This window comes from Tamandua tetradactyla, chromosome 3 (genome assembly GCF_023851605.1).
Source record: "Tamandua tetradactyla isolate mTamTet1 chromosome 3, mTamTet1.pri, whole genome shotgun sequence".
Taxonomy (NCBI): domain Eukaryota; kingdom Metazoa; phylum Chordata; class Mammalia; order Pilosa; family Myrmecophagidae; genus Tamandua; species Tamandua tetradactyla.
In genome coordinates this window covers 25,743,811-25,815,899 of record NC_135329.1, presented here as the reverse complement: position 1 = coordinate 25,815,899, position 72,089 = coordinate 25,743,811, and the positions used below count along the sequence as shown (strand labels likewise).

The following is a 72,089-nucleotide window of genomic DNA, read 5'->3' as shown; positions in this document are numbered from 1 at the left end:
GGCTGATTTCAGTTCTGACACACCTGAGTCAATTTTCCTGGAGGGCACACAGTCCTTAAACAAATGGCCCCTCCTTAGCAGAGCAATCAACCTGCCATATTATTTAGTCACCATATCTTCCACCTGTCACCTAATCCGAGCAGGGAGTCCGGCAGCAGCACAGGCAACCCTGCTGTCCAAGGGAACAAAACAGCTCAGGATCCTTTGCCTTTCTGCAGCCCTCTCCACGGAACTGGTGAAACACCATTTTGCTCAAGCTCAGGAATAATTTAAACAAAACAAATAGAAAAAGACTTCCTTTCACCCGCTGGAATTGGCAGCTTATTTCCTGAGGGGAATCAAGACGAATGTGTGGATTAAGGACTCTCTCATCTTCCCAGAACCCCTGATAGCAGGATGCCCTTCTCAGCTTACTTGTCTTTAAGCAGCAGGGGTGTGTCTTATGACCAAGCATTTTTGAAGGTGTTTTAGGACTATACTGACAATATACATCATTCTAATTTATTTATTTTTGCATGGACAGGCACCGGAAATCGAACCCGGGTCTCCAGCATGGCAGGCGAGAGCTCTGCCACTGAGCCACCATGGCCCTTCCTTTAATATATTCTTATAATTAAAACAACAAAACCCATCAGCCTGTGAAAATCTAAAGAAACAGCCGAGTGAAAGGCTTTGCAAAATGAAAATGCCCTAAAAAGATTAGATGTCACTCTTCCCGCGGGGGTGGGGGGGGAGTGGGGTCCAATGCAGCCCACACAGTCAGTCTCGCCTCGGCTCCAGCCACGGTATCCGTCACCGCAGGCCACAGTTTCTCTGCTTCCATCAAACCAGAGAGACAGAAAGAGTACGTGGGGGGCGAGGGGACAGCGCGGCCTGCTGATAAATGTTAGGCCTGGAGAACAGGACCCCTTTCCCCCGTGATGTTACCTACCTCTCGAAATATTTCAAACAGCTCTCCCACTCTAGCCTGCACTTTTTCACGCTGCAGCTACTCCTGTCTTATAATAATAACCCCCTTACTCAAACTCCACCCTCTGGCAGAGACAATTACAACCCTGCATGCTTCAAGCAACGCTTAAATTTTAACTTTTACTGATGAAGCATTGCCAATTCCTAACTTAACCCCCAAATTCTGAAAACTAGACAATAGAACCTTACCTAACTCTTGCCCAACTCCCAACCTTAAAGCCATAAAAATCCTATCCCTTGGCACTTTAGTACAGCCGTTTCTCTTTTGAAATGATGCCCGTGAGGCTCTGTTTCTCCTTGAAATAAAGCCTGTGCCCGAACTCCTCATCCTGTCTCATTCCTGCAGAGTATGCCTTTCAGTGAGGGCGGTGGTAAATGGCTTGAGATTCGGATTGAAAGAGCTGCTTCTTTCGCTGAGGTAAATGAGCAGAGTCCAAGATAACTTTCGGGGAGAAATCGCGCCCTGCGCGCCCGCCCCCGCCCCCACCCCGAGGAGAATGCACCCCACCTTCCTGCAAAGAGTCACCACCCCATCCCCTATACATGGCAAATAACGTCCCAAGACTTAAAATACTCCAGCGCGAGGTGAGCGACACACGTTTCACCAGAAAGCCCAGTCATTTGGGGATGGAGCGGAGAAGGGAAGTGGGGAGCGGCGCAGATTTCTTCTTTTGCTGGAGTTTTCTCCGGCTTGCCGAGCTGGAGGGGGTGGCAGAAAATTCCACGGTGGCTGCTGTCCCCGGGGCCGCGACTGGACGCCTTGCGGGGAAACTCAACTCGCGGCTCTTGGCGTCTACCACCGCCGAGAAAACGCGGGGCGAGGGCGGTGGGGGGCAGAGGGGCACGGTGGTGAGGATTCTCTCTCGGGAAATTCCTCTCACGGGTCCTGATCGCGAAGCACAGAGGGGTCTCACAGCTCTGCGACCTGAGCTCGAGCAGCCCCAGGGGGAGCGGGGAGGTGGGGGCGGGGCGGGGCGGGGCGGGGGGTGAGGACCGAGGGGAGGCAGCGCCGGGGTCCTCCCCGAAGCCTGGCCTGGAGGGTAGCCTCTCTGCAATGAGGTTTTAAGGCGATGGAGGCCGGTCGACTCCAAGACGGTGGCGGTGCTGGTGGTGGAGGTTACAGTTTATCAGGGAGAGAGAAAGTAGCCCAGTACCAGGAGGGGCTGGACGGGGCATAGTTCTGATTCCCACCCACAGCCTTTGTATCATCTGGCAGCTTGTTAGACATGCAGTCTTGGCCCCACCCCTTCAGAATCAGCATTTTAACAGCTTACCCAGGTGATTTCTATACTCAGTAAAGCGTGAGAAGGCTTGGTAAAGAGAGAGCCTCTTCAGGTCTGCAGCTCACACCCGCACTTGGGTAGGGAAAGAGGAAGCATAGAAGGTAGGAGGCGACTCTTCATAAGATAAAAAGGCAAGAAGAGGCTCACAGATTTCTTTCCTTAATAGCTAAGGACCGGCCCAGGGCAAGCACTGATATTGTGCCATAATCTCCTCAACAGCCACTCATGATCCTAAGCAGAGTTTGGGGAAGGTTCCTGTTTAGAGTCCCCAAGGCCTGAGATTATCTGGCAGTTCCCTTTGTGCTGTTCTGAAGGCTTCATCTCCCTGACCTGCTGAGGCTGCCTTTGGGGTGAGGTGTAAACTCAAATTGGGTGCTGGACCACCAGTTAGGAACTAACGTGAGGGAGGTCCCCTTCTTCGTGGTCACTCTGAGCATGCGCCCTGGCCTGGACTCAGACCGCAGCTTTCACCGCCGCGCCGTCGCCTCCCGCGGCCTCTGAACCATAGATCTCCGCAAAGCGAGCGAGTTTCCGGCTTTAGTGAGGACGTGTAAGCAGGCTCCCAGCGCCCTGCGCACAGAGGAAATGCGCTTCCTGAGGGAATGGGTAGGGAGCATGGGTGGTAAAATACCCCCTGCTACTCATAACGCTAAAGCAGAAGAAAATACCAAGGAAGAAAAAACAGTAAGACGATGGAGAGGAGAACATCAAGACAGAAGAACCATCAAGTGAGGAAAGTGATCTAGAAATTGGCAGTGAAGGTGTGATTGAACCAGACGCGGTTGCACCTCAAGAAATGGGAGATGAACCTGTAGAGATAACTGAGATGATGGATCAAACAAATGATAAAAAAGTGGCTGCCATTGATGCCCTGAATGATGGTGAACTACAGAAAACTATCACCTTGTTCACAGATGCCATTAAGCTGTATCCTTGCTTGGCCATTCTGCCTGCCAATAGGGCCAGTGTCTTCATCAAATTACAAAAGCCAAATGCTGCTATCTGAGACTGTGCCAGAGCCAGTGAAATAAATCCTGATTCAGCTCAGCCTTACAAGTGGTGAGGGAAAGCACACAGAGTTCTGGGTCACTGGGAGCAGGCAGCCCATGATTCTGCCCTTGCCAGATAGGATTATGGTGAAAGTGCTAGTGCCATGTTGAAAGAAGTTCAACCGAGATCCCAGAAAAGTTGCAGGACAGTGGAGAAAGTGTGAGTGAAAACTTGAGGAGCCAGAGATCAAAGAAAGAACAGAAAGATTTAAGAAGGCTTGGGAAGAACATGACCGGAGCCCAGAGGGAGGAGGAAGACAGATGACAATTAGCAGCTCAGTGTGTCTCTCTTCCAGGGAGGCTGGGTGGAAACGGGAGGAGCATGCCTGGAATGGCAGGAATGCCTGGGCTCAATGAAATTCTTGGTGATCCAGAGGTTCTTGCAGCCATTCAGGACCCAGAAGTTATGGGGGCTTTTCAGGATGTAGCCCAGAATCCAGCAAATATTCCAAAAGATCAGAGCAACCCAAAGGTTATGAATCTCATCAGTAAATTGTCAGCCAAACTTGGAGTTCAAGCATAATGCCCTTTTGAGAAATAAAGCCTTTGCTGAAGGAAAAGCAAACTAGATCATTTAGTGGATGCAGCAATAATAAACGATCGAAAGCTGGGGTGTTTTGGAGATCATCCCTACCCCTTTGCCCAAATGTAGTCGACATGTTTTACAGTGGTTTGCAATTAAGGTTTTCATTCAGGTTATAATTTCCTATTAGGCATTACAAACTTAAGCACTTTTTAAACCTTAAAAATACTTTTAAACAATTAAAGGTTGTATTAATTCCTGCATTTTTCTTTATTAATCATTTTGATTTTCCTTTGAGTTGGTTGGGCAAGGAAGATACTTACATATGGAAGATTTACTGCTCTAGTTTGCATGGGAGGCAATATAACTCATTTAAACAGATAAAGTTGGAATTGGATATATGGATATATGACATTTTGACTTGTGCTTTCAAGTGCCTTGTTTTTTAAATGACTTATTTAGAGAAAACTATTGGGACCATTGGTATTGCAACAGGACATGGGTAGGAACTGGAAGTACACAGCAGCAATCATATTACATTTTATGTAACATGAGGCTTTGTGCAGATTGCATCTAAATCTTATACTGTGATAAAGGGGTGAATTTTGTAATGCTGCAGGAGAGCTGGATTACTTGGCTCTGTTCTTGTCCAATATATAAATAAATGTTTCATATTATTTCCACATAGGGGAAAAGAAAAAAAATAATGTGAGGAGAAAGGGTGGTGTTTTTTTCCTGAGTAACAGTGGTGGAGGTGTTGGGTCAGGGTAGAATTTTGCATGTCTTTTGAAGGTAGGACCAATGGAATTTGCTGGAAGATTGGATGTGGGAGAATGAGTAGAGTTAAGGATGGCTCCAAAACTTTTGATTTGAGAAACTGGATGAAGTTTCCTTTTAATGAAGCGGGGAAGACTGAAGATGCAACAGGTTTGGAGGCAGAGACAGAGGTTTGAAGTTAGGTCTCATATTATGTTTGAGGTGCCAGTCAGATCTTTGTGTCTTGAGTTCAAAAGCTTGCTAGTATTTTGTTCTTCCTTTTAATAAGCTCCTTCTAAAAAAAGAACTCTATGAGTTCAGAGTATTATAGAATTACAAAGCTAGAAGCTATCTAATAAATCATTTTTTATTTTACAGGCAAGAAACTGAGATTCAGAAGGCATAAGTGATATAGTAAATAAAACTTAATTAAATGTAGCTGAACTGGAACTAGACTCCAAAATTCCAGTAGATTTTCCGTGCACTATACAGTTCTGACTCCTCATGAGTTATCTTATTATTCCTGCTCCTTTTTGTTGGCCCAGATTATAGAAGACTGTGGAGATTAGTGAAAATCAGTCATGCTTGATAACAAATAAAAGGACAGATCTGTAGGTTTAGTATTTAATTTAATTTTGTAGCCCTTTATCCTTTGGGATTTGGGCTCTTTTACTGATCATTTTGTATACATGAAATAGTTCCCCATATTAACTTGTAAATAAGTGTACACATCAGAGAAACTCTGAGTATTGTGAACTCATTTGCCTTGCTTTGCTCTGAAGATTGATAATGAATTGTTAACTGTAAAAGAAATACACAGTTCAAGAAACCATTTGAAATTTTTTCTTCCTTCCAATAAATGCTTGCCTTTGAAATAAGCTGATTTAAGTGACTAGTTTTCAATTCAATTAGTTAGTTGAGTAAATCAGATTTCACACACTGAAAATTCAATTTGTTCTATTTCACCTACAAGAGAAGCCTGACAGTTCAGCCGTGGAGGATGCATTGATATTCCAGCACTGCTGTCATCTTGGAAGGTTGGGCTGTCCTGGCAGCAACGTGGAGCTCTAACCATTTTGAGTGCCTTTTCCCCAAGCCTGTTTGTGAAGGATATGTAGTTCAAACACGGGGCATAAAGACCATGAAAGAAAGCCAGTCATTTCTTCCCACAACAATTGAATTACAGATGGTAATTCCTGAAGAATAAAAATGCCTTTCTGGCCATAAATAACCTGATTGTGAAGCATCAAAATAAGAAAATTGCTTTGAAAAATTTAATCACATGGAGGTTGCAAGCCGCACAAGCTCATTATCATCTCCAGTGCCCTGCATTACATTGTTAAAGCCAACAAATTCATTTTCATGTCTGTGTTATTGGACTTGTTTTCTCTTCTGTCCTCATCCTACTATCCATATGGGGACAAATTCCCCATCTGCCCATTGCTTTCATTCTTTGCAGTTGCGATATCATTTTCAATGATAAAAATGATACCATCATCAAGTTTTTGTTTGATAGTATGTTTTGCGTTGGAAAGAATGTTCACCTTTTCTCATAACCCTGAGAGCTAAGAGTATGTGTGTTTCACACATTTTACAGGTAAAATATGAAGCACAGTCTTTATGGTAATTAATGGTTTCTCTTGAGATGTCTACTTAACATCTCCACTTCAGTGTCTCATTAGCAATTAACTTATTTACCATGGCAAAACCAATCTTCTGTTTCCTTTCCTCTTCCCTAAATCTGCCTTCTTCTTATATCAGTAAATGAAAGCTCCAGCCTTCCAGATGCCCTGACCCAAACCCTAGAGTCATCTGTGATTCCTCTTTTCTCTTACTCTCTGCAATCCTGCATCAGCAAATCTCATGAACTTCACCTTCAAAATACTCTCAGGGGCCTCCTCCTTTTCACCATCATCAATACTACCACATTAGCCCTAAGCACAAAAATATCTTCCCTCTTATTGGAATAGCTTCCTAACAGGCCCTTATGTCTTCTCTTCCCCCAATCTCTATATATTCAACACAGTAGCCAGAGTGATTCCTTCAAATATGTCACCTCATGTCACTCCTGTGCTCAAACCCTCCAAAGCCTGGCACTTACAGTCCCCTCCTTGATCCAGTCCCCACTTCTCTCTGACTCCCTATCGCCTCTTGCCTATTCTGCTCCTGCCACCCTGGCCTCCTTGTTATTTACTGACATACCAAACATGTTTTTGCCTTAGTGCCTTTGCATTTGCTGTTCTTTCCCTGTAATGAATGCTTTCATATCTATCTGCATTGATATCTCAAATATCTCTTAGAGAGGGCTTCTTAACCACCTTATTTGAAATAACAATCTTGTCCCCCACTCCTGGCACTTCCTAACCTCCTTGTCCTACTTAACTTTTCTCCTAAGCAATTATTACCCTCTGAATATTATATATTTTCTTTCCATTCTCCACGCCCCCTTTTCCTCCAACAGAAATATAAACTCTAGGAAGGCAGGGGCTTAGTCAGTTCATTGCTGTAATCCCAGAGCCTGTCATTAAAATACTTTTTTATAAAAATATTTGTGGAATGAATGAATGAATTGATTAATTCAGAGCCATTCAAAGATGGAATGGTCCACCATGGTAGATGATAGGTTTCATCACTGAAGGTTTTCTGAAACTGAATGTTATAAAATGGACTTAAAGAACACAGGAGCTGGACTAAACTAGACACCCTTTAAGGAGAGCAGTACAGGACAGGTGCTCAAAATTTGCATTTTACAGTGAGATAGACGTGGCTTGAGATTTTTCTCTGATCTTTATTCTTTCTATGATAGAAAATTTACTTAATTCCCCTAATCTCAGTTTCTGAATATATTACAAGAGGTATTGTACTTTCCGTTTCATATTACAGTTATAAAGACAAAATTAAACAAGATAATTCATGTAAAGCATTTAGCCTGGCTCCTGACACTTAGCAAATGTGTAGCAAACATTGGCTATCATGATAATAATGCCCCTTCTGGTCTTGGGGTTCTGAGGATATATGAAAGAAATACGCAAGGCTACTCAAGACATGAATGCACCTTTTGACTAGTAGGCTATACTTTTACCACCAAACTACATTGCAGTTCTCCTTTCCCTTTGGGTTTCCTTCTTTCATTCTGGTAAAATTTCTGCCTGTTCTGACACTCCCTTGGTCTCTTGGATTGCTTTCTGTTTTGAGCTTTTTCTCAAACCTGACTCTCCTACATCTTGACCTTTGCCTCTGATATTTATTTTGCTTACTTCCAATTTTTGAACCAAAAAACAATCCCACCACAGATTGCTTATGCTGACTCAGATTTAAGTAGGATGAATCAAATATCAACTCGTTCATTCCTGTAACTGATATGTCTCTTACATAAACTGAATGCTTAATAAACATTTGTTGATTATGTGTTGGTGTTTGGTCTTCAATGGGAGGCCAAGTGTAAAAATAACCATCATCTTAAAGGTCATTATTGTGAATAAAAGCTGCTTGTTTTCATAATCTACATAGTTTGGGGCTGTAGTGTTATAGTTTTGAAACTCTTGGATTAACTGGAATAAAAGGGTCATAGCTACCATATCGACAGGGAGCTGTTTGCAAGATGGTGGGATAGGATAAATGCTAAGTGTCTATGTAATATCTAGTCATAACATTGAATTTGTGAGAAAATGTAAAAACATGTATAATATACTGTATTGAAAGAGCCAGGTTGTTAAATTCTATTTTAGAATGATTATAACCATATAAGTTTGTGCATAGAAGGAAGTTAGAAGGAAATATGCTGAAGCATAACAGTTGCCTAATGAATATTTGTTACATTTATAGTTTAAAAAAATAAACCTTTTTTTTTTTCTTTTTAAAAATTATACTCGTAAGTGATAAGGCCTACTGGTGACTTTTCTCTCACGGAGATAACTTACTTCTCTGGGCTTCTTTTTCCTCAGATTGGAAACAGAGATCACACTATCAGTCTTAAATATAGTGAGGCTCAAACAGAACGCTGTATATGAAGCTACTTTATAGAAAGATGCACACATTTTAAGTGCTTTAGTTATCAGCATTGCTGTAGATATCCATGCTGTTGTCGTGGAGATTCACACGGCCAGCTATTTTTGGACTGCTTCTTCCCCACCATATCTTCTGACCCTCTGTTTTTGTATGGGCACAAACGCTCAGCCTTCACTCACTTCGTGGGTGACCCCGCTTGACAGGTTCACACCTACTTCTGAAGGAGGGAGGCCTAAAGTAAGTACAATTGATTCCAACGAGATTCTAGTTTTCCCGACATATTGATCCTGAAAGAATTCCTCTGGAGTTTAACCTTCAAATTGGTAAAAACTGGATTTTGACTCTTTTAATTTTGGACCTTTTGGTCCTGACCACCCGCTGTGCCCTGATTATTACTGCATTAGCCTCTCATATCATTGCATTTACACACAAGCTGCTCATGTAGCCTCATCTTTTTTTTTTTTTTAATATTTTTATTGATAAATCTTAACAAACAAACATTCCATACATGGTGTACCAGCACTGGCTCACAATATCATCACATAGTTGTACATTCATCACCATGATCATTTTTCAGAACATTTGCATCACACCAGAAAAAAAAAATAAAAAGAAAAGAAAAAACTCATACATAACATGCCTCTTACCCCTCCCTCTTACTGACCACTATATTCCCATCTACTCAATTTATTTTAACCCTTGTCTCCCCTATGATTTGTTCACTCTCCATCCATATTTTTACTCATCTGTTCATACCTTAGATAAAAGAAACATCAGACACAAGGTTTTCACAATCACACGTCACATTGTGAAAGCTATATAGTTATAAAGTCATCTTAAGAATCAAGGCTACTGGAACAAAGCTCAACAGTTTCAGGTTGATTTGCCTTAGTCCTACCCAGATCAGCTTCATTTATATCTCTATTTGAAGTCTAATCACTTTTTCAAGTTTTAAAACAAGTCCTGTATGGGGTAATGCTGACTTTCATAGCTTCAGAACTCTGACTCTGGGTCTTAGGTGTCACACAAATACCTGAAATTCTAGGGAACAATCTGATTATACACAAACATCTCAGAATCTTAGAATTTTTAGCTAGCAAAACAAAACAAAACAGTTAACAAACCCAGAATAGCTGTGACTGTTGTAAGAGTTTGCAATCTAGGAACGTTTACAATAGGCCCTAACCTTATAACCCAAGTTCTCAACCTCAATTCTCTGAGTTTGTATATTATAGTTAGTTCATTATCAGTGAGGCATGATGATATTTGCCTTCTTGTTTCTGACATTTCTTTCTACATACTGTCCTGAAGGTTCATTCACCTAGTTGCTTGCCTCACAACTTCACTGCTTGCAGCTGCCAAGTAGTCTTTTGCAAGTCTATACCACAGTTCCCCCTTCCATTCCTCAGTTGATGTACCCTTAGGCCACCTCCATCTGTTGCAAATCAGTGAACATTGCCGCCATTAACACCTGTGTGCAAATGTCCATTTGTGTCCTCATCCTCAGTTCTTCCAGGTATTTACCTAGCAACAAAGTTGCAGTATCATTTGGCAACCCCACCCCTAGCCTCCTGTGGAACCAATACACTGGTCTGCAGAGGGACTGCACCACTCTGCTTCCAAACAGTGAATAGATACCTCTCTTGCTTCATATTTTCTCCAGCCCTTGTAACTCTCTGTTCATTTTTTTTTTTTTTACATGGACAGGCACCAGGAATCGAACCCAGAGCTCCAGCTTGGCAGGCAGGAATTCTACCACTGAGCTACCATCACACCACCCTCTCTGTTTATTTTTAAACAGTTTTATTTGCACATCATACAATCCAACCTAAGTAAAAAAATCAGTGGTTCCCAGTATAATCACATAGCCATGCCTTCGCCACCACAGTCTATATAAGGACATTTCTTTTTCTTCCACAAAGAATCTCATACTCCCCAATATACCCTACTTATTGACATTTAGTTTTGGGATGCCCTCGTCTTGAGTCACATGGGGAATAACCCCAGCCTATGCATTGAGAGTCTCTGCTTTGCTGCTGACATTCTGCCTTGGATCTTATTAGGTCTGTGATGTGCTATTTTTCTAGAGAATGAGATGCAGAGGTAATTGAGATCCATTCCATTTGCCATCTTTGCTGCATTGTTTCCTCTTGTAGCAAGGCTGCGTCCTTGGTAGAATAAAATAACCTTCTCCTTGGCAGTGCAGTTCATGCAGAAAGAACTTATGCTAAGAGGCTTCTATTGTCCACTATTTGTCTTTTGTCACAAAGGACATCTGGTAAAGTCCTCATTCTGAGCAGGATGAACCAGTCCATAAAGAACATTATCGATGTACAGAGCCTAAGCAGTCCCTTCATCTAAGGCTGGAGATAGAAAATAAATCTGAATGGATTAAAATCAACCTGGAATATCACATACAAGCATACATGTACATGATCTTGGAACTTTTGAATGAGAGGTGAAGAGGCGGAGAGAAAACTCAAATGGAAGTAGGTGAAGAAGATAAGAAGTAGAGAGCAGAAAGGAAGCTGGGATGGACACTCTGCAGTTGTTTTAATCTTCCTAGAAGTTTCACTTTAGAGACAGCTTGGTTCAAACCTCCATTTGGATTTTCCTGGCTTATTGCTCTTGAAAATGATTTTCCTGACCACAGCTTCCTGATTGGTCAGAATCACTGTTAAGACGAGAGCTAAAATAAAGTTCTCCTGACTAATAATAAGCAGCATTTAATGAGCTCTTTTCGTGTGCTAGAGAATTTACACTGTTCAAAGAACCTCACAAGAATTCTATTACTTAATCCTCAAAAACAATTCTTTTATTGTCCCAACTTGTAGATAAGAAAAGTAGGGTGAGTTGCCCAAGGTTACACAGGTGGTGTGCAGTCAATTGCCAATTTGTTCTCAGATGCATCTCCTACTTGATATTTGCGCTATTCTGTATCATAGGGAACTACATATCCAGGACTTCCTTGGTAACTACCTTCCTTCTAGTAGTGTTGGCTAATGGGACATACTAATGAAAGAGTGGAGGATGGGAGTGGGCAATCAGAGAATTTCTCCCTCCCTACCCTGTGGTGTTCAGGTAGCATCCCTAGCTACATCCCCTTCTTGAGTCTGGCTTCCACTGGACAGCTCCTCCTTTTAGAATCTCAGTTCTCCTCAGACTGTCTTGCTGCCATGGTGGTAGCTGCCTCTGAATGGCCCTGGCTTCTGGCTTCTGGTAAAAACATTTACTTCTTGTGTCCCTGCAACCCTAGGGGTGAAATGGCTTCTTTCTATTGCTAGTTTCTAAGTCTTGCCCCATTGTTCCCTTTTGGCTTCTCAGCTTTACCCTTTACTTATGTTACTATTTGTCTGTATTAAATTTCCTCTGTTTGAAACTCCTACAATGGTTTTTCTATTCTCCTGACTGGCCTCTGACTTGCTAATTCAGCTAGGAAATTTAGAACTGGGTTTCTGGTCTGATGCTAAAAATATGTGTTCTTATGTGCTATCATTGTACCTACTAGATTGTTTTGGCTGTCTACAGAGATTTGGGGGAGAGAGCCAAAATGAAGGCTCTGCCTAACCAATGCCACTGAAAGAGATGGGAATGGAAAAAAGATTCAAGTTGTCTGAAGTTCTCACTGTGACATTTCAGGCATAGACTTTGTAATCACAAACTGGAGATGGGAGGGTACGTGGAGAAAGAGCGCACTTCCTTTAGAGGTCCTGCTGTACTGGGAACAGCAGGAGGGAGAGGGATAATGCACAGATGGAATAAGGATATTGATATTCCTTACAACATCATGATGAATGCATCATGAAAGTATATGCCAAGCTGTGAACTGAATGAAGTATTAGTGCAGCAGTGAGTTATATATTTCTTTCTTTTCTGATAACACATGATATAATGTTGTTCTCAGAATAGAATGATAATGTTGGCAAGTGTTTTAGTTAGCTTAAGCTGTCAAAATGCAACATACCAGAAATGGGCTGGTTTTTAACAAAGGAGATTTATTATTTTACAAGCTTACAGTTCTGAGGCTGTGAAAATGTCCAAAGGCATCAACAGGCGATCCAGCATTCCTGGACTCCTCTGTCGCATGGCAGCATGCACTAGTCCTTTTCTTCCAGGTTTCACTGCTTTCAGCTTCTGGCTACTCTGTCTATGGTTTTCTTTCTGAGCTTCTGTGTATTTTCTCTGTATTCTGTGTGTGCCCTTCTCCTGCTGCTTCTGGCTGTTGGTCTCTGTACTTTATCTTCTTATAAGGGACTCCAGTAAGAGGATTAAAAATGCCTCAACTGAAATAAACTAATCAAAAGGTCCCACCCACAATAGGTCTATACCCACAGGAATGGATTAGTTTTAAGAACATGCTCTTCTGGGGTCGATAAAGTTTCAAACCATTGCAGCAGGTACATGTCCTTTCGCGTTATTAACTATTTAATTCTTTGACAAGTCTTTCTCCTTTCTTCAGTAAGAATTCACTTCTTTCCAGCCAATTCCAGGAAGAGGAGGATAATTTGTATGACCTCATTCATTTTTCCTTCCTTACTCTTGTTTTTTTTTTAAATCTCTTCACAGAGATATTAAAATCCATGTGAATTCCTGAGAACTATCAGCAAGTTCCTGACAAAGAATTTGAAGCGAAGCATTTGCTCCTTGTCAATAAAAAAGTGATAACCGTAGAAATATTGGTGGCATATATCATGGGTGACTGGCAAAGGTTGGAGATGGGCACCACTCCCCAATGTCATAGTCACATAGTTTGCTTCTAAATATAATGCTCCTAATATGCCAAAGGAAAGAACTTGGTGGGTGAACAAGATTAGCAGCTATTTTGCTTTGCTAAAACTGCTGGAATGCAATATACCAAAAATGGATTGGTTTTTACAAAGGGGATTTATTAATTTACAAGTTACAATTCTAAGGCCTTGAAAATATCCATATTAAAGTACCAACAAGAAGACACCTTCTCAGAGAAAAGGCTGCTGGCATCTGGGGTTCCTCTGTCACATGGGAAGCCACATCATGACATCTGCTAGTCATTTGATCTAGCAAGTCTCTGTGGGCATTTTCTTTCTGAGCTCTCTCTCTTTCCCTGAAATCTCTTAAAACACTCCAGTAAAGGATTAAGACCCACCTTGAATGGCTACGGTCACACCTCCATGGAAACAACCTAATCAAAAGTTCCCACCCAACAATAGATCTATCCCTCCCTATAAGATTAGAGTAAAAGAATATAGTCTTTTCCGGGGTATCTAACAGATTCAAACCAGCACAACGGCTTTCACTGGGACATGATGATTATTAAGATTTGTAATAATCTTACATGATGCCCAACAAAGAAAATTGAATTTCAAACGATGATAGCAACCGACGACAGTGGGTGGGAGGTGGAAGTGGCATATTCCAATTTGTCTAAATTTCCAGGGTTTGAAAACGAACAAATTACATCCAAGAAATACTTTATTGAAATTGTCCAAACCTGTCTAATTGCTCCTGCATAGATATAATTTCACTTGATACTTAATCACTTTAATCCAATGTAAATACTTTCTTGTCACTATTGCTGAGCAACAAAGTATTGATCAAAGATGATAGGCAGAAACATGTTACTTCACCCTATGGAAACAGTAATGTATTCAAGGTATTGGCAAGTGACTAATTAACAGAAGAAACAATGATTTGTCCCCTCATTTCCCTCTTCAGATTCTGAGAAATGGACAATCGAGTGCCATGCATCAATCAGAATCTTAATGTATTTCATTTGGTTAAGAGGATTCCATAAAACAATGTTACATGTGCAGGCACAGGACAATGGAATATAGATTATAATCCATGGAAACTAATCTAGTTTATATGGCAATGAGTTTTAAAGTAATGCTTCCTGAAGTTCAGTTAATTCCTTCATTAACTAAAAAATAGGTAATTGGTACTGTACAGGGCACGCGAGACCCAACACATTGGAGGTTCATTTCAGGAGTGAACAAATACAGTTCACGTATTTGTTGTCTTTTCTATGAAAGTATGTGGAAAAGACAAGGGACTTGATAGGAGAAATTCCTGGATTCTAATGGCATTGGCTGAGCTTCTGAAAAATGTTGATTAAAAGCAATACCAATACATATATTTTTTTGTGAGGATTAAATGATTTATCATAGGCAGAGTGCTTAGAAAACTGCCTGGCGTGTGGTAAACTCAACAACTGCTATTATTGTTATGAGCTATTTGAATTTGGGCATGTGTCTTCACCAATCTACAGGTGTATTTGGAGGGAAAGGCAGGGATTCATGTGTTTTAGTTTGCCTGGCTGCTATGACAAATACCACACAATAGATAGGCGCAAAGAATAAGTGCTTATTAGCTCACAGTTTTGGAGTCCCAAATCAAGGTATTGGCAAGGCTGCTTTCCCCCTAGAGTCTGTGGCATTGTAGTCTGGCTTGCTACAATCCTTGGGTTTCCTTGACTGGCATCTCTGCCTCCTCTCACATGGTGATCTCTCTCTCCTAAAGTCTGATCTTCCGGTTTCTGTAGACTCCAGGCTTCTTCCTGTGACTTCCTGTGACTCACTGCATCTGAATTTCTTTGCTTATAAAGTACTCCAGTCACAGGAATTGAGGGCCACCCTGACTAAATTGGGCTACATTTGACTAATAATCAATCTACAAAGCATTCTATTTACAAATGAGTTCACACCCACAGGAGTGGTTGATTAAGATTAAAAACATGTCTTTGTTGGGGTACATAATTGAATCTACCACAGTATGACTCCCCAGAACTGGCACTTATGGGTTTAGTTATAGGGGGTTGATATTAGATCAAAGTTAAGGAAGGTCTTTTGAGCAGTCAAAGTTAGGAAGCCTTACAACAAAGTAACTTTTGTTTTGCTGTAGGTATGTAATTATAGGATAGAAACATTTTTTTAAGATGAAAGATGGGTATTAAATCTTTGCTATAGTTTGAATTATTTTTGTGTTTCTCTTATAGTTATGATCATTTACACAATTATCTTAATTATTACTTTTTAAACTAATAATGCAAGTGAGAATTTACCATTTACTAGGCACTTACTGTAGACATTGTTCATCTGAGCATCTTACATTTGTAATTTTATTTAGGCTACTCAGAAGGCCTGTGAGGAAACACTTGGACACTAAGAACTGACTAAATTTAGAGCAGAACTGACACCTGAGGACTTGTCATCTTGCCTTCATACAACCAGTAAATGGAAGAGCCAAAACAAGAAACCAGGTCTTTAGATGCCTACTGACTAGATCTGCCAAAATTCTCCTCCCTGCGCCCTTCTTTTCTAGCATGAGCAGTGGTTAGATGGCTGTCTTTAAGTCCAAAACCAAGTAGGCAACTTTGATTAGAAAGAAATCTGGAAAGGAGAAAAGTAATGACGGTTTTCTCTTGTTTCTTTCAGATATTCATCTATTATCAGATAATAATAGATTATTATTATAACTTATAGTAGATGTAAGTTAACTATTAACTTTTTACTCTTCCAAATATTGGCACACCGTATTTCAGTTGCAAAGTCCTCTTTAGCTGAGATATTGTTTCTGCCTAATTTTTGGCATTTCAATTGAGAAAGATTGAAAAGAATTATCTCATGATCCTAAGTATCTTTGAGTCTTTCAGGTTTAAATTGGGAGATCTTAGGAGATTGTGACCTGTTCTGAGGCCCAAGGCTCCCAAGTTCCAGAGTAGCACTCTTAATGGTATACTATCTTGTGTTTTCAACCAATTTGTTGTTTTACAGGGGGAGATTAAGAACAATTAAATTAAAGATATTCAGAAGCCATAATTTGAACTAGTAATTTTGCTTTCTGTACCAAAATTCTTTTAAGAACTGAGCATGAATTAGAAAACAAGGTCAATTTCATCAGCATCTCTTGTAACTGTCATGGCCTTTACTCTCTCTCTTTTTTTTAAATGCAGTTTTATTGAGATATACTCACACGCGGTACCAAACATCCAAAGAATACAATCACTGGCTCACATTATCACTGTAGTTGTTCTTACATCCCTATGATCAATTTTAGAACACTTTCATTACTCCAGAAAATGAATACAAATAAAAAAGCACCCCAATCCTCTCATACCCCTTATCCATCCCCCCCATTATTCACCCATAGTCTTCATGTGGTACATTTTTTTACTGTTGATGAAAAAATATTAAAATATTAATGTTAACTATAGTCCATAGCTTACAATAGGTATATTTTCCCCAAATACTCCCCTATTATTAACTCCCTGCAATAGTGTCATACATTTGCTCTAGTTCATAAAGTAACTTTTTTATGTTTGTACAGTTAATCACAGACATTGTCCACTACAAGATTCACTGTGTTATAAATTCCCATGCTTTAACCTCCAACTTTCCTCCTGGTGACACAGGATATGACTGTAACCTTTCCCTTTCCACCACATTCACATACCATTCAGCACTGTTAATTATCCTCACAATAACATGCTACATTCACCTGTATTCATTTCCAAGCATTTAAGTTTAATCTAGTTAAACATTCTGCACCTATTAAGCAAAGCACTCCCCATTCTTTAGCCTCATTCTATATCCTGGTAACTGTATTTCATAGTTTATGTTTATAAGTTTATATATTATAATTAGTTCATATTGGTGAGATCATATAATATTTGTACTTAACATAATGTCCTCAAGATTCACCCATGTTGTTGTGTGCTACAGGACTTCATTTCTTCTTACTGCTTAATAATATTCCATTTTAGCTATATGCCACATTTTGTTTATCCATTTATCTGTTGCTGACCCTTGGGTTGTTTCCATCTTTTGGCAAGTGTGAATAATGCCGCTATGAACATCAGTGTTAAAATGTCTGTTTATGCCCCTGCCTTCAGATCCTCTGGGTATATCCCTAGAAACGGGCTTGCAGGTCGTAAGGCAATGCTATACTTAGCTCCCTGAGGAATTGCCGAATTGTCCTCTTCAGTGGCCGAACCACTTTACATTCTCACCAGCAGTGAATAAGTGTCCCAATTTCTCCACATCCTCTTCAACACTTGTAGTTTCCTGTTTCTTTAATAGTGGCCATTCGAGTGGGTGTGGGATGATAGCTCATTGTGGGTTTGATTTGTGTTTCCCTAACGGCTAGTGAAGCTGAGCATCTTTACATGTGCTTTTTTAGCCATCTGTATTTCCTCTTTGGAAAAATGTCTATTCATGTCTTTTGCCCATTTTAAAAATTGAATTGTTTGGCTTTGATTGATTTCTTTATATCTTCTGGGTATCAAACCTTGTTGGGGACCAGAGGCTAACCTAAGATAGCAATTGAGCCAACATGGCCACCCCGGCTAATGCAATGGCATCTATATAGTACAACAAGGTTCTTCACGGAAATAAGTTCCCTCCAGGACCTTCCCGCCGGCAAGAACTCCCCACCAATTATCTAACCAGCCCTTCCCGCCGGCACGAACTCCCTCCTATCATAATGCCCCACATACCCTACTCCCTCCCCAAGCCGGTATATATACACCCGGCTTGCTTAATAAAATTTGCAGCTTGATCAGAATCCTGTCTTGCTGTCCTTCTTGCGTCTCTCTGTCCCATAGCCATTCTTCCCTCAGCAGGTGGCGGACCCCGTTGACTGTCCTGCGGGTCAGGACAAAACCTTATCAGATATGTGGTTTCCAAATATTTTCTCCCATTGAGTTGGTAGCCTCTTTACCCTGTTGTCATGGCCTTCTCTTTTATGAATGTGAGAAAGCTATGAGAGAAGAGCCTGTGATAGTTGAAGTCGGCACCTTACTTCTCATCCTATGATCTTAATTCAGCACCAAGAATTCCCTGTGTGTGCCTTCTGGAGACAATAATATCACTCAAATTCTTGGACTCTTGATTCTCTGCCCCCCTGTTCTAATTTGCTAGCTGCCAGAATGCAATATACCAGAAATGGAATGTCTTTTAAGAAGGGGAATTTAATAAGTTGCTAGTTTACAGTTCTAAGGCCAATATATATATATATTTATACAGTATATTTATTCTGGTAAATTCATTCTAATTATAGCATGTATTGAAATAATACATAATACATAAGGAAATTAATGCTCCTTTAATTTCTTACTTTCAATTTAAATGCATATGTATCTATAGCTTGGATCCAATTTAAAATTCAATAAATTCAGCAAATGGCTTTTAATCATTTTTGAAAGTGACGTGCCTAGTCATTTTCACTGATGCCATCTCATTTAATTACTATAGTAGACCTTTGAAGAATATTTTACCACCCCTATTTTACAGATAAGGAAATGGAAGACGAGGGATAATAGGATGGATCCAAGACACATGTATTTACTGTCTACATAGAACTCAAACCCAGTGGTTCTTCCAAAGCATGACGTCAAAAGATAGAAGACCCCAGAAAGTAGATGAATTTTGTGTGGAATCAATAAAATATTTCACTAACAAATAGCTTCCTCTTTCTTTTAGGCAAATTGCAAAAACTGCCAGGAAAAATGACTTGCTTAATTGCTCCAAACTGGAACAACCAGCCTATTTATTGTGGAAATGAATATCCTAAAGTTTGTAAACTCTGTACTGACTGACAATAGAAGGAAATGTGCTAGAAATAACACTTTCATCTTCTATTGACTACTAAAGTTACCATGGGAAAAGTGTTTGCCTCACTTTGTAAACAATGTGCTGTGGTGGTAAAAAGAATCACCAACATATTTTGCATTTGGGTGTTTTATTTTTCTCTTTGTGATGCAAGCACGGTGCCATAAAGAAGTGGCTGTCATATTCATTCTTTAAAATGTAAGGAGATATGTAAACATATTCAATGAAAGATTCAAGGCATAGATATGTTTTCTTTCTCTCAATATGAAAAGAAAGAAAAGACCATAGTTGAACTTCCTTAAAAGTTGAGATGGCGACTATGGACAGACTTTAGGGGTAATGTAGTACCGAGGTTGAGCATATATACTCTGGAGGTAGATTGCCTGGGTTAAATCCCACTTCAACTACTAACTGTATGGCTCAGAGAAAGTTTTTTTTTTTTAAAACTTTATGTGCCTCAGTTTCCTTATATTTGACAATTGAGAGTTGGTTTGGCTTTTAGTGCTTCTTAAAATATTTAAAATGAAGTTGTATTCTAAAGCGGTCTACTGGAAAAGTAGATATTCTATTTTTCAACAGCTCAATGCAGTTTTAGGTATCGCAGCCAGAAAAAAATATCTAATTTTCTAAATACAAGGAGGCTTATGCTTAATTTAAATGTAATCTCTCCCTGTCACTGGCACTTGCCTAAATGTGTCCATTTGGAAACATGCATCTCAAATTGCTTTCTCTTTAATGAATAGTGTAACAAGTGGCATTGACAACAGAATAAGTGAATTCTAGAAGAGACCATTTTATCCCCAGACTCTAATTCTCAATAAGTATTGAATTAATAAATGAATCAACCAGGCAGTTTGATAAATTAGAAATGTTTATATGGCTTATCAGATGTATGCTGTTATATTATTTTTAAACAGGGCAAAATAGTATTTTTTCTTTTAAATGCATGGAAGCATTACTAAAATTCTTTTCTTTCAGGAAAGAAAACAAGAAGATTGTAAGGAAAATGATGGACTGAAGGGAAATGTCTCTAGAGTTGGCCTGAGAGAGGATTTTCTGATTGATCTTTTCATTTTTAAACAGTATATGCCACAAAAAAAAGGGGGTGGGTGGGTTCTAAGCTGTGAAGGATGCAGGAACCAACACTCATAAATGAGCTGATTGTAGGTACAGATGGATGAATATTTTATAGTAAGGGTTATGGATTTAATAGAGATTTAAAAAATTTGACCAGTATATCACATCAATCTAGCCTCTACTCCCACTTGTTCTGATTAAATCTCCCAGACTTACCTTTGAGGAGCTGTTGCTCCATCATGAGAGTCAATCTTGGAGTAACTGTTAATCAACATGTTCCTCCCTTTGCTGGTCAAGATGTAAGGCAAATACATGCTTTGCATCCAAAATTCTAATAAAATTATACAAAGTTCTGAGATCAATCAGCCCTTTCATTGAAAAAACAGTTTGTTGATAATTCCTGTTCCCTCCATATCGGGAGCTGTCCCAGCTTTTCTTTCCCCACACCTGGTTTCTTGGCTCATCCATCCATTCCAGGAGTTATCCTGTATCCTTACAATACATGCATTAAAAAAAAATTTCTATACAACTAAGAGTGAAGTTTGCAGATTATAGTTAAATAATTCTGTTTCAACTTGGGCGTCAGTGTTATTGCTTCAGAAATGGATAAGTAGTATTATAACCCAAAACATGACTTGTTTTAAATAAAAAATCTTAAGTACTTTTACAAATGATGTCCAGATATAGCAAAAATTGTGATGGGTAAATGACTGGCTGAGAAACATGATTACAAAACAAATTGTCATTAAAACTTGCCAGGGTATTTTAGGAATTAAAATTGGGTTGTCTTGAAAAAGCTTTAGAAAGAGTATCAATGATTATATTATTGGCCTGATCCTATTGAAAAGAAACAAAAAAAATATGAATTTGGAAAAAATAATACTCTAGTTAATATACTAATGAGCTAAATATATAAAACAGATACCTTTTGAAAAGGAAATAGCGTTATTTCCTTGGTCAAGATCTTGCTTTTTTATCTAAAAACACATTCAACCTCTGTTACAGAATCTCATTTTGCTTTTTCCAGGAAAAATATTTTATTATTAATTTTTACATTATTGTCCTCAATTGGTAAAATGCTAAATGTATAAATCTCTATCAATCAAATCAAGAGTCAGTGATGCAGATAATTGTGTGTATATACCATACATCTGGGAATCATGCATTAGGAGTGTTAGCAATGTTCATTCCAGCATCTACTGGACGCACCGTTAAAATTGCCAGGAGTGCCTCTAAGTTCCCAACTCCAAGGAGCAAATTATGACTCCTTTACAGCTCCCTCTTGCCTTGAGGTTCTTTCTCTGAGTTCTGGTTTGGATGTGAAATATCTGAGGGTTGAGGACTTCATTCCAACTCATTTTATTTTTTTATCAAATATTTTTATTTTAAAAATATATTTTTTAAATTTGGGGATGAAGGTTGGGCTAAATATTTTGATACCTGAAAATATTTTCAGCAATTGTTTTTTCCAAGTAATTACTCTCAGGGAAAAAATGATAAGAAGTGAAGGGCACTTATATCCCCCAAATAATCTACTCCAGGGAAAGAAGGGTTCAGGAAATAAGATTTTTACTTTGAAATAGCATGACACTAAGCAATAGATTATGTTTCCAATATGACCTTTATTGAGCAAGTACTGCTGTGACGGTTAACACCAATCAACAAAAGGTTGCAAACTGTGCATGTCAACGAGGTTCTCCCATGAACAAAAGTCCATTTTAAATGCACCAGTGAGGTAAACATAATTATTCATATGTAGCTTTCTTAAGGCTAAGAGAGTTCTGTGTTTCATTTATTATTTTTGGCTCAGTTGTTTCTTTGCATAATACATCTCAAAACATCCCCCCTAAGTGCCCCTCTTCCCATAACTTAGGAAATTGGCAAATTCCCCAGGTACATACAATATCATGCATTTGAATCCCCCAAAGACTGAGGAGGGTGCACCCTGAGCTTGCATGCAGTTCCCTCATATTGCACAAAGTAAAATACAATGTCTGGAGCCCCCTGGGAGAACCCGTTCTGTTTTGAAGCTGTCAATCACATGCATTTTGAAATTTTCATATGGCTTAACCTTTTGCGATGGATTCAAATCTTAATCACTCTGGGTGACTTCCTTTACTACAGCATGTGAAGTGACCTTTTCTACCTTTTTAGTAGACACTAGTTTCTCCTCAAAGGTCTCTTCATGCTCTTCCACCTTTTGAGTGACTGTTACGGATTTAGTGATGTATTTGGTAGCACCATCTCCTCCCTCACTGGTGATTGTTTCCACCTTTTTGGTCACCACCACTTTTTCCTCACTTCTGTCACCCCCCTTCTTTTCATCTGCTGGACTTAAGTCTAACCCATTTGTGACTACCCCTTTCTCCTCTTCTCCCCTACTGACTTTTTCCTTAGTTTCCTGCACTTCCTCCTTTTTTCCTTCCACCTCCCCGTTTATAGCTATGTCTTCCTTCATGGATTCCTTTGAGCCTTTATCGATCCCTTCCTCCTCCCTCCCTCCCTCCTCTTCAGCTTTCTCCTTCTCCTGTGGCTTCTCTTCCTCTTTGGCATCTTTCTCCACCCTCACCTTTATGGATTTGGTGACAGTAACTGCCTCCTCCACAACTTCTTTCACTGGAGATTCAGCTTTCTTCTTATCTGGTATGTCTTTTGGTTTCTCTTCCTTTTTCTCTACCTTCTCTTCCTTGGGGCTTTCCTTTGCTTCTTCTTTCTTCTCTTCCTCAGCTTTCTGTTCACCTTTTCCAGCTTCAGCTTCTGCTTTTGGTTTCACCTCTTCCACTGGTGATTTTGGCGCAGGGGACTTGGCTTTCTCTGGCTTTTCCACCTTGGGTTCTGCCACCAGCTTCTCTTTGGTAGCAACTTCTTCGCTCTTTTCCTCAGTTTTCTTTTCATCCTTGGCTTCAGCTTCCTCAACTTCAGCTTCGGCCTCTGTTTCTCCTTCTTCCTGCTCACCTTCCTCTTTTTCACTGGACCCTTCCTTCTCAGATCCTCCTTCTTCAGCTTGGTCTGATTTGGCACCCTCCTCTTCTTCCTCTTCTTCCTCTTGGCCTTCTCCTTCCTCCTTTTCACCTTCTTCGTCTCCTTTAATTTCTGGTGCGGTAGCTTTCACTGGAGACTTTTTGGTAGGTACAACTTCTTCTTCAGCTTCTTGTCCCTCTTCCTTCGCTGCTGCCTCTTCTTCCTTCTCCTCTCTCATGGAAACTGCCAATTCCTCTGCAGCGGCTGCCAGGGCATCTTCCATTTCTGACTTCTCATCCTCTACTTTGGTTTCCTCGATGATCTCCTCAACAAATTTGTGTTGGACCTTTAGCTTGGGAGCCTCTACCTTGGCTTTCTGAATCTTACTAGATATTGTGATAGAGGGCTGTCGATATGTATAGAGTGGCCCAGTGATGCTTCCTGCAAATGTGCTAAATCTTGTCTCTTCACCCTCCAGAAGCTTTCTGAGGAGAGAAGAAAAGACAAGACAGAATTAAAATCTCATTGGACGTCCTGAGTTTCACTATGGGTAATGCAGCTGCCACCTTTGAATAAATGGAATCGCGTAAATAAAATATTCCATTAAGTTAGTTTAATTCCTGTATTACCAACATTTTGTGTCATATTCAGTGGCAGTGACAGATCCTCCTTGGCCATCAACCAGTTGCTTGCTGCAGTAATGTACCACACCCAGCTCTAAGTCATAACCTTGCAGCATTCCATTTGGTGCAACATGAGTATGCTAAAAAAGTTCCCTAGTGCCCAGAAACAACTTAGCAACCTCCATGAGCATTTGTACTTTCAGTATGTATACTAAATTTTTTTTAGCAAATATAATTATTCAAAAAAAATTTTAAATACTAAGCAGATTCCAGGACTTAAACCATATCAGTTTAAAGCTATGCACTAATATGTGTGTATCAAGTCATAAATTGGTCTGTCATTTCAATCATACAGTGCCAATTTAATATAATTATTCTACTTTCCTGAAAAGATAGCTCTGTGAGTGTAATTTATTCTGTAATATTATAATTGCCTTATTGAGAGTATAAAAACCATTTAATCAAGGGTTTCTCCCCTTTGAACTTAGTGAATAGGAAATTTACATTAGTAGACATGTTATTTTCTCTTTTTTCTATACATTTATCTGTACCCACATACATATGGGATATAGCTAGATATATCATCTATACCGTACAGCCTAATATATTATATAATGCCTCTAAATTACATATACCTATAAAATAAATATATTTATATTGCAATGTATCAATCTATATTCTCAGCCAGATGATGGCAATAGTAAGCTATAACAGAGAAAAAGAGAAATAGAGTGCCCTGGTATTTGTCCTTGACACAATAATAAAGTTGAAAAGCTGAAGCCACCAGGTGAAATATTGAACATTAAATCTCTGTTTATGCTTCAAATATGTAGAAAACATTCCACTAAAATACAAAATTTAAAGATAACGGTGAAATTCTTCAGCCCCCCTACATGTAATTCCGAACACTTTATTTCAACTAATGTTTATTCTTTTAAAGTTGTGTGTAAACTGTGTAAAACCACATTTGCAATTCTTTAGAAAAAAGTTCTTAATTAAGAAAACCAGTTGCTGCTTTAAGCCCCCCGCAACCAGCCTGTTTTAAGTAGTGAAGGTTCTATCTCCCGCAGCCTCTGCAGTGCGGTTGGTTGGTATTGCGGCCACGTCCGCAGTGAGGACCGTACCTGTATGCAGCGATCTCGATATCCAGAGCCATCTTGACATTGAGGAGATCCTGATATTCCCGCAAATGACGAGCCATTTCCCACTTTGTGCCCCGAAGCTCATTTTCCAACTGCTGGATGGTATCCTGAAACAGGTACAGGGAGTCTCTGTAGACCCATACTTCCAAATCGCAGCTTCCTTTCACTCCTTCCTCTCGTTCACCCCTCTCCCTCGCCCCCCTCTAGCGTTGCAAATCTTTTGGTTATCGCCCTACAGGTTTATTATTATTATTATTATTTAAATCTGAGGAATTCTCAGATTTTAATAATTCTCACACAAAGAAACAAGATTAATAAGACTTCCTGGACTAACCCATGCCTTGAGACCACTCAAACTAGAATGTCTCAACAAAAAAACATGCCATGCATGGGGAAACCCACGATTGACACTGCTCTTCCCATCTGAGCTCTTTGGACCGACGCCAGTTTTGAGAGTTCTTGTGATCAAAACTCTGAAAGCAGAGAATACGTGCGTTTCTGCAAAAGCTATCCTAAAGTTGCTTGCTTTATCGACTACTTTAAACGCCCAAAACTAAAAATTCCTAGAAAAAAAAAAAGAAGCATTTATTTATTTATTTATTTATTTATTTAAGGTCAGGACTCTTAACTAAGAGGGTTTGATTGGATGGAGGAGGAATGTGGTCGGGATTCGGACGGGCGAGGACACCTCGCAGTAACTAACTTGGGTTTGTGCGCGCGCGCTCACAGGCGAGTGGCCACCAGGGAGCGCGACGGAGAGGGCGATGGGCACGCGCGCGAATGTCGGGGGCGCGCGGCGCTGGCGCTGGCGCAGGCTGGCCACGCAGCCGCGGTTCTTACCTGGTAGCTGCTGAGGTCGTGGTTGTGGCGCTCCTCGATGTCGCTGAGCTGCCGCTCTAGGGATTCCTTCGTGCCGCGCACCGATTCCAGCTCGATACTCTTGGACTGCAGCTGGCGCCGGTACTCGGCGATCTCCTCTTTGGCAGATCGGATGGCCTCCTTGTTATGTTCAGCCGCCTCGGTGAGCTTGGCGTAGCGACACTTAAACCACTCTTCGGCCTGGTGCATGTTTTGGTCGGAGTGGCACTCGAGCTGGGAGCGGATCTCCTTCAGCGCCGACGAGATGTCTGTCTTCAGGTAGTCTTTGCGCTCCACGCTGATGTGCGACGCCTGGATCTGGGCCAGCAGGTCTGCCACCTCCTCCTCGTGATTGCTCCGCAGGAAGGCCACTTCGTCCTGCAGCGACTGTACCTTCTTGTCCAGCTCCACCTTCACCATCGACGCCTCCTCTATGTCTTTGCGCAGCGCGCGGATAGCGGCTTCGGTGTCGTCGCGCAGCCGGGCCTCCTCCTCGAAGCGCTCCTTGAGCCGGTGGATGTCCTCCTCCAGGTGGTCTGAGTCCAGCTGAACCTGTGCCTTCTCGTGGTTCACAAGCTCGAGCGTGGCGCGCAGCTCGCGGATCTCCTGATCGTACGCGTCTCCCAGCTGGGCGTGCGAAGCCTGCTTCTGCCGCAGGGCCTGGATCTCCGCCTCGATCTCCTTGTTCTGTTGCTCCAGGTAGTGCACCTTCTCGATGTAGCCCGCGAAGCGGTCGTTCAACCCCTGCAGCTGCTCCTTCTCGTTGGAGCGGGACAGCTTGAAGTCGCCGCCGGGCCCGGAGCCGCCGTTGAGCAGAGATGAGGACTGGCTAAAGTCGAGACTGCTCTCGGCCGAGCTGAGCATGGCCGAGCTGTAGGCGAGGCGCGGGGCAAGCGCGCTGCGCTTGTAGGACGAGGACACCGTGCTGGGCGAGCCTCGGGACCACGACTGCGAGCGGAAGCCGCTGGACGGGGAGCCGCTAACGCGGCTGAAGCTTGAGCGGGTCTCCGTTACCCGCCGGTAGGCGGACGGGTTGCCCAGCGCGTCCAACGTGTAGCTCATCTTGGTGGCCTTGGGGTGCGTGGCTGTCACAGCGTTCTGCCGGCCTAGCTGCAGCCCATTTATAGCCGCGGCGGCTGGTCCCGGGCCAGGGCCCCGCCCCGTGGAGGCGGCGGCCGAGGAGGCGGAGACTGCGGGCAACCCGGGCTGGGGTGTGGGGGTGGGGGTAGGGGGGCGGCTTAGCGGTGATTCAGCGCCGGCTCCACGTGGGCTGGTGCCGCAACGGACCCGGGACTTTGCTGTCCTGGACCGGTCCCTCCCCCATAGCTCCCCTTTCAGTTGCAGACCACTTGTCGCCCCGCAATCTCCTTCCCTCCTTTTCTTTTCACCTTCGGATAGCATTTTATTCTCTCGGTGCGAACATCCATCCAACGCCCTTCCTTTGTCTAGTCATCTCTCCCGCCTTTCAGGCGGCTCTTCCCCAGAAACCCTGGTCCCCTTGTTCTTTAGCTCTCTCCACTCTTATCCTCACGGCTTTTCCTTCTTTCTGTTCTTTCTCCATTACTTTTTTCCTTTGCCCATCTTCTGTGCTTAATCACTTCTCTCCTTTGAGACTTCTCTCTCTCACTTCTAGCCTTTCTTAGTCCCACTCACCCTTCAGCCCCTTCCTCCTGGACCTTTTGCTTCTTATTCTTTCCTCCACCCCTTTTCCTTTCTCCCCCTCCCCCTCCTTTTCTTTTCTCCCTCCCCCACCCTCTTCTTCACAAGCCTCCCTCCCCTTCCCCCAATCTTTTTATTAAAGCGGTAGGAGTAAGCGCAGGGGAGTTGGGCCTAGAAAAGGGGCGAGGGGTACAGACTTTGAGGAACGGTCGGCCGAAGGGTTAGGGAAGGGGACAAAGAGAATGGGCTAGGGTAATTATTTCTATAAAAAGTAGGATATGGCGATACATTCTGCTTAACGTGTGGGGGACGTCTGCAGCTTCCGCAGGGGCAGAAGGTAAGGCGCTCGGGCTCTCTACGGCTCAGGCAGCACCAAGGACAGCTCCCAGACTGGGGAGCCCTGAGATTTAGCCGTCCCCGGGGGCTTGACACCCAGAATCGCCTGTTTGGTTGGCAGGGTTTCCCCTCCTTCTCTGCGAGTGAATACAGTTAAAGACTGTAGTGGCTCTGTTTGCGAGAGCCAGGCTGGGAGAGCACGCTAAGTAAGACTTCTCTGCAATGCAGAGTTGACAAAATGAACAGATGCGGATTTTGAAAACAACCGAAATTCGTTAGTTAGAAATAATAACCTTGTAGCCTACTTTGAGTTGCCTAACATACGATGAATGCAGAAAATTGTGATATAGGGCCTCAAATTTGAAGGTCAAGCATTCCTTGAAAAGGGGATTTAAAATCTGCTAGGATAAAAAGTCCAGGGTAATATTAATATAGTTCATGCTTCGTTTGATCATAAACAACTGCCTTGCCATCTTTCAGTTCAGCACTCACTATACCTAACTGTGAAGGCTGAAAAGGCATCTGAATTAATTAAAAAGTTGCCAAAAAGATTCAGCAAACCTTGAATAAAACCAGGTATTTTCCCTCTTTTGAATGTAATTTAGTTCCCCATTTAGAGGTTAATAACTGATTTGGAATAGATTTCCCATGTCTTTAAACATGTTTATTTCAATAAAAAATATCTACACAGACTTCCTGCTGTCTGATGCACTGCTAACAGGTAAACTGTCTCTTTATTTTGGGTGGTGCTTTGGGGATAATTGGAAGTGAAAAGTTCATAATACTGCCAAGCAAAAAATAAAATGCAGGACTAAGGACAGTGTTTGTTGGGAGCATAGGCACAATTGACTGCATGTGAAATGCTTTCTGTGGCCGAGAAGAAACCACAGCTTGTGAAAAGTAGAGACTCCTGACTTCACTACCTTCTTTTCACTGCAGGCTTTGTCTGGTCCCTGTTTCATTAAATGACAAGTTGATATTAATCAGTAAGTAATCCTAACAGGCCTGGATATCTGGTGAAAGTTTTTGTTTTTGTGTTTAATCAGATATCTTGGCCCATTTATATTTTGAAATAGAAAGAGTTAATTTAAGGAGCTACTTTTGGTTCCTTAATGTGAAGCTGCAGCATTGTAGCCTGTGTGTGGGGAAGAATGTTCCAGTTTGCTTAGTGGCAGGTTACTCCGGCAAGGAGATGACCCCATGTCTCCTGTGGGGAGAGACAGATGACACAGTAAGAGGATTGATTTATGAATATGGTAGAAAAACAGGATTTTCTAGTTTCATATGGATACAAAAAGGAAAGAGAAAGAAAAAAGTCTTTTGTAAAGCACTGTCCATCACAGGGTTGGACTCAGCAGGAGGTCATTTAATTAAGGCCAGATGCTGACTGTGCAGTAATCGGATAGTTGAAAAAGGAGATATAAATTATTGTACCTTAGTTACTTGTTACTTATGTTAAGAACATAAAAACCCTTGGCAATGTCGTGCTGCTCATGCACTGAAAACACTTCTGCAGTGAGAGCACATGGTTAACCGACAGGCTTATTCTGTTAATTTTCTTCAGGGCTTTAAAAATGGGATGACGCTGCAGATAAGCATTTACAAGGAAACACACGTCTAACTTCACAATTAGTCTGTTTTGCCTGTATCTAAACTAACTCAGAAGTTGTTAAGCCTCCAACTGGTCCCAGAAGGAGGTAAGCATTGCATACAAACAAAATAATAGCTAATTATTCAGGCTAAATCTATTGCTTATAGCTTAAAGTTGTAACTTGAACAGAAATTAGTACTTTAGTATTGTTCAGTCAGGGCACAACAGCATAATGCAGAATAACAGTCATTTTATTAAGGAAAAAACTTCTAGTGGCATGAAAAGGATTGATCCAACTCCACACTTAGCAAAATATTTAATTTTATATTAGACTCACTTCCACCACTCTTCCTGAAGGTGACTTGAAGGTTATACCCATCAATAAATTTAGTGTAAAAACTTTTTAAAAAAAGCTTTCACAGACGTTCTTCCTCTTTTCTCCCACATTTATGAACACTTCTTACCCTAATATTTTTTATAGAAAGAAATGTAAGGTTTAGCATTTTTGCTACCCTAATGTCATTAAGATTATGGAATCTTCTGAGTATATTAACAAGACAGAAAATAAACACGGGATTTCTATCTTAATTTACAACATTGTATTGATGGAGTTGGTTGGCTATGATACTTTTGAAATTTATTCTAAGTAGGGAAGTTACATGTGCAACTTAGATTGGAGCCATTTAAAATGAAATCATCTCTGGATTGTTTCATAAGCTACAGTCTGTTTTGAATCACTTTATAGAGAAATACACAGCATGCTCCAATCTATGTGTTTCTTCACACATAGAAGCAGGTAAAGTACAATATTAACCTTGTAGTTTGTGAGTTTATTTTGGGTCTCATTGAATAATAATGGGAAAGTACTTTTTGCATAAGAGGTTTATTCATTAGGTCAAGATAAAAGATGGAAAAATAAGGAGTTGTGCACTTTCTTCCCTATTCTCCTGCTTCCACAAATTTCTTTTTAATGAATTTTTTTTTCTGATACATGTAAATGCAAAGAGGATGAGATGTGAGAACCGGGCAACAAGCAAGATGTTCCAATGGAAGAAATCACCGTAAAACTGGTAGGATGCCTCTGTCCAAGATTAACTGATCTGTACTTTCTTCTAGCCTCCTGTGATATATTGAACCTGGTCCTTTTGCTTGGATCTGATTCTGGAACTCATGATGAATAACCATTTATAAATTGTAATTTGTTAATTATTTAAAGGACTGTTGATATAGGAAGCTAGAGATTCAGTCTGCTGGAGTAGGAATGTAAGGAAAAAAACCTGTAATACTTATTTCTACTTTAGCCTTTTATGTCATACTTTAGAAGCAGCTTTTGAGTTTTGGTCTTTTTGATTTTAAATGCTGAAAGCAAAATAAAAATATCTTAAGGGAGAAAGGCTATTTTTTTCTCAGGAAAATTGGGACGTGCATGTCCCTATTGTCTTTAAACACAGTGTCCTTTTTTTCTGACATTAAACTACCAAAATGGTATTTGTTTCCCTTGCCGAATGATTTATTAATTGAACATTGCCTTATTTTTCTTTCAGTGGCTTTTCATGGAAAGTTAAGTGAAGTTTTGAAAAAATTGAAAGCATTTTATATCTATATATTTTTTCCAAATGAAAACTTAATCAGTTTTTAAATTCTATATCTGGAAATTTCATGTTTTATGCTAAAGCTTTCAGCTTAACAGAGCTTGCTGATTTTTTGCTGTGTAATGCCTTCACCTTACCACCATGAAATCAGTTCTGTGAAAGCCAGAGGAGGAGGATTTAGAATTTTAAAAGAGAATTTAATATAGCCTTATTAAAATTGATTCTCAAAATACAGTTCGGTACTAATGCGTAAAAAAACATAACTACTGTATTAAAGTTTAGCATGCTCTTAATTGGACACATTGGCTTTATCCACAAGCAGTAGAGCTTGATTATATGTATTTGAATTTTTAAAACACTGCATTGCACATAACTTTGCACCAGTGTAGCCATGTAATATTTATAGCATATTTTATCCTATGCTTACCAAGGCCTGATGTAGCAAGAGCCATAATTCTTTCATTAGAAACTCTTAATTAAAATGAGCTTGGAAAACTAGAGCAGATCAATGATATATTATCTCTGGACCAAATTTCTAAAGGAAACTAAACTCAGGGACATAAAACAAAGTAAGAAATCTCACCTAATAATTAAGTATCATTGTCCTGGGACCGGTTGTTCTGGGCAATTCTGAAAAGCAGTATTCTTCATAATCCTCTGGAAATAGTTTTACTGTCATAGCTTTCTCTTGTCACTTATATAGCCAAGAACATTATTTATTTTAGAATTTAATTTGCATTTTTGTTAAAATTAACATATTTTTTGTAGAAATTTCACAAATGCAGAGAAACAATAATTTACGTATTTTTCCTTTCTTTTTTCTCTCTAATTTAAATGTATAGCAGATCTTTCTGCTTATATAATTCCATGCCCTGCTTTGTAAAATAAAAATATTTGAATATGTAATTTGCAATCTTTAGAGGAAGGAATCTGATAATATATGCCGTGACACTGGGTTCTAACCAGGTCTTTCACTTTCATTTCCCTCTTAAGAAAAAGACTTTAAAAGGTCCTTTAACTCAAAAATGATAAAATAATAGATAATGATGATAACAGTGATAATGGATCAGGCAAGTTTGATTGGATCCTCGTATTAATTTCTGTCTGCCTGTCTCTTCCCTTGTTTATTTGTGTGATTGTGAAGTTGAGGGCAGTGATGAGGCAGTCAGATCTGTAGTCTGATCAGGTCAGACCCAAATACTTTAATCCTTTACACTTAATGGCATTGTAAATCACAAAGCCATCATCATCGTCAGCACCATTGGGTTTTACATGTGAACAACGCTTTACCTTAAAGAAGCAAAATGAAACAAAACAAAACTATATATCTTTGGTCTGAGCACAGGATACAGACAGAGTAGGGCACAAATTGCTATTCCCATCTTACAGTTGACAAAAGTGATTTAGAGATTTGTCAAGGCCACGTATCTGCTAAGTGTAGAGCTAGGACCAGAACTCAGGTCTTCTGACATGAGTGCTAACATTTAACTTTTTTCCTTAGTAGGTTAACAAATCTAGTCTCAATCAGCATGAAAAAAAAAAAGGAGGCACACAATAATAATATCAGTAAAATTTCTACACACTTACCATGTGTCAAGACTCTACTAAATTTTTTCATTAAATTATCACAACAATCCTATGAGATAGACACTATTATTAGTCTCATTTGCAGAAAAAGCAGTTGAGGCACAGAGAGGTTGAGTATGACTCACAGTTAGGAAATGGTGCAGTTGAGAAAAGAATCTAGGCATGACTGGTTTCATGGCCGGCCCTTACTATGTAAAACTGCCTCAGGAGAAAGCAGTCCATTTTAAAAATCTCTTTTAAAAGCAAATTGGGGTGCACAGGTAGTTCAGTGGTAGAATGCTCACCTTCTATGCGGGAGACCAGGGTTCGATTCCTGGACCATGCACTGCCCCCACCCCACCCAAAAAGAAAAGCAAACTGTTTACGTGGTAAAGTTATGTTAAAATATTTAAGGGATAAACTAAGCATCATTTTGCTGCTTTTTTCCCTATTTATATAATAATAAAGCATTTTAATATTTTCTCATATGAACATTATTTCTTGGCTTGTGATTTTGTTATTAAAGATATTAAAAATGAAAATGTTGATTTACTTGTCTTTGTTATTTTTTTATCCTAAACTAATTTTATATGTAGCTTGAAGGTCATCTAATTCATTCATTCTAGTCTCTGATCTATGGATAATATCCAGAATCATTTTTCTATTATGTTATCTGGCATCTACTCATCATTTTGTATTTATATGAACTTTTGGTTTGGTTTTTAGGAGATTTTAATTTGTACTATGCATTTATTTATCATGATAACATTTATTTACTAATATAATTTTTTATTTATTTAAATTCAAAAGAAAATCTTTTAATGATTATGTATTTTCAATTTTTCATAGATGCCAAATTCTTTAAATGAAATCTACTTTAAGAAATCCAATAATATGCATTTGAATCTTGGCAGAAGAAAAAGGTTGGTCTGCAATTTTCATCAGCAAAGGTTTACAATGGGATGGCTGGCATGGAAGCAGCTTTTTTAATGTATTAAAAGTATGAAGAAACAACCATGAATAATTTTAAGTGAGTCTCTATTTCATGTACTTAAATCAGGGCTATGTGACTGTATTTAAATAGGTTGCTTGGTGACAAGTCAGGCTTTATCCATTTTTGTTATTTATGGGATAATGTGCTCTGACTCACCCTTATTTTCATTTGTATAAATCTTCTTTGCTTTCTGCTATATCAGATAGGGTCAAGGAACAGAATAGTTTCTCATTTTTCCTGAACATAAGTTGACCTTGGAAAGAAGTAATATGTATCCTGCATTAGTCATGGTAACAATTGGTCTCTGGATTTTGATTGCATAATATTATTAGGAACTGAATGCCTAATAATGAAAATTCTTCCTTAGACATCGTGACTCATTTAAAATAAGTTGCTATGTTTTCTTTTGCTTCTTGGTGGTGTATATTATCTCTTTCTTTTACCATGCTCAATATACCTTGGAAACTTGATGTATCTTTAGGAACTCATGAAAATAAGATGTTTGGGTGTATTCACGAACAAGAGGCATGATGATGTCATGGACAAATCACTAAGTATTTATTGACGATCTCACATTACATTAATGAGAACTCTCTGCTTCTGGTTTACTGGTCTTGTGTATACTCCCATGACTTGGTCCTAGGAAATCTCCACTATTATAATCATATCTTTTCCATTTTTTTTTTTCCAAGCATTGATTTTTCCTCTGAGTCCCTGAAGCTCATTGTAGCTTAGGTTGTTACTACCATCTGCTGGCCATTTAAGTAACATCTCAACCTTCTCAGTAATATTACAATTCTAAACTTCAAATACCAAGTCTTATATATATTTGCATATCCCATGATGTTTTACAGATAGTGAGTGCCCAATGAGTATTTGTTGAATGAATGAACAAATTAAGCTTTATCTTTTTCCCCCAAAACTTTAATTCATTGAACACAATGTCTTCAATATCAACTCCATTTGGGTAATGGGGACAAAGATGAAAGACATAATTCAATCATGGATGAATAAGCTTAATAGAAGACTCAGGTGAGTAAAGACAGCTAGCATGTTGGTGTTAACAACAATGCAAGAAGCACAGAGTTTGTGTCATGGGAACAGAGAGGACCAGAAACTGAATCAATCGTCAATAAGGGTGGAAAAGCATCAGCAAGAGCTTTCATAAGGAGGTGGCACTTGAGGTGAGTTTTGAGGAATAAGTAAGAATTGCCTAGGTGGAGAAAAGGAGAAAAGTATAACCAAATGCATCAAGATGAAGAAAAGCACGGTCTGTTTGTGGTGAATTGAATCATGTCCCTACAAAGACATGTTCAAATGCTGGCCCTTGGTCCTGTGGATGTGAACACATTTGTAACTAGGATCTTTGCAGATGTGGTTTTTTTTTTTGTTGTTGTTGTTGTTTGTTTTTGGCATGGCAAAGGGACCAGGAATCGAACCCGGTTCTCTGGCACGGCAGGTGAGAATTCTGCCACTGAGCTACTGTCGGACTGCCTTTTGCAGATGTTTTTAGTTAAAGGTGAAACCAAAGTGAATGAGGATAGCTTTAATCCAAAGTGGCTGGCGTCTTCGTAAGCAGGAAAAATTAGACATGGAATTAGAAACCAGAGGAGGAACACAAGTAGACGTATTTCTACATGACAGAGGATTGACAGAAAACCATCACCAGAATGCTGCAGACTTTGATGCATGGCCTTGCTGACACCTTTATTTGGGGCTACAGCTCCCCAAACTGTGAGAAAATGAATTCCTATTGTTTAAGCCAAGCAATCATGACAGCATGGCAAACTAAGACTGTTCAAAGAACTACAAGTGACTAGAATAAGGAAGCATGTAGACCTGGCTGGAGAGAGGTTGCACTTAGCTCAGAATAAAGAGACAATTGTCTGTTGTACAGACTGGAGAAAGACAGATATGCAGTCCAGGCTGGAGAGAGGGAAACACGTAGTCCACATTGTTGAGAGAGGGGACATGTAGACCAGGCTGGAGGGGACAGCACAGAAGAGACCACAGAGGGCCTCATAGCTGATCAGATGCAGCTGAAACATCTAAGTAGGTAGTAACCTGGTCGAATGGTATTTTAGAAAGATCACTTTGGTAGAAAGGACTAGACTGGAGAGAGGGAATGGAGGGTGAAAGAAACTGGAAGCAGGGAAACATGTTTGGAGGCTCTTGCAATGATACATACAAGATTCGAGGGAGTATAAATGAAGAAAGGTGGGTGAGGAGATGCAGACACTACAATAGAACAGACAGGAATAGGGAGAATATGTAGACCGTGATGGAATCCTCTGTATTTATTTCTTATTTTCCCTGTAACAATTACTGCCAACTTGGTGGCTTCAACAATACAAATTTATTATCTGATAGTTCTGGAGGTCAGAAGTCCAAAGTCAGTATCAGTAGGCTAAAGTCAAGATGTTGGCAGGTCTGCACTCCTCCTGCAGGCTCCAGGGAGAATCCAGTTCATTATCTTTTTCCAGCTTCCCAAGGCTGCCTGCATTCTTTGGTTTATGGTTTTTTCTTCCACCTTCAAAGGCAGTAGTGTAGCATCATCTCTGCTCTCCGACCTCTGCTTTCATCTTCACATTTCTTTCTCTTCTTATTTTGACCATCTTCTTTCTTTTTTTCTTATAAGACCCTTTTGATTACATTGAACCCAGCCAGGTACATTGGGATAATTTTCCTTTTTAGTAATTTAACTTAATCACATCTACAAAGTACATTTGTCATATAAGGTAATATATTGTTAGGTTCTAGGGATTAAGACATGGACATCTTTGGGGGGAGGGGGAGGTGCATTTTTTCAGCCTCCCACATTCTCCAAGATAAAATTTCAAGACGAAAACCTGAATTTCTAGGGATTAGAAGAATCTGGACACTAGAATCTGTATGTACTGAACGTGGGTTGCCTGTGAAACAACCAAGCGAAGAATCTGCAGGTGTAGATTCAGTTAGTGCACTAGTGGAGAAGGCCCTACCCGCTACGCTCACAGAGCAAAGAGCCTATTCCTCACTGTGAAGCATTTAATTTTCTACAATACTTTTCAATTATTACTTTACTCAAATTAGTTTTATATTCATAGACAGACTATGGCTTTATATTCATAGCCAGACTTCATAGCCATCAAGTACATGAGTTACTTGATGCTATTCTTTAAGAAAACATTTGTATACTTAGTGCTCTAAGTCTCCTTTTCTTTATTTTTTGAATAGGAATAATAGTAGTGCCTGCTTCACGGTATGTTTTGAGCGTGAAATGAAATAATGTATGTAAGCCACTTAGTTCTGTGTCTTAGTCTTTGACAGTGTTCAGTAAATGTTAGTCGTTGTTTCTCTTAGGATAGTTACTCACCTCATCTCCACAATGCTTGGCACAGTGAGGCCTGTGGGAGGTGCTGACGTAGTACTAGGATTGGGTAAGAGGAGCATATGACACAAGCCTTTAATAAAGAATTTAAAGACTTGTGAGAGAAATGAGAATTTTCCCAGGATAAGAGAAGACCTAAATAAATTGGTATTCTTGAGCTCACTGGGTTTGGGAGTAAAAAAGTTAGAACTAAAATGATTATAAACATATTCATCAGGATTTTGGGGGTGGAGGAGCAGAATACTTGATTTCAGGCAAATAGTTTAATTTGAAATGAACAGAAACTTATTTTCTCAAATGACTGGCTATGTGAATGTATTTAGCAAGACACTCTCTTTCCCCACAAAGTTCCTTGCATGCAGACATGAGGAAAAAGAGAAAGTTGCCAAGTTGTGGAAGGAATCACACAGGGCAGAGTGCTCCAATTTGTTTCTTTTTGATTTCCATTCCTTCCCTTGTTACCACTTTTAAGAGCTATGTGTTCATTTAGAATGAACAGAACATGTAACTTTGTGATTATGCATTCCGTTTTTGAATACCGATAAAATATTTAATATCAGTGCCACCAGTGATGTATCTGGAAAAGCACAAAACAGAAATCCCAACAATATAGGCACAAGAGAAGACGCCTCTTTGTGGAACTAGACAGTATAGCCTGGTGGTTATACACAAAAACTAGGGCATGCGGCACGCTGACTGTGAGTACCTCCTCCACTACCTAGAGACAGGAAATTCCTTTCATTTCTAAGTGTCCTCATCTGTAATGAAGTAGTGATAATATTAATACCTTCCCATAGAGCTGTCTCAGAACAATTAGCTTTGCCCTTTCCTCATATTTAGGCCTCAACAACTTAACAAGTACTTTCTCAACACCTATTATATGCTGGATACAACAGTAACAGCAACCAAGTGAGAAGGTAGTATGTTTTTTTTTGTTTTTTTAAGCAGGAGACTGAGATTCAGAGAGCTTAAATCATGGAGCGCTTAAATAACCTGGCTGAGATCCTTCAGGAATGAAAGGGATTCCATCCCAAGTCTAGTGCTCTTTTTTACCACAACACAGCTGTTCTGCATAATCTTTGATTTTTTTTCAATAGTCCTAAATCTTAATTTCCTTGCTAATATAACACTTGGATTCTTATCCATTTCAAATATTTAGGTCTATTTCTTTCAAGTCTTTTATTTATAGGCAGATCCTAGCAATAAGTGAGAATCAGAGAAAACTTATAAATATACTTCAGCAAAAATAATGTGGGGGTGAAAACAGTTATTTATCGCAGCATGTTTCATATTAAAATATCTGACAGACAGCTGGTTATTTTCTTGGCAAACTGCTAAGGTTCCAAAAAAGAATGGAAAAAAGTCCTCTTTCCCAATGTCATTTGTTTAAAATATTAATTGTCAGAATACACAGAAACCTCCTGTGCCTGCCAGAGCTTATTTTTTATTTTTGTAATCATAAAAATATATAATGTACAAATCAGAATGCAAATTGCCTCCTATTTAATTACATTATGGCTGTAAATTACCCCCAATGCCAAACATTTCTGTCCTAGATTCCAGAACCCTGTGTTGCAATTATATCTTCCAGTGCTTCTTGAAATTTTACAGTGGCAACAAATGTGTAATAGCGATAATTACGAAAAACACTTGCAACGTGCAGCTCAGTTTTATGATTCTATATTTGAAATGTAAAATTCAACCCTGTCAACACTTAAGTCTCCTAAACAGTTCTTCTATTCACAACCTCAGAAATAAGAAAGGAAAAAGTTGTTGAATGGAAAGAGTAAGGCTCTGGGAATCAGTGACAGGATAGCATTGAAAGCCCAGGTGACCTTGGGCCTCTCTTGGCCTTAGTTTGTTCATCTGTCAAGTGGGATAGTACCTGATATGCCTAAAGAAGACTACTTTCTACGAGGGATATATGTGATACTGTATGAGATGAAGACCCTAAGCTGCTGTAACAAAGAGGCTCAAGATTACACTGGCTAAAAGAACAGAGAAGCTTACCTCTCTCGCCTGTTCAGATCCTGGGAGGATAGATGCCCCGTTCTGCTCTATGCACTCATTTCAGGGTTCCTTCCAATTTGTGACTTTGTCATATACTAAGGCACTTTCCTTACCTGCATGGTCAGGACCAGTTTTCAAGCAAATATGTGTTCTGACTCAGAAGAAGATAAAGCACAGAGGGTCTTTGAAAGTTCAGGACGTGGAATGCCATATCATTTTTGCTTTGCATTCTCCTGTGGGAACAAAGTTGTACAGACCAAATAGTTCCCAGGGACTTGATAAGTGTAGTCTCCTGCTGTGCAGCATAGACCCAGGTATAACTCCATTACTATAGAAGAAGAAGAGAAGAATAGATTTTGTGAGTAAATAATTTTATCCATTACAAATATGGCAATGAAAGAACACCTAAGGTAAAAATAAATATTTATTTGAACATCTTCTATAAGTGAGCTGTGCACACATCTTATTATCTCAATAATCCTAAGAAAATGAAACTTCAAAGAAGTTTCACAGTTTACCCAAGTTCAAAGAGGTCATTCATGGTAGCGCTGGGATTGGAAACACTTCTATCTAATAACCAGCAAGATGCTCTCCACCACATCAGGGTTCTGAAAAGGAGATTTTAATGAATTGGGTAGGCCAGAGGGTACTATGCCTTAAAACTCTGATTATATGACATTCTTTTCTTCCAGAATGCTTTGCTTATTGCTCATCTATTATCTCAGCCCTTCCCACCAGACCACAGCTCAATTTCTACCTCCTCTTGAAGACTTTGCTGTCTCTTCTCTTGTTTAAGTTCTTTCAGCACTACATTTGGTACCTTGTGATTCAGTGATTATCCTGGCTTCTATTGTTTGCTGTGCACATGTAAGTAAATCTTGTTTCTGCAATGGACCTTTGGGCTCTTTACTGGCAAAATCCTCTTTTTTTAATTAAAGAGGTAGTAAGTTTACAGAAAAATAATTCAGAGAGTACAGTATTCTAATATACTCCTTCTCTCTCACACACACAGTTTTCCCTGTTATTAACACTTTGCATCAGTATGGTACCTTTGTTACAATTGATGAAATGATAGTATTATAATGATACTATTGATGGTTGTCCGTAAGTTCACATTAGGGTTCGTTATTTGTGTGTACAGGTCTACGGTTTTTAAAATTTGTATTCTGATAAGATATATATAAGCTAAAATTTGCTCTTTTAACCACACTCAAATAAATAATTTATTTGTGCTAATTACACTCACGATGTTCTACTACCATCACCTATTATCAAAGCTTTTCCATTACCCTAAACAGAAATTCTGTACCAGTCAAGGATAAGTCCCTCTTCCCTACCCCTGTCCGGGCCCCTGATGATCTGTTTGCTAGTTTCTGATGCTATGAACTTGCTTATTCTCTTACTTCATATTAGTGAGATTATATGATTTGTCCCTTGGCATCTGGCTTATTTCACTCAACATGTTGTCTCCAAAGTTCATCCATGTTGTAGCACATATTAAAACTTCATTCTTTCCATGGCTGAAAAATATTCTGTTATATGTATTTATCGCATTTTGTTTATCCACTTATCTTTCAATGAACACTTGGGTATCTTCCATCTTTTGACAATTGTAAATAACATTATGAACAAAAATGGACAAATATATGTTTATATCCCTGCTATCAATACTTTAGGGAAAATTCTGTCTTCTCTGTTATATCCCCACCTTCTTCTTTGGTCTTTCTCCAGACCTTTATGGGTATTTGGGCTCTGCCCATTCTAAATTTTCATGTTGGAAAAGGCTGTCAACTATATTGGGTGGGGGATGGAATGGTTGATGTTGTGGAGAGGCTGGGCCCTCTGGTATTAGAACTTTTCTGGCGTAGCAACCCATCTGGAGGTTGTAGGTTTCTGGAAAGCAATCCTAGTGCAGGGAACCTTTGTAGTATCTCAGATAGAGCTCTAGGTGTTTAGGGTTGGGAGGAATGCTTTTTATTAGAGTTTGGCAAACCGTGATAAATAGCAATATCTAGCTGAAGCTTACATAAGAGTAGCCTCCAGAGTAGGAGCTCGACTCTATTTGAACTCTCTCAGCCACGGATACCTTATTTGTTACAATTCTCTTCACCCATTTTGTCAGGAAGGCCTTGTGGATCCCAAAGTGCCAGAGCTCGACTCATCCCTAGAAGTCATATCCCACATTGCCAGGGAAATTTAACCCCCTAGGTCATGTCCCACATAGGGGGGAGAGTAAAAGTTTTACTTGCCGAATTGGGCTTAGAGAAAGAGAGATCACATCTGAGCAACAAAAGAAGTTCCTCTGGAAGTAACTCCTAGATTTAACTACAGGTAGGCTAGGCTTCCCCATTACATAAATAAGCTTCACAGGAGGAAGGCTTCAAGATCAAGGGCTTGGCCTTTTGACTTGGGTGTCTCTAATGTTTGAGACAGTTTCAGGGTTTTTTTCTGGTGGTAAAGTTTAATAGTTCCATATTTTTTCTCTCATCTCTCAAGAGACTTTGCCAATATTTTTAAATTATCTGCCCCAAATACTCTGAGATCTATCCTGGCTTTACATTAAGCTATACAGAATCCCAAGCCCTTATTCCTATTATGGGCTCCATGTGCTTGAATTGTTTAAATGATCTATCCAGACAAGTTAAGTTAGATTATGTGATACAGAAAAATTTAGGATCTGGACAAAATAAATCTCTCCTTTTCTAGTCTCATAGAATAGGTGAAGTTCTAAAATACAGACAAAGTCCTCCTTACCCCTGTATTCTGCTTTACCACAGTTTCGACCTGAGTGGCTTCTTTCTTATCTGTAATTGAAACCTGATCTCTTTTCAATTTTTTAACAGTTGTCGTATGTGGCAATGCTGCAGAACTCACACCCTGTGTCTTAGGTGTCACAAAGGTACCCAAAATTCCAGGGAAGTGCCAGGCTGGATATCTGTATCTGTATCTGTATCTGTATCTGTGTCTGTATCTGTATCTGTATCTGTATCTGTATCTGTATCTGTATCTGTATCTATATCTATATCTGTATCTCTTTATCTATCTATCTATCTATCTATCTATCATCTATCTATCTATCTATCTATCTATCTATCTATCTATCTATCTATCTATCATCTATCTATCTATCTATCTATCTATCTATCTATCTATCTATCATCTATCTATCTATCATCTATCTATCTATCTATCTATCTATCTATCTATCTATCTATCTATCTATCTATCTATCTATCTATCTATCTATCTATACAGTTCAGCCTCTCAAAATCTAGAAATAACAATTACAGCTCTGGACTAAATGTGACTGCTGTAAGAGCTTAAAATCTAGGCCCCAATTTTCTTATAAGAATTTTCTAAATGGAACCATACAATATTTGCTCTTTTGTTTCTGGCTCATTTTGCATCATATAAGGTCTCACAGGTTCATTCACAACATTGCATGTCTCACGACTTTGTTCCAATCTGTAGGGGCACACTATTTGATCATTTGTATACACCAGTTTGCCCTTCCATTTCTCAGTCAGTGTATCCTTCAGCCACCTCTGTCCATCAGGCATCATGTATAAAGTCAACAGTCCATGTCTCACATTTTCCTCACTAGCGGTAGAGTCATCAACACTCTCAATTTTAAACAACTTTCATTGCTCCCAAGAGAAAAATAACCAATAAACACACCCTCACCAAATAGAAAATCCAAACCTCCCCTTAACTCTTGTCCTTCCCCCCCAATGTTAAACATAGCCCATAGATGCAATGGTAGTTTTCCTCCTTTACCCCGATGTTATAAACCCTTTGTATAAGATTCATACCTTTGAAGTAGTTCATGCAAGAACTTATTTATATTTCTAGTGTTAATTGGTGGGATACTTACCTCTATACAACCAATTTCAATCATGTTCACCTTAAATAAGGCAATATTATTTATAGACCCAATAATGCACTGCTTTCACTTCTGTCCATTCCCTTACATTTAAGTTCAACCTCATTAGTTAACTGTTCACCCATCTCTAGCTTCTTTGTATCTCTAGGCTCCCTGCTTTCTATAAAATAAGCTTCTGAGTTTAACTTTACCAAGGTCATAAAAACAAAATCATACAATATCTGTCCTTTTGTGTCTGGCTTATTTCACTCAGCATTTTGCCCTCAAGTTTCATCCATGTTGTCATCTGCTTCAGGATGTCATTTCATCTTTCTGCTGCATGATACTCCATTGTATGTATATACCACATTCTGTTTCTTCACTCCTCTGTTGATGGGTACTTGGATTATTTCTGTCTTTTGGCAATTGTGAATAATTCTGCTATGAACATCGATGTGCAAATGTCTGTTTGTGTCACTGCTTTCAGCTTTTCTGGGTATACACTGAGTAATGGTATTGCAGGGTTATAGGGTAACTTGATATTTAGTTTTCTGAGGAAAAGCCAAACTGTCTTCCATAGTGGCTGTACCATTATACATTCCCACCAGCCATGGATAAGTGTTCCAGTGTCTCCACATCCTCTCCAACATTTGTAGTTTTTTGTTTATTTAAGAGCAGCCATTCATATAGGTGTGAAGTGGTATCTCATTGTGGTCTTGATCTGCATTTCCCTTATAGCTAATGAAAATGAGTATCTCCTCATGTGCTCTTTAGCCATCTATATTTGCTCTTCAGAAAAATGTCTATTCATGTCTTTAGCTCATTTTATAATCTGGTTGTTTGTTTTTTTGTTGTTGAGTTTTATAGATTTCTTTATGTATACAGGATATCAAACCTTTAACAGATATGTGATTTCCAAATATTTTCTCCTATTGAGTTGGTTTCCTCTTCAAATTTTTGACAGTCTTTTGAGGCACAAAGAACTTGGTTTTGAAGAGTTCCCATTTATCTATTTTTCCTTTTGTTGCTTATGCTTTGGGTTTAAAGTTTAGGAAGCTACCTCCTATTCCTGGGTCTTGAAGATATTTCTCTATGTTTTCTTCTAGGAGTTTTATGGTACTGGTTCTTATATTTAGGTCTTTGATCTACTTTGAGTTAATTTTTGTATAGGATATAAGATAAAGGTCCTCTTTCATTTTTTTGGCTACTAATATCCAGTTCTCCCATGCCTGTTTATTGAAAAGACTGTTTTGTCCCAGTCAAATGGATTTAGGGGCCTTATTGAAGACCAGTTGATCATAGATTTGGTGGTCTAGTTCCACACACTCGATTTGATTCCATTGGTCAATACTCTACCTTTGTCTCAGTACCATGCTGTTTTGACCACTATGGCTTAGTAATAAACTTTAAAATCAGGAAGTGTTAATCCTCTGACTTCGTTTTTCCTTTTTAGGATATTTTTAGCTATTCGAGGTCTCATTCCTTCGGAGTGAATTTCATAACTAGGTTTTCCAAGTCTTCAAAGTAGGTTGTTGGAATTTTGATTGGTATTGCATTGAATCTGTACATGAGTTTGGGTAGAATTGACATCTTAACTACATTTAGCTTTCTTATCCATGAGCGGGGAATGTCTTTCCACCTATTTAAATCTTCTTTGATTTCTTTTAGCAGTGTTATGTAGTTTTTTGTGTACAGGTCATCATTAGTTAAGTTTATTCCTAGTTGTTATTTTGAATGGAGTTTTTTTCTTAATGGTCTCCTCAGTTAGGTCGTTGCTTGAGTATAGAAACATTATTGATTTTTGTATATTAATCTTATATCCCACCGCTTTTTAAAATTTGTTTATTAGCTCCAGAAACTTTGTCATAGATAACTCAGGATTTTTCAAGTATAGTATCATGTCATCTGCAAATAATGAAAGTTTTTTATCTTCCTTTCTGATATGGATGTCTTTCATTTCTTTTTCCTGCCTGATTGGCCTAGCTAGAACTTCTAGTACAGTGTTGAATAATAATGGTGACATAGGGTATTCTTGTCTCTTTCCTGATCTTAGGGAAGACTTTCAGCTTCTCATCATTGCGTACGATGCTAACTATGGATTTTTCATATATCTCCTTTATCATACTGAGGGAGTTTCCTTTGATTCCTAACCTTTTGAAGCATTTTTATCAGAAAAGGACTTTGAATTTTGTCAAATGCTTTTTCAGCATGAAATTTGGATTTCATGCTGATTTTTCCTTTTGATTTGTTAATGTGCTGTATTACATTGATTGATTTTCTTACATTCCTGGTATAAGCCCCACTTGGTTGTGGTGTATAACTCTTTTAACGTGTCATTGGATTCGATTAGCTAGTGTTTTGTTGAGAATTTTTGCCTCTATGTTCATTGGAGAGACTGGCCAGAGTTTTCCTTTTTTATAGCATCTTTACCCAGTTTTGATATTAGAAGGATGTTAGCTTCATAAAACAAGTTAGGTAGCATTTTTTTTTTTTGGAAGAATTTGAGCAGGATTGGTGTTCTTTTTTGGAATGTTTGATAAAATCCCCCTTCCCCTGTGAAGCCTTCTGGCCTTGGACTTTTCTTTGTAGGATAATTTTTGATGACTGATTGAATCTCTTTGCTTGTGATTGGTTTGTTGAGTGCTTCTATTTCTGCTTGAGTCAGGGTAGCTTATTCATGTGTTTCTAGAAATTTGTCCATTTCATCTAAGTTGTCTAGTTTGTTGTTGTATAGTTACCTAGTATCCTCTTATGATTTTGTTTTTTTTAATTTCATCAGGGTCTGTGGTAACAACCCTCTTCTCATTTCTGATTTTGCTTATTTACATCCTTTCTTTCTTTTTCTTTGTCAGCCTAGCTAGGGGTCCATTGATTTTATTGATTTTCTCAAAGAGCCAACTTTTGGTTTTGTTAATTCTTTCTATTTTTTTTTGTTCTCCAATTCATTTAATTCTGCTTTAATTTTGTTATTTCTTTTCTTTTATTGGCTTAAGAGTTAGTTTGCTATTCTTTCTCTAGTTCTCCCAGGCGAGGAGTTAACTTCTAGATTTTTCCTCTTTCTTCTTTTTAATATAGGCATTTAGGGCAATGAATTTCCCTCTCAGCACTGCCTTTGTCACATCCCATAAGTTCTGACATGTTGTATTTTTATTATCATTCATTTCCCGATGATTACAGATTTCTCTAGCAATTTCTTTTTTGACCCATTGGTTGTTTAAAACTGCATTGTTTAATCTCCATATATTTGTAAAAGTTCTGATTCTTAGATAGTTATTAATTTCCAGCTTCATTAGATTGTGGTCAGAGAAAGTGCTTTGAATAATTTCAGTCTTTTTAAATTTATAGGGACCTGTTTTGTGCCCCAGCATATGATCTGTCCTGGAGAATGTTCCATGACCACTAGAGAAGAATGTATATCCTGGCATTTTGGGGTATAATGATCTATATATGTCTGTTAGTTGGAATATAATTATCTCTATATGTCTGTTCTAATTCATTTCTCAAATTGTTTAAGTTTTCTATTTCATTGTTCATCCTCTGTCTGGTTGATCTATCTACAGAGGAGAGTGGTGTACTGAAGTCCCCCTCTATTATTGTTGAAATGCCTATTGCTCCCTTCAGTTTTACCAGTGTTTGCCTCATGTGCTTTGGCACTCCTTGATTTAGAGCATAAGTATTGATGATTGTTATCTCTTCTTGGGAATTGTCTCTTTTCTTAATATGTAGTGTCCTTCTTTGTTTTTTATGACTTCTTTACTGTTTTGTCTTATGTTAGTATATCTAATTCTGCTTTCTTTTGTTTACAGCTTGCATGGAACATCTTTTTCCAAACTTTCACTTTCAATCTATTTGTATCCTTGGGTCTAAGATGAGTCTCGTAATCTATTCTGCCGCTCTATCTTTTAACTGGGGAGTTTAATCCATTAACATTCAAAGTTCTTACTGTTAAGGCATTTCTTGAATCTACCATCTTATCCTTTTGATTTTATTTGCCAGAGCTATATATTCTTTTCCTCTTTTTCTTTTTATTCTTTAAGTTACCCTTGCTGGTACTCTTCAATTCTGTGCCCTCCTCCAGACCTCTATTTTTTTTTTCTTCAGCTGACAGAACTCCCTTTAGTATTTCTCGTAGGACCAGTCCCTGGTTGACAAATTCCCTCAGCATTTGTTTGTCTGTGAAAATTTTGATCTCTCCCTCACTTTTGAAGAACAATTTGGCTGGGTACAGATTCTTGGCAGGAAGTTTTTCTTTTTCAGTATCTTAAATAAATCATACCAGTGCCTGCGCACCTCCATGGTACCAGTTGAGTAGTCTGAACTCAGTCTTAAGTGGTTTCCTTTGTATGTCGTAGATCACTTTTCTTTTGTAGCTTTCAGGACTCTCTGCTTCTCTTTAACATTTGCCAGACTGATTAGTATGTGTTGGAGAAGGCCTATTGGGGTTTATTCTATTTGGGGTTTATTAGGCTTCTTTGATTTGCATACTTACATTTTTTATAAGGGTTGGGAAGTTTTCCCCCATTATCTCCTCAACTAATCTTCCTAACTCTTTATTCTTCTTTCTTCATTCTGGGACACTGAAGATTCTTATATTTGTGTGCTCCATGTTATTCATTTTTTCTCTGAGATCCAATTCAAATTTTTCCATCTTTTTTGTCATTTGTTCTTTCGTGTATTCAAAATCAATTTTCCTGTCCTCTAGTTCACTTATTCTTTCTTCTTCCTCTTCAAATCTGCTGTTGTATGTTTCTAGATATTTTTTTATTTGGTCTATAATATCTTTCATTTTTTTGTGAAATCTGTTATTTTTCTATTTATTCTTTCAAATTCTTTATGCTCTTCTAGTGTTTTCTTGATCTCCTTTATGTCATTAGCCAGCCTGTTGAATTTATTTAGTAGAGTGGAATGAACATCTTTGGTTAGTTGTTCCATAGTCTGTGTCTCCTCCAGTGTTTTAATTTGGCCAGTTAGGCTGGGCTATATCTGACGTCAACTTCCTAAACTTTGTGACTCTCTGTTGACTTTAAGGCATTTGATTATCTTGATAGGGTTACTTTGGAAATTGACTTTCCCCAGTAGTCTAAGGTTTTATATTTGTAGGATGGGTGTGGGGCAGGACAGAGGACATGGGGAAAGATGCAGGGGCTCGGTGGCAGCACATGGTGTAGCACTAGGGGTGAAACTGGCATGCTACACTGGTGCCTGGGAGCATGGGGTGCAGGGCACATGGTTGTGGGAGAGCAGCACATGGGCTGTGGGGGTGTGGTGCAGCTCAGGCAGGCCTCAACGCACAGGGGCAGGGTGTGGCATGGGGGACATGGAGGCATGGTGGGGCAGGAGGCAGATCAGGGGGCTATGCAGGTGGGTAGGGCACAGAGGGGTGGGATGGCTTAGCATGGGTGCCTGGGGGCAGATGTCTAAGCAGGACAGGTGTGTGTACATGTGTGGGGGCACGGGTAGGGAGTGCTGGGGTGGGGGTTACAGCATAAGTGTGGGGCCCATGCTGTGGGGTGGAGAGACAGGGATGTGTGTGTATGGTGTGGGGTTGGTGGTGTACAGGGCTTGAGGAGGCAGGTGCAGATGCATGGGTTTGGCGAGATGCGGATGTGCTTGTGTATGGGGTATGGTGGTGGTTTGAGGATTCTTGGATCCCAGGGGTGGTAGGGCATGGTTGCTTCCAGCCCTGGAGGACACGAGTCATGAAGTGGTGGGTGGCATGTGTGGGTGTGGTACATTCAAGGAGTGGCTTGCCTTACTCCCTAGTCCTCGCCTCCCTGTCTGTGCATTCCTGAGGGCCCTGGACCTCCACTCAGAAAGGGGTGCATTAGGTTCTTCTCTCTGTCTGGATGGTCTCCAGTTTTCTGCATCTCAATTCCTCAGCTTTTTCAGCCAAGACCTCTTTACATAGTGGAGAAGACCCTATCAGGTCATTTGCACCCTGGAATTGCTGTCCTAGTAGTTTTTCTGTCATTTTTCTAGCTGTCCCCTGGAGCAGGGGAGAACTCGGCCTGTCCTATTCTGCCATCTTCCCGGAAGTTCCATATTGTAATTTTATACTTAACTTTCTGAAGAACCACCAAACTGTTTTCCACAGTTTTACCTTCCCACAAATAATGAATGGATGTTCCTATTTCTCCACATCCTCTCCAACACTAATTATTTTCTATTGTATTAATAGCATCCATTCTAATACATATAAAATGGTAGCCTGTGGTTTTGATTTGTGTTCCCCGAATGATTAATTATGTTGAGTATCTTTTGCTGTGTTTATTAGCCATTTGTAACTTTTGCTTGATTTTTAATTGGGTTGTATGCCTTTTTGTTGTTGAATTATAGAATTTTTATATATCTGGGTATTAATCCCTTATCAGATATGTGACTTCCAAATATTTTCTTCCATTCCATAGGTTGTCTTTTTTACTTTCATGATAAAGCCCTTTGATGCACATACATCCTTAATTTTTTTGTTGTTGTTGTTGTTCATGTTTTGGTGTAAAGTCTAAAAAACTATCCTCTAAAACCGGACTTGAAGATGTTTCCTAACGTTTTATAGTTTTAGTTCTTTAGGTATTCAATCCATTTTGAGTTAATTTTTGTATATATTATAGGGGTCCATCTCCATTTTTTTGCATATGGATTTCCAGTTTTCCTAATATCATTTGTTGAAGAAGCTATTTTTTTCTCCATAAAATGCATTGACACTATCAAAAATCAACCACACAGATATGAGCATTTATTGGTCTGTATGTCTATCCTTGTGCCAGAACCATGCTGGTTTGATTACTTTTGTAACTTTGTAATAAGTTTGAAAATCTGGAAGTGTGTGTCCTCCAATTTCAGTTTTTTTAAGGCAGTTTTGGCTATTCAGGGATCCTTACCCTTCCACATAAATTTGATGATTGGCTTTTCCATTTCTGCAAAGAGGGCTGTTGAAAGTTTGATTGGAATTGCATTCCTCTGAATATCACCTTGGATAGAACTGACATCTTAACAATATTCAGTTTGCCAACTCATGAACAATAAATGTGTTTATTTGGGTCTTTGATTTATTTCAGCAATATTTTGTACTTTTCCATGTATAAGTCCTTCAAATCCTTCATTAAGTTTACTTTTAAATATTTGATTCTTTTGGTTACTGTTGTAAATGGAATTATTTTTCTTGATTTCCCATTCATATTATTCATTACTTGTGTATAGAAACACTACTGGTATTTGCAGTTAATTTTGTACCCTGCCACTTTGATGAATTCATTTATTAGCTTTGGGAGCTTTGTTGTGGATTTTCCCAGGATTTTCTATATATAAGATCATGTCATCTGCAAATAGGGAAAGGTTAACTTTTTCCTTTCCAAATGGTTGTCTTTATTTCTTTTTCTTGATCAATTTCCCTGGCTAAAATTTGTACAGCTCCCCAGAGGAGCTTCATGAACCAAGAAACCAGGAGAGAAAGCTAGCAGATGTGAAAGCTAGCAGATGTCGCCATGTGCCCTTCCAGCTGAGAGAGAAACCCCAAACTTCATCGTCCTTTCTTAAGTGAAGGTAACCTCTTGTTGGTGCCTTAATTTGGACATTTTCACAGCCTTAGAACTGCAAACTTGCAACTTAATAAATTCCCCCTTTTAAAAGCCAAAAAAAAGTACAATATTGGATATTAGTGGTGACAGTAGGTATCCTTGTCTTGTTTCTGAATTTTAGAGAGAAGCTTTCAGTCTTTTACCATTGAGTATGTTGTTATTTGAGGTTTTTTTATATGCTGTTTATCATGTTGAAGAAATTTCCTCCTATTCCTATTTTTCTGAGTGCTTTTACTAAGAAGGGGTGTTGAATTTTGTCAAATGTCTTTTCTGTATCAGTTGAAATGACCACTTTTTTTTCATTCATTATATTAATGTGGTATATCACAATAATTGCTTTTCTTATGTTGAATCACACTTGCATATTTGGGATGAATCCCACTTGATCATGGTGTATAATTCAAAGGCATTTTTAAATGCTATTTTATTCCATCACCCTTCCCTGCAGTGTGTGTAGAGCAATAGCAAGTAATAGTAGGTGCTTTATAAGTAGATATATGGAATGAAATAAAATCAAAGGGAACATCAGAACTATGATTTCTTAGACTCAGAGGAACCAGAATGTCTGACCTTTCCTTTTTCTTGCATCTTAATTGCCAACTTGGTTGGATTTGTTTAAGTTTAGTTTTTGGCTTCCTGATTTTTTGGTCAGAATCTTCTCATGACCTTCACCTGGAAACTCATTCTTGAAGTCCAAATGTATGCCAAGCAGAGTCAAAGAACAAACAAGTAAGAACTAGGAATTGTGGCCATCTCAGGTATCTGGCCACTCTGGCTTGTACCAGTGATAACTGTTAGTAATGGAACTCCTGGCTTCTCTCTGTATTTCCTCTCATCTACAATATTTCTGGAGACTGTATCCAGTTGTATCAACTTTATTCAGTAATTTTTAACTGGGAACAATGACAGGGATGATTATGCATTTCAGCATTTCCTCCTGAATAAACGCAAATTGTTTATGTCTGTTGATCAAGGCAGTAAGCTGGAAAGTGAGTAGAGGAAAAAATTGAGTTTTTCCCGTTGACCTCTTCCAATCTATATGTAGAAAGCATATAGTTAATTTGACCTTTTGAATCCTAAAGGAAAATCCTTACCTTGAGATGCTATATACACCACATGCTGAGCATTATAGGAGCTAATGAATTTCATCGATTGTCTTTTTGATTTTTTACTTGCTGCTGAGCTTCAAGTTCAATTATGAACTATATCTAGTTCATATGTATATTCAATTATGAATATACAGTTCAATTGTGAACAGCATCTAGTTTAAATACATTTGCATATTAAGAGAAAGGGGGAAGAAAGTCCTTTATTGACTCTTGATGCAATTTTGGGGATAGTTGTGGGAAGCCGGAACCTCTGATCTTGGAGGAAGTCTAAAAGGAAATGCCTTCCAAGGAGTGGTTTTCTTCAAGGAATCTGCCCCTCCTTTGGGTGGCAAGGACAGTTGTGATGGGTCAAAATCAAGCATTGTTTTAGATATTGAAGTGTCACATTCAGTATCTTGGTTGATTCTTTCTTGGCTTATAACTCAGTTATTTTAGAAAAACGTGGGTGGATTCTTATTAGACAGGTAGTAAAAAATAGCATCTGTGTCACGTGTGGCTTTTAAAATTAAGCATTTATATCACATTTTATATTTCAAAGTGATTTGGAAGCACTAAGATTAATTGTCAGTGATAATACTTTTGTAAGCCATACTTTTGAAAGTATTTTAGCTTAACCTTGGGAGAATAAGGCAGGGGATGTTCAACAGTCTTCTAAAGTGTTAGCGAGCAGTGTTTGGGATCCATTCCTAGGCCCTACTTTTTGTTAGTCTCTGACTTATAGTACTGCCATCCATGGGATAAAATGGTAGAGTCTAAAGATTGAAAACTTCTTTGAGAGATTCATTGAATCTAGGTATAATTGCAACAAAATATTTCTAGGTAGATGGATATTAACTTGCTTTCAAAATCCTACAAAAAGGAGAGTCCAACTTGAGTTAAAAGGAAGTCTTTTCTCAAGTGGGTGAATAAAAGGCTACAATAATGCTGGATATCTCTTTGGGTATCTCTAAATACCTTATTAAAAATTATGGATTGAATTGTGTTCTTTGGGAAGATCTGTCGGAGCCCAAACACCTGATACCTGTGAATGTGACCTCATTTGGAAATAGGGTCTTTGTAGATGTATTCAAGTGAAGAGGAGGTTATACTGAATTAGAGTGAGCCCCCATCTAACATTACTGGTGTCTTTATAAGAAGAGGAAGAGAGACACAGGGGAGAAGACCTTGTGAAGATGGACACGGAGATTGGAGTGATGCATTGACAAGCCAAGGAGTGCCAAGGACTGCCAGCAAACATCAGAAGCTAGAAGAGGCAAGGAAGGATCCTCCTCTACAGGTTTTGGATGGTCCATGGCCCTGCCAACAACTTGATTTTAAACTTCTAGCTTCCAGAGCTCTGAGACTATAAACTTCTGTTATTTTAAGCCACCTAGTTGTGGTACTTTGTTGTAGCAACCCTAGGAAACTAACTGAATTGCAATGTAGGAAAATCATGGGCAGAAACACTGATACCTTTCCCCCTGGAATCTAGTGAAAGGCTGAGAGACACAATGAGCTATTTAACCTAATATTTTACATCCAGTTCATAAGATGCTTATTTCCTTTAGTGTACCATTTCTCTGGCTCCACTCTTGATAGTTATCCACCATCTTCTGGGATAACCTGTAGTTCTTACCATAAAAAAATTTCCTTACTTATTCTAGTACCATAGACCCTCTCTTTACCTGGTACCAATTAGCTTACTAAAATAAAGAAAAATAATCTTTTCAATCCATGGTTATTCGTAATTTGGACCACATAATTTCTTAAATCATTTCTCAGATTATTTTTCATCAATTTCATCTTGATAAACCACCTCACAAAGATAGGTTCTTTCATTTGTTCATTGGTTCATCCATTCACTCAGCTATTATCATTAATGGATGCCCTAGAATGCTTAACATGCAGGACTAGAAGCTGTGAGATCTTCCCAAAAACCTTAGGGCATAGAGCTAGGAATATGCCCAGCATAGATTTGAATATTATTAGTCAAGTTTCTAATTATGAATGATGGCTTGTCACAGGACATAAAAACAACTAAGTATAGGTTCCTCCCACAGCTTAAAACAACTGTGATCCCATTTCCTCTGACAATGTGCCAGATGCTGTGGTCTTCATTGGAAAAGCAGAGACAAACAAGACCAGGCCTCTATTCTGGAGAAACTAGAGTGGAGATCGAGATTATAATAGCGTGGAGTACTCTGCAGCTAGGAACAATCTAGTACACAAGCAATTATGTGCCAGATAGTTTATGTATATTAGTGTTAATCCTCTAAATGACACTATTAGCCCAGTATTGTTATTCTTATTTTGTAGATTAGAAAATTGAGGTCCTAAGAAGTGCATTGCAGCTAGTAAACCAAAGAGCTAGAATTTGAACTCATGCTCTTTTCAGCATATGCGGTGGTTTTCATGCTGTTTCCTCACGTTACTCCAACTTGGGTAGTTCTGTAGAATTAGCAGGACAGACATAAAATAGAGTTGTATGTTTCTGGTGAGTTCCCATATGGCTGAAACCTTAACGCCTTCTACATCCTTCTAGCTGGATTGAATGGGGTGTGTGTGTGAGGGTAGGCTGGGAAGAAGTCTGTGGGAATTTTATCTTTTCTTGGAGAATGTCCACTTCTATCCTGAGAGGTCATCTTTCCCTTCCACTTCTAACTTTCTTTTCACTTTGGTGCTGAGGCAATTGGGGAGAAATACCTTTTTTCATGCTAAGGTGATATACTCAAGTGTAATTCAGCCACAAACCACATTGCCTTGCTCCTCCATTCTGTTCTGAAAATATAGAGGTGCTGCCTTTTAAATATTGTTTCTTTTGTTCTAAGATCATGCTGCTTGACTAAAGGTCACTGGACAGAGAGACTATCTGTGCATTCCCAGCATATGATATGCCAAACAGTTGCTTTCTTTGGGTCACAAATATCACAAGACTTGTGCACCTCAACTTCTCCTTTTCTGGCTGATCCAGCAGGTAGGAGGGTAAGTGAGAGAATGAGGGCACCAAAATTGGTGAAATATATATCTATACATGGATAAATCTGTACTGATAGAGGATACTTAGTTCAACTTATTCTAGAATCTACCTTCTTAGTTCAAAACGTACTTTTATTGGCTCAAGACTGTGAATTAAAGATGCTAATGTGGAAAGAAGTTTTACATCTTTATATTTAAATGGACTGTCAGTATTTAATCTTGACCTTTAACTGCTGAGGGCCCCTTTGAGATGATCTGCTCACCAGTAACAGTCAAATAACTGAAACTGAACCCTTTATCTGCCCCCACCAGTGCTCCCCTTTTTTCCTCATGTTACCACCATTTTCCCAATCAAACTTGCTTGAAATCTTTAATCAAATTCAATGCTTCCCTTCCTATTTTTCCTAATATCAAATCTGTGGTCTAGTCTGGTCTTAACATAGATAAGATTTCTTCCCGGTCCTTATTAAAGACATATCTGTTAGACAATAAAATCTGCCTCAACATGAAAGTAGATTTGGGACTGAGGAGATATCCAGCACACCGTGCCAGGCAGGCCATGCCACACCATTTATGCTAACAAGGAAAGAGAATGACCTACCAAGTTCTGGTCTCCTCTGAAAAAGAAAGCTGAAATAGTCAATTTCTTGGCATTCTTCTACATCTGCTGTTTGTTGCTTATTAGAAAACAATTCTTCATATTAGCATGGCTTGCACCATCTATGTCTCTGATTTCTCTAGAACGCTGGCTACCAGACATAAAAATGTCCTATAGCAAGAAAGCTGTGGCTAATTTTGTCTTACCTATTTCCCCAAATTGTAGGCTGCTATCACTGGGAAAAAAACAGATTCAAGATCACCTGGTCTCAGTTAATACACACAAAAAAATGGTAAAATTAAATGACTTGTTTGAGGCTACTCACCTAGAAGTAGATTTAGGAATCCAAATACCTGTCTCCTGATTCTAGGGATGGGATTTAGCTTATTTTACACACTGCATTTGTCTGTCTTCTGAGGTGTGTTGTTAGGGAGCATAAAGTATAGTGTGTGACTGGAGAGTAACTACATGCATGTGCTGAGGTGAAAGACAGAAGGAAAAGATTAAGCATATGGAATATTCATTTGTCTGCCATGTACATTCACCCACAGACACTTGTATGAATAGCCTCCAATACCAGTTGGCTCATTTGTGAAAAAAAGAAAGAGCCAGGCTTTCTCAGTTTTCTTTTTGCTATAGCTGTTCAGATACATAGTAACCCTCCATCCATTGAAATATTTATTGGATCAGCTTTGTGCCAGGCACTGTGGGAAGCACTGGAGATGCAGATTTGGGTGAAATTGAACCCCTGCCCTAGGGAGTTCAAAGTCTAGCTCACATTCTCCACAGGTAGCCTCATTAAGGAAAGACCAATCTGGAAATTTGTAAAAAGCCTGATTTATACAACAGGATAATGAAAATTGAAAGCTGGAAATATATATTATGTAGTCCAGCCCTGTCATTCCACAGATAAGGAAAAGGAGCTCTGCAAAGTTCTAGCCCTCTGAAAGCCGCTTTCCTTCTTAGCATTTGAGCCTAAACTAAAATCCAGACTTCCTGACTCCCAAGTAGGAGCGTTTCACGACTTTCTCTTTACTTTAAAGTTCTTGGCTGAAAAGGAGAGGCTGAATAGTTCTCAAAAACTGAACATTACATGGAAGATTAAAACAAAAACAAAAACAAAAAACCACCAAAAATGTATGCTTAGGTACTATAGGCAGAGAGGCTGGGTGTGGTGCCTAGGCTTTTCTTTTTTTTTTAATGTTCAACAGGAAATTCTAATATGTTACCTACCTATGTTGAGAATGATTATTCCAGGAGCTGAAAAGGGTGTAAAGGTGAATGAAACATCTACTGACGTCTAAAGGCTCTAATTGGAGGCGTGAGATGTCCTTGACAAGGCAGATTATGTCTAAACTTAGGCTCTGATGAATTGTGTCTAAATGCAAAATAAGAACACTTGTGTTTTGTGTTTTATTTGGCATGGGCAGGCTCTGGGAATCAAACCCGGGTCTCCGGCATGGCAAGCAAGACTCCTGCCAATGAGCCACCATTGCACCTCCTATAGGGTCACTTGTCTTTTAATCTTACCTGTTAATTCAGAGGAGCTGAAAGTTTTCATTCTATTGCTGTTTTTTTCTTGATATTGAGTTGGATTTTATTTAGATGCCTGTGTTATGTGTCAATTTTAATAGTAGAAATAATTAGATTTCAAGGATAGGACTTATTTTAAATTTAATTATAACATTGGAAATTTGGATGGCTCTGGCTAAACTAGTGCCTCCGATGGAAAAAAAAAAAAAGGAAATCAGTATCTCCAAATTAAGTTAAGACCAAATCCTAAACATTACTGATAACAAACACTTTTCAACCTCATCTCCTCTGTCCCACCCCGACACAGACAGTTCTTTAGCCATAGACTGGCTTTTTCTCTTTTGCTGATAGATCATGAGTTGGGTGTTTTGAGGCATTGAGATGAGGGGTTTCTTGCTCCATTGTAAAACTATATCAATATATAAGGACTGAGCTTCCTTTTACTATCATCAGCTCCTCGGCTCATTCCATCCACACTAAGATTTCTCTTCACTGATCATATTTCAGACTGCAACCAGCTCCCTCTGTCTTTTCATTAAGCTTATGTCGTTTACATCATTTCCCTGATCTGCCATTAAGGAAAGACAGAGTTATCTACGTGCAGTACAATTTAGAAATAAAAACCTGCATGGCATATGTAAACATTTGTGGTGCTGGTTCCATTAATTTCTAGGTTAATTGCAAGTCTCCAAATTAAATCTAAGGAATTTAAGACAAAGCAAGCCTACAGGCCCAGTGGTAATTCTGTGCCATTTAAATTTCTTAAGCTGGCAACTCTGCCAGGTTTGCTAGACCTGAACGGCGTGTTTTGTGAGGTCAAGGGCAACCTTTATTTAGAAATAGCACTTTGACTGGCTTGTTGGTGATGTCTGAAATGAAAGATTACGTACCTTGGGTCTTCAAAAGCCCGTTATTAGAATAAAGTGCTCCAGGGAGCTTTGGTACCTTATCAATAAAAGATATTATTTGAGGAAAATAAGGGGAGTTTTTGATGATATACAATGACTGAACAAAACAGTGGTGAGACAGTTACTCTTCCTCCTCAGTGAGGTAATGTCTGTGACTGTCATTGGAGACACATTGGCTGGGTAAGGAAGAGATTGGAGAAGACTTTAGGAGCCTGACAATAAACTTGAAACTCTAAAAATAGGAATCTTCTGACAGGCACCATGATATATATAGAGGCAATTTCTGCATTTTATATTTTAATAATAATTTCAAAATTATTAAAAAAGTATTGATCAGGTATTTCCCCTTAAGTAATCATAATCTTTTCCAACTGCATAATCATTAATAACTCACAAAGGAATCTTATTCCATGATCTCATTTGGTCCTTTCAACATCTCTGTGATATAGATACTCCCATTTCACAGATTAAGAGACTGAAGCTCAAAGAGATTAGGTGATTTATAAAACCGCTAGAGTAGGCAGAGAGCTAAATCTAAGGCCACTGTCTCTTAAGCTTGGGGACGGGCCTTACTTTCTCACTATTCTGCATTGTGGTCCACTTCAGGAGTTGTCATTATGTGCTAATCTCCCTGCATTGGGAGGCACTGTGGACAGGGGCCATCACGGGCTCTTCATTCCGGTTTTCCCCCAGTGTCTATGGCCGTGGATCTCAATCTTGGCTGCACCATAAAATCCTTGAGGCTGAAGCCTTGCTCTATGAGATTCTGATTTAATTTGTCTGAGATTTGGCCTGGGATTCCAAATCATTTAAAAAAACTCTCCTGATTTTTTTTTCTTTTTTTCTTTAACTTGGGCAGGTACCGGGAAACAAACCCGGGTCCTCTGGCATGGCAGGCAAGAATGCTTGCCTGCTGAGCCACCATGGCCCGCCCTCTCCTAAGTGATTTTGATGTGCATTCAAGATAGAGAAACAGTGGTCTATAGAAGTGGCTCTGTGTATGCCCTGGGTTGGGGCAGGAAGTGTGTGTGCTTATATGCGTGCATGTGCCCATGCACCCATGCCCATCAGAATCACCTGCAGAACTTCTAAAGCACACTCGAAACAAGCCTCACTTCCCTGGATGTATAAGAGATCCTTTTTGTTTGTTAGTGTGTAGGGTGTGGAGGCGAAGGGAAGAGAGTTGGGGCTTGAATTTTGAAAAAATATATTTCTAGGTTATTTTGTTAACTGCTTGACTTTTGCATCTTAAACTACTTCTCAGGTTGTGGAACACAATATATCTTCAGTGGCTAATCAACAGTCTGCCTGACTTTGTTCACACTGCTTCTGTGCTCCGGCAGGTAGAATGGTCCATTCTGAGGGCTAAGGAAGCAAGAGTGTCGAGAGGAAAGTCATCCTGCGGTAGGGGCAAAGTGAGCAGCGCAGTGACTCCTGTGACGTTAGGGCCCAAACCTTCGGGAACAAAAGGGAGGCAATTGTTCATATTATATCATTCTGGCCACCAAAACCTTTCTGGAGAATTGTCTGGTTCACACATTTACACAACAATATGTATTGCATGTTCAATACATGCCAGGCACAGGGGCTTGTCCACGAAGATGAGATGGTGAACAGGACAGAAGAATGTCCTGCTTAAAGAAAGCTGGGGTGTCTTATGGAAAGAAGGTTACAGAAGACCCTTGAACTCTCGCAGCTGGCTATCAGTGCCTCAGCACCTTAGATGCAAGATTAAGATGGAGGATGGTTGGTTACAGTCGAAGAGCTAGTGACAGGGTTAAGAGAACAACATCAGTCACAAGGGAGCCAGCAGCCTAGAATGTGAGGTAGTGCAACTGATTCAAGTGCCTAGCTAGGAAAACATTTCTGCGGCAAGCTTGGGCAATTTGTCTTTTTAGCGCAGCACCGAGGAGACCAAGATATGAACATGCAGAGAGTTCCCTCTACTGGTTAGATGCCATTATTGCATCCACAGAGCCAGCAGAAGTCTAAACACCAAGGGGAAAGGGAGATGGCAGCATGCTTTCCAGAGGCACCCCAGCGAAATTATGGGCAGCCCTGCTACTTAAAAAATATATGTATGTATAGTTATTTTTTACTCTCCTCTCTTTTAGCATTTCTCTTTTTGCTTTATCTAGCCAATATATCAGTCTTTTCAACCAGTCACCTAATGTGTAGTGAGCACTTAACATTTCTTAATAACAAACCGAGATACAGAAAAAAGCAGGACGTCAAGTTCTCATCCAGGAGTGTGGTTGGAGAGTCCAGGCATGCATTCCAAAAGCATTTGATACAAATTTCCTCAAGTATGTAGTTCTTTTGGTTCGTCCTTTGAAAACAATGCTTTCCCCTCCATTCCCCAGTCAGCTGCCCTCCCCTATTGCAGACTCTCCTGGCCTCTAGCTTAGACGAAGACACGGCCCCTGGTTGGTTCTGTGCCTCTGGATTGTCTTGCGCCCTTATCTTGATGCTCCTCGCTTGCTTAACAGCCGAGGCGGTGATCCTTCTCTGTGCTCTCCCAGCACCCTTTGCTTACCTCTCTCCTAGCAGTTTCTGTGTTACACCAAAAGTGACTGTTTATTGTCCATGTCTTCCCTTCGTTTGGCTACAAACTCATTAAAAGCAGGGAATGATTCCAGCGGAGAGATAGACCCATAGACCTGTATTTTCTATACCGTTTTGTGTTGGAAGTATTTCTATCCCAGACTTTTTTCCTTTTACTAGAAGGCGGGACATGATTTCCTTCATCGTTGTTCTCACCAGTAGCACAGTGCCTGCTAGTACTTGGTGCTTGATAAATGCTTTGATAAAGATTTACAGACAAAGGTGTTTATTGCAGCATTATTTATAATTTGTTTTAAATTAAAATTATATACATGTTCAAACATAGGGGAATAGGTAATTATGTGTCTCTATGGAGTAGCCAATTACATAGTCAATAAAAATAGGCTTTGAGGGATTTTCAAATTCTTGAGGAAAGATTTGTCATGCTATGGTAAATTTTAAAAAGGAGAAACTATATAAAATTCGATATACTCTATGAAGTATGCACAGAAAAGTGTATTGGAAGGAAATACTAAAAAAATATTAGCAGTGAATATGTAATTTCCTGTAGACCCAATTCTTTCTGTAATAAGGATATATTACCTCTATACTCAGAAAAATAGCTCTTACTAAGTTTCATGATATAATATGTCCATTTCCACTTTTTCAAGGCCTTAAGGACTCCCTATTGCATAGAGGATAAAAAGTGAATTCTTTTGTTTGTCAAATTAGACTAAGCTCAGTGACAACTCTTTACCCTCATCTTTCTTTACTGTCCTCTTTTTCTGTATTCCATACTCCATCCACATTAAATTTGCGAATACACTGTATTTTTAAAAATATTTGTTTTTACAAAAGTAACACATGTTCAATTGTAGAAAGTTTGAAAAATTCCAAAAAGCATAAAGAAGAAAACAAAAGTGGCTGTTAGGCAGCCACAAAAAATATTTGTCACTTTCCTTCCTTCTTTTATATATATCTACATAAACTTGTTTGCATGTAAAGTGCATATATTTTATATACAACATAATTGGCAACATAAATATATACAGTTCTGCACACTTCTTTTTTCACTCACCATGCATGTTTTCTGATGGTATTACATTTTTTTGAAAACCTTTTTTTGTTGCATAATTTGCATTTTAATACTCTCTCTTTAGGCAATTTTATTGACTCCCTTGAGTTTAAATACCACCTATATGCTAGTAACTCTCAAATGTGTATCTGTAGCCCAGATTTCTCCTCTTTTTTATTCACAGCAAATTTGACATCTGCACCTCCTTTGGCTAAGTTTCTCCTGATAGAAACTAGTTCTTTTTGACATCTTTACTTCTCTTCCTTCACATAACCAAATAAAGTAGGTTCACCTCCAGAATATATATCACCAGTTTAGAGCTCTGCATTTCCATACCATCCTCCAGCCCAAGCCCCCATCTTGTATGTCTCATTTGTACACTGCAATAGCCTCCTAAATGCCCTTTGCTTGGGTCTCCTCCCTTATAGAAGCCAGATCTTTTTCACAATGTAAACTAAGATGATGTCTTTCCCTTGCCAGGACTTTTCATTCACTTCCCACTTCACTGGAAAATTCTCCCCTTGTCCACTTCCCAGCCTCATTGCCTGTCATTCTCCCTCTTTGCTCCTGATGCTTCAGCTTCTTGGGCTTCCTTTCAGTTCTTCGGGTGCCTTTGTCTTCTGTCCTTCTCAGGGCCTCCATGCACACTGTTCCCTTAGCTTGGAACGCTCTTCCTCCTAGTCTCCCTGGTGAGCTCCTGTCTCCTGCTCATCCTCCAATTCTTAGGGAGCTCACCCTGACCCCTCATATAAATTATATTCCCTGTTATAGTCTCCATGACTTTGATACTTGTTTTCATAACCTTATCCCAATTTGCATGACTTATTTTTGTTAACTGTTCATTGCCCATCTCCCTCACTGCTCTACTTTCCCTGATCTTTGTTTTCAGTGACTAGGACAGTTCCTGGTAAACAGTAGATGCTTCAAAATGGAATATTTTAAATTACATATGGCCCCTCTGACTGTGCCTCGGGTTTACCGAAAAGGCTCATCAGTAGTCAAGGTTCACTTCACCTGTGGTTCTCTAGGCTCAGAAGGCTGCCGAGGCTCAGGTTAACTTGATTGTGAGTAAAAACAAAGCAGATCAAGAAGTATCCTCCTCTCCAAGGAGACCAGCGGCTTAAAGCCAAGGCTTTGGAGTCAGTTGCACTTGGATTTGTATCCTGTTCTGCTGTTTATGAGAATGCAACTTATGAGAACAAAGTACATTCATCACTGCTACACTGGGGGCATGACACTGACATCCTAGAGCTGTTGTTTGGATTGAGTGCTCACAGCAAGTGCTCAAGAGATGTTAGTTATTGTTCTTCTCTTCTTCCTCCTCTTTATCATCAACATCATCATTAACATGAGTGAGTTTACACATTGCGATATTTGGAAAGGTCCCAGGGCGAATCCTTTGTAAAAGGTAAGAAGCCACAATGCCTGCCTCAACCATTTCTGATTATGCCACACATTTGATTTCTGTACTTTCCATCACTTTTCTGCCCCATGCAGAGACAGTCTCTCCAGCCAAGGGTTTTCCAAATGCTCCTGGCCTCGGCTCAGTGCCTCACCCTGACAGTATTCATGCGGCAGGTGTCACACATTCCCCCACACAGCTGAGACTGGAAGCCGTGGGAGAAGCTGGTGATGGGAGCAAGCTTGCTTGTGGGAAGATGCAGAAAGGGTAGGGGTGGGGGTGGAGCACAGATTGTATTCACCATTTTCCTCTTGGTACAAATTTCCTGCAGAAGGAGGAGTCATTAAAAGGATGGTTCCCAGAATGACACCCTGGGCTAATTGCCTAGAAAAATAAACTAAAGGACCGGCAATGAATAAAAGCCAGCTCCCAGGCAGGAGTCTGCAAAGCACATCCTTCCCTTTCATATGTCATGTTCATATTTAAAGCTCCCATTCCAGAGACAATAAATAAAACAATAGTCCCCACCAGTAATGATTTCCTGCAGGCCCCCAGGAAAGCATTAGAAAAATGTTTCCCTTTTAATAGGCTATTCGGGAAAGGCAAAATCAATAATTTCTAGTCAGACATTTGCAGATGCTGTATATAGTCTGAAGACCCTTGGTGGCTGCTCTATCTCCTCTAAAAACTGGCCACATGGTTATGTTGTATTTTGTAAAGATACAACACCTTGTAAAAGCACCTTGTAGTTCTCAAGGTGTGTACAATGAAAGAAAATCCCATGGTAATTGATATTTGCAGAAGCTTATTATGTATCTTAGTTGCCCCTAGCTGCCTTGGCAACTGCAAATAAATTCCATCATGTGATTTACAAATGAAATACCTAACAGAATTATTCTTTTTAAAACCCTGACAACTTAAACCAGTTATCTAATGTGGATAGCTCTACATCTAATAGAAACTTGGCTAATGGGTCTGTAATAGAAAGATATATTTCAGAGAGCGGGAAATTGAGATACAATCAGAAGACGAGTTTTCTAAGAATTTCACTCTTCAATCAAGCTGTGGGTTGCTTTGAGTAATTAAATTCACTAGTGGCCAGCCATTGTTCCACAATCTGCAGGCATAGTTTCCTTTTTTCTCCATGTTTGAATATATTACTCTAATGATGTTCCATCTGTTCTTTCTCCTGAGAAGTGGACTAAATTTCAGAAGATTGCAAATATTGCATTCAGAGATGCATGTAAAGCAAAGGTACTTCTTATTTTTTAAAATTCATCCCTTCCCCATCATTTCTCCCTTAGTCTCCTCTGTGCTGTACCATTATTATCCTAGATTTCTCTTGGCTTGGATAAAATTTGTAAACTAATGAGTGGAATTGTTTTCTGCAGGGTAGGGAATGGGCTTTCTTTTTCTGAAGCAACATGAAGGAAGTAAGAACAGCACTGCACTGGCAGTAGGAGGGATTAATATTTAGCCCTGATTTTGTTGCCAATCTTCTGTGTGACATTGCGCAAGTTACCTATCCTCCCTTGGCCCCCTGTATTAATTGTACATGGCTGCATGACAAATTTCTCCTAAACTTAGTGGCTTAGAAGAACAAACATTTATTATCTCTCCAAGTTTCTGAGGGATAGGAATCTTAAAGTGGCTTGGCTGGGTGATTCTGGCTCAGGATCTCCCATGAGGCTGAAGTTAAGTATCAGCTGGAGGGGCAGTTATCTCAAGGCTTGACTGGGCCTGGAGAACCCACTTCCAGGTTCACTCATGTGGTTACTAGCAAGCCTCAGTTCTTCACTGATGGCTGGAAGTTTCTCTTCCTCATCATATGAGCCTTTCCTAGGCAACCTGAATATTTTGATGGCTTGGCTTCTTCCTACAAGGTATGTTATCAGAGAGAGAGAGAGACAGAGACAGAGACAGAGACAGAGATATAGAGAAAGAGAGAGAACTCAATTCTGAAGCTAGTCTTTGGACACACCATTATTTCTGCTATTGATCTTACAGACCAATCCTAGTCTTGTAGATGAGACAGTACAAAAGTGTGACTATGGAGCCAGGGGTCATTGTGAGCTATCTTGGAAATTTGCTATTGCCCCAGGTCAGCTACAAGATGAGGGGCTTGAACTTGGTAAATTAGGACACTCATAACTCTGAAAGCCTGGCCAGGCATGTGAAACAGAACTTTATGCTGACCTAAACCATAGGTGAAGGATGCAGCTGTCTGTCTTTCCCACTGGTCTGCTGGCAATTCCCATCACTGGCCATTATTTAGAATGAAGACATTGAAGGCCACTACAGAGTCAAATACCCTGTGGAAAAGGTAGTAAAACATGGTGTTGTCAGCCACTGACACGCCTTTCCAGATCAACTTAGCACCTTCGGTTTCCCTTACACACCCGGGAAGCAACACGGTAGCTAGAAAGCACCCTGAGTGTGGAGTGACATAGTCCAGTATTAAAATCCTGACTCCTCCACTGAAGCTTGAGCAAGTCACCTAACATCCGTGAGGCTTGGTTCTTTATCCATTAAATCGGGAGATAACCGTTTACCTCGTAGGGTGGTTGTAAGAATTAAATGAGATGATTCTGGTCAGGCTCTTGAAGTTGCACCTTCCCTTTAGCAGGTACTTGATATTTATTAAGTTTCTTCTCTCCACTTCCTTGATAATAGGGTCTGGAGGAAATTGCTGATAATTGGGAAATCAGAGAAGTTTGCCAGTGAAAGAGATGCTAACAGTGATGGTACTAAGCATACTGTTTTTTTTTTTCCTTCCAGTTTCAGTATCATCTAGTTTTCACATATTAGAATTTAGAATTGCAACTTATCTAGTCCATTTTACGGAATTTAAACTAGGACCCAAAATGACCCCTTATGGTGTGTCAGTGTCCTCTTTCTTTGCTCCGAGGACAAAGAAAGAATCCCGCATGGTATGCTGTTGGCAAGTTTCCTCTCCCGGTTTTCCCATAACATCTCATGTACTTGCCACCCACAACCAGACTTTTTCAGTACTGAGAGAAAGTGCAGGTTGCTATGGGTTTGGAGTTAGAAGACCTGGATTAGTATCTTGCCACTTAGTTGATGTTGGCATTGGTACCTCTCTGAACATGGTTTTATCACTTTCACCTGTGAAATAAGTATCATGATAATATTGTCTAAACACTTACCTTAACAAGGTATTGTGAGGATAAAAATAAATAAGGAATGGGAAAACTTTAATGGGGAAGCTTTGTAAATCAGAATGTTGTGCCACTGCTGTAATTCTGATGGCTTATAAATTACCTCCAAGTAGAAGGAATCAGCCTTTGCCACACATTGTATGTGACAGTGGAATGCCAGGTGTTTCACAGTCCAAGGGGGTGATCTAGGGCAGATGGTGCTTCTGGCACCGCTTTCGAGTTGTTTGCTGATCTAGTCACATCACGTAGGAGGCCACCGCTCAGTTATAAGGGCCACATTGATACTTAGGAATGTTTAAACAAACATTAAGCATGTTTAGCAATTGAGAAAAAAGCTCCACTTTATTGCATCTTCAGTATGTGGCTGACATGGTACCAAGCACTGTACATGCATTATTTTATAACCAGGACTACTATGTTGAATAATTCCAGGTCCTTGTGGATGTTCCCTCCAGAGCTGTGTGGTGCTCTGCCAGCTTGGCTGCACGCGGAAGCCCTGCTATCAGAAACCCTATGAAATGTATTTGCACAGGCTATTTGATTAATTCAGCCATCCATGAAAAAGTCTGAGATTTGGAGAAATTAAGTAACCTTCTCAAGGTAATAAAGCTAGCAAGTTGTAGAGTCAGAATTCTAAAGCCCATGCTTTTATCATCACCTTATGTGTTATATATGGGCTTAATGAAATTGTCACTGTCTTCCAGTCAAAGACCAGTAGAAGCACATTTATAGTTGAACAAGTTGGATTTATTTCGCCTTGGAGCAAGGGAGAATGCACACCAGGAAAAACATATGGGATTGAGGCATGGGTTAGGGGATCTTGGGAAGGGCTTAAGGAAGATGAATTTTGTTGTAAATTGGATACATTTGGAAGTGGAGTAATTAGAGGGTTAGGTATTTTAATCTTCTCTACAGGGAAGGCAGACTAGAGCAATGCTAAAGCTACAATTGGTAAAGAGGCGTTAGTCATTTATATTAGCTGGGAAAGGGGGTGTTTGGTATTTTGTAGCTTGAGCAGTGTTCATTTTTTTTGTCTATGTTCAGATGCGATTATGGAGTGCTCTTGTTTTTGTCTTGGTTCATGTCTGGAATTGTTTATGTTTAACAGGAGAACACTAAGGCTTAGTTGTGAGTGCTGGGCCTGCTCCTAGCAACACCAAGACCTAGTGGTGTACCAGGGCAGCTCCTAGATGCTCTTCTTCTTCTCAGAATAAAAGACCTGGGGAGGACTGGTCTACACACCAATGGATAAATACGTTAAGACTTGATTGTGCAGCTGAAAATGGAAGTCAATGATTTTGTTATGAAATAGGTGGAAGACAATAGAATATTCTGATATCATGTGGAGGTATCACATTTTACTTTGCTAAAGTGACTTACTGTTGGTGGTAGGTATTTTAGAAAATAATTTGTTATGGTTTAGTATAACAAATACTATTTCTGGAAACACAATTGTTTGGCCTAAGTGGTAATTCCTACGAAAAGGTGCCATTGCCTCTGTCTTGATTGGTTCAAGTCAGTCTTGATGGGAGAAGATAACATAATATGGTGGGAAAAGCACATATGCTGCATCATACAGATGTGGGGTTGAGGCCATTAATAAGGGCCTTTGCCAGATAAAGGGAATGTGTGGGAGTGCTGGGGCAGCCTTGATTTTAGAAAGTCAAGAACCTATGACACATCCAAACATGGAGATTAATGATGTGAGAACTTTTTAGAAAAGAAAAGCACATTCTAGTGATATATAAAGGTAGGCACAATGGTTCCCAACATAAAATGATTATGAAGGATATAAATAAATAAAAATAAACAAGTAAATAAATAAATATGCAAGGGACTGTCCTGTTATGACAGGGATTGAGAATGAGATGGAAGAAATTCTGCTTTTAGTTTCTTTTCAGAGACAAGGTGGCAAATAAACCATGAGCCTAATTTATCTGTGGCTTCAAGATAGATCATCATAGAGAAATGAAGACAGACAATTATCAGACATAAAATAACTTAGATGAATTCCCCAAATGTTTCTAAATGTGGCAGCCAGTCAGGAATATATTTAGCTAAGACCACACTCTAAAATAGTTATCTAGTCTGCCCACTGTGGGTGCCAAATCCTTTCTGTAATTGTCAGGATTCACTTTTCTCTAAAATATAATTACAACATTATCTAAAGTATTTTTTTTTAACTCAGAACTTTAGAAAGATGACAGAAGACACCATCGCACAAGTTAACAAGCAAGTGACAGATTGGAAGAAGGTGATTGCAATGTTTAAAACTGACAAGATGTTAATATCTGGAATATAAAGGAACTCTAGACAAATCAGTAAGAAAAAGAAAAAAAAAACCCTAGAAAAATGGCTAACAGGCATATAAAGAAAAGATCAATCTCATAATCAATCAGTTTACAGCAAATTGAAATGAAAAGATACTACTTGTGATGGTTAAGTTCACGTGTCAACTTGGCTAGGCTATGATATCTGTTTGGTCAAGCCAGCCCTGCCCTGATTGTTATCCTGAAGATATTTCATGGATTGAAATAATCAGTAAATTGATTGTCTCTATGGCTAATTACATATACAATCAACTGAAGAGATTGCCTTCAACAATGAGAGATGTCTCATCTAATTAGTTGAAAGCCTTAAAAGGAGAACTGATGATTTCAGTCAGGAAGAAATTCCATCTCTACTTCAGCCAGCCAGCTTCTTTGGGGGAATTCATCAAAAACCTTCGTTGAAGTTGTCAACTTGCAGCCTGTCCTGTGGAATTTGGACTTGCCAATCCCCACAGTCACATGAGCAATTTCTATACTAAATCTCAAAATATTTACATTATATATTTAAAAATCTCCTGTCAGTCTGCCTCCCTGGAGAACACTGACAATATTTACCCGATATAAATAAATTAGGCAAAAATGAAAAACTGAACAGTACAGTAAGTCGATGAAGAAACATGAAAGTTGGAAACGTCAGTTGGGTTGTAAACGGAAATAGGCATTTTGGAGACGTTCTGCTATGATATCAAACACACATATTCTCTATGAACCAAAACACCATTTCTGGGTTGTTGCTTCAGAAAACATTCACACATTTCTGAGAACGTTTGTGAAACAGGGAACAAATTGTCCATCACTAGCAGGATGGATAAGTGAGAAGAAGAAGAATTTAGTCTGTGGAATGCTATGCAGCACTCAGAGGCAGTGAGAAAATTATACACCCAACCACAATGAAAGATTTTAAAACATAGTGTTAGGAATAAACAAAACAAAATACAACAAAAACAATAAAAAGAAGATCAAGATATGAAGCACGAGATCATTTGTGTAAATATACACACAGAACTCTATATTTACAATAAAACATATTTAAGAGCATATATCAAATTCAGTGGAGTGGGGATACCCATAGGAGAGGGAGAGAGCCATGAGTGCAGGGATGGGGACGAAAGAGAAAGATTAAACACAATAAGCAGTAGGCTTTGCATGGGCTGGTGGTTAAGTCAATATTTGCACTTCAGGCCCTACACTCTCTAATAAACGATGATAGAAATTGTTCAAATTGATTGAATACGCAACCACCCATTTATTCTGTTGTCTTCTTTAGTATAAGTAAATACACAATAAACAACTAAGTGGATATATAATAGAATACATGCTTTTTAAATAATTAGTAAATACACTCAATCAGCTATGACTTGGCCTTGTTGGGCCACATTTTCCTTCTTTGTTATCTGTGCTCCCTTGATTCCATCTCTGTGTTCCCTATTGTTGTGTTAGTTCTGTTCCGAGATTGGGATGGTTGCAGAGAATATTGAATGCTTGGTCTGAAATTTTTCTGAATTCAGTCTTTATGTACAGGTTATTTGTACTCAGTCGAATTCAAAAGAGATTTTCTTCTTCCAACATGTTTTTTTGGGGTGTGTGGTCTGGGAATCAAACACAGGTCTCCCGCATGGAAGGCAAGCCTTCCAATATGTTTTGCAAAATGTCTATGACCACAGAGTCCTGAAGCTCTGAAAGTCAGCATTACTTCACACAGCAACTGTTAAGAAGTTGAGAAAAAGATCAAATTCCAATTGCAGATATGAATGAAATGGGCTTGGTTAGGACCGAGGTAAATCAGAATACAGGATAAAGGATGATATTGTCTGTATTTTAAAACTTCAACTTCATGTGAGACCAAAGGAAGAGATGATTATTTGGTCCAAAATTTAAATTTCATATAGTATACTATCTAATTTAATGAGTCTGGTCAGTTTATTTAAACAACCTAATTACATGGAAACTAGAATAGGGAATGAGATCATACTATTCTATGCAAATTCATGTAATACCCAGATATGTTTTATTTTAGTATTGTGAGCAGAAAATAAAAAAAAGTATTTTCAAAGTCCCCTTGAAGAATTGGGGAAAATGTGGAACTATTAAGCCTCCTCACCTGGGGAATTTCTGATACTCTCAAGCATTAAGGACTCCCGATTTAATAAGGCATGCCCTCAATCTTGAGCTTTGCCCTTATGAAACTTATTTCTGCAATGGCTAAGCTAGGCCTGCTTATAATTGTGCCTAAGAGTCACTCCCAGAGAGTCTGTTTCGTTGCTTACATGTGGCCTCTCTCCTTAAGGCAATTCTGTAAATAAACTCAGTACCCACTTCCCTACATCTCCCTATGTGGACATGACTCCCAGGGGTATAAGCCTCCCTGGCAACATGGGACATGACTCCCAAGGATGAGCCTGGCCCTGGGTTTGTGGGATTGAGAAAGCCTTCTTGACCAAAAGGTGGAAAAGAATGGAACAAATAAAGTTTCAGTGGCTAAGAGATTCCAAATAGAATCGAGAGGTCATTCTGGAGGTTATTCTTATACATGCTTTAGCCAGATATACCAAACTACAGTATGCCAAACCCTAACCTACAGTATTCCAGAAAACCCAGAGTCCCCTGGACTCTTTGTTAGTCTCTATAAAAGTTTTTCTTAGTAAGTTTATTTTGTTCAGAAACTGAGGCCTCCAGATTGTTCCTGTGCCAGATAGGCCCTGAAACCAAGAGTTACCGGTCTCTCCAAGAACATCAATCAGTCTCATTTCTCTACCCTTAAGGTCAACACCCCTTTCCAGCATGAAGAAATTAAAATGGTCACTGCTCAGATATCTTGACGATTGAGAGAAAGATCAAATGAGAGGGCGGAGGCGTAACTGAGAAATTAGGATTTAACTGATGACTGTGATTATTGACTCAGTATATAGATATTTCTTTTTAGTGTCCAGTATTGTAGAATAGCCAGAAGGAAATACCTGAAGTTATTAAATTGTAATCCAGTAGCCCTGATCTTTGATAATGATTGTATAACTATACTCGAAAAAAAAAGTCAGTTGCCTGTGGAATTACTGCTGGATGTTCTGTTCCGTTCCACTATTTTATATATATGTACAATACTAAACTTAGTTAACCTACCCTTATTGCAGGTCTTAAAATTGGATGGAATCCAATACTAGTGGTCAATAAAGGTGGGGGGAGGGGTATAAGATGTTTGAGGTTTTCTTTTTTGTTTTTATTTCTTTTTTCTGGAGTAATACAAGTGTTCTAAAACTGATCATGGTGATGAACGCACAGCCATGTGATGACACTGTGAACTGTTGATGGTACACTCTGGATGGATTGTATAGTGTGTGAAGATATCTCAACAAAATTACATTTAAAAATAGTCTGCCACCAGCTACTTACCACATAAATAGGAAAGTCACCTGAGTATTGCCCAGCATTGGGCATCTTCCCAGAAGACAGTGAACTGGAGAAGCTAAGGGGAGTTTCAGCTCTTAATTTTTCCAGGAAGAGTGTCTTCTGAATGATCACTGCCCCACTTGTGTAGATTTTCTTGGACTCTATTGTACTCCTTATGAGTATTCTCATATATTTTTTCTGGTTCTAGCATTTTGGTATTTTATTATTTAACATGTTTAGTTCACTATCACTTACGTTACTTCTGCACATTTTACCTAATATAAAATTCCTTTCTTCTATGTCTTCAGCTACCTACAGAGACTGGAATTAGTGAGAAAGTCCTGAGTTTTGGAGAATTGGATTTTTAGTTTACCTAATTAACTTTTGTGTGTGTGTATGTGTGGGGGGGTGCATGGGCCAGGAATCAAACATGGGTCTCCCACATGGCAGGCCAGCATTCTATCACTGAACTACCCATGCACCCCTCAACTTTTAGCATAGGTTTCAATAAAGGTATGTAAATAGTTTAGTGGTAAGAGTACTAACTACCTGATCTGAAGTTAATTCTCAATCCGAGTGCAGTTTACTTATCAATAAAATTGAAAATACATAGCGCAGGAAGGAACTGAGTGAGAAACAGAGATAATATACTCATGCCTATTACAAAGCAAGTTCTTGATAAC

General features: G+C 39.2%; 1 protein-coding gene and 1 pseudogene across 1 annotated transcript; one reads left to right on the top strand and one right to left on the bottom strand.

The window, feature by feature from the left end:
* Positions 1-1,512: 1,512 nt before the first annotated feature.
* Positions 1,513-3,824, top strand: LOC143675517 (hsc70-interacting protein pseudogene; annotated as a pseudogene).
* Positions 3,825-21,861: 18,037 nt separating this feature from the next.
* NEFM (neurofilament medium chain) lies at positions 21,862-26,897 on the bottom strand. Its single transcript, XM_077151848.1, has 3 exons — positions 25,818-26,897; positions 24,960-25,084; positions 21,862-23,697 (listed from the first exon to the last, which is right to left on the bottom strand). The coding sequence occupies exons 1-3, from the start codon at positions 26,895-26,897 to the stop codon at positions 22,344-22,346; spliced, it is 2,559 nt and encodes an 852-aa protein (XP_077007963.1). The 3' UTR covers positions 21,862-22,343.
* Between the last annotated feature and the right edge of the window lie 45,192 nt (positions 26,898-72,089).

What these genes read in the sequence shown, in the direction of transcription:
- NEFM (XM_077151848.1), bottom strand. Translation starts at nt 26,897, where the DNA reads ATGAGCTACACGTTGGACGCGCTGGGCAACCCGTCCGCCTACCGGCGG. An exon ending in ACGACCTCAGCAGCTACCAG is followed by an intron (nt 25,085 to 25,817) that starts GTAAGAACCGCG and finishes TACCTGTTTCAG; the next exon opens with GATACCATCCAGCAGTTGGA. An exon ending in ATCGAGATCGCTGCATACAG is followed by an intron (nt 23,698 to 24,959) that starts GTACGGTCCTCA and finishes TTCTCTCCTCAG; the next exon opens with AAAGCTTCTGGAGGGTGAAG.